The following is a 72089-nucleotide window of genomic DNA, read 5'->3' as shown; positions in this document are numbered from 1 at the left end:
ATGGGAAATTTGGCTAAGTCCCCAAAATCTTCAAAGTTTCAAAACTTGTGAAGTTCTTCACATGGCCAAACAAAAATTGCAATAATGGATCATTTCATATATTTATCATATTTAACTATTTTATTCATACTTTAATCCCCCTTTAACTATACTTTATCCTACTTATAAGTCTTTATAATAAAATATACATAACAATTTAAAATTTTCATCAATACTCTCCCCCTTTGACATCAATAGAAAAGGTGAGATGAAATCAATATACATGTCAATTTTTTTACCTTCTCCTCTCCATGACACATTTTGTAAATTTCTACTTCAAGCTATTAAACTCTTTCTCCCATGTGTAAATTGCTACGTTAGATATATTGATCAATGCACATGATCTATACGATATAACTTCTACTACATTACAATCAAAATAAACAAACTTGGAAAATGATTCTTTTACATCTATACATTATTTAAGTTTCCTTTTCACATGATCTATTTTCAAAGTTAAGTACTCCCTTAATAGTTAAATCATCTATACACTCCTTTCCTTCTGCAACTCTAAAAATCTTAACACATCATGATCAATATTGATCTGTCTCCAATTCTATGATATGAGCATTTAGATTTGACAATTGATGGGGAGCTTCTTCAATCTAGAGATTTCTTTCTCTACCAAGGTTACTCCTAGCCTACTTAGGGTTACTATTGCTAACCCAAACCTATAGGACCCCTTCTAAATCACCTTTCACCAAGAAACTCTCCCAAAAATTCACCTTCCCATTCTTTAGCTTCAATTCACCCACTATGCACCTTTTGACCTAGTGTGGAAAAAATTCACCAAATGTATCTAAAAGGCCAAAATAAATCTTGAACCACCATTATGAGGTTCTTTACACATTTCATACCATTTTGCATCATTATTTTGAGTTTTACACACCCACAACTCCAATTTTCCTTAGTTATCCTTATAGCCCTAAGAGCCCCTGTCAGGCCTCCTAAAAATAAGGAGCAAGCTATAACTCCAAAAAAATATGAACAAGACCACTTTATTTCTTCAAGAATTTTTTTACTAATGACCTAGGCTTGAATATTTTCTAGGTCTTAGGTCTCTGAGGTGACCGTAGAATGTGGCTCTAGAAAACCCCTATTTTAAGGGTTTCAAAGGAAATGTCAATGAATCTTTCACAACTTGTTCCAAAATACACATAAAACCTCCTCCCCTATGTTTTGTACCCTTTACAACCTACTCCTTCATTTCATAAGAAGGATTGGCATGTTCCAATCCACTGTTCTCACCAAAACTTCAATTCAAGCTTTCATTGCACCTTGCCCAACTTCATTGCTTGTCTAGGGCTTTCTTGAAAAATTAACTTATTAACTTACACAGACCCCAAAACCATTATTTACATATTATATATGGGCTATTTCTATATTTCTAAGAGCCATGGTTTTTTTACAAAGGAAGTTCGAGCCATAGCCATTTTAGTGTTGGTGATTGAAAATTGGACAATAGGAACACAAAACCTAATTAATTTTCTAAACCTTGTAAAATGAATGCTTTAAATTAAGAAAGCTATGCATAGATCCCATACATGATCCAAAGAAACTACGTCAAAAATAGTAACCTAATCAATCCCAAAATCTTGTTTAATCATTCAAATCCCATTTTATGTCAATCAAAACTATCCTTCTTGCATATGTTATTTGTACAATGGTGTCTCCAACCCCTGAAAATGAATTGGAAGGTGTTCTTATAGAATAATATAACAACCTTACTCTTTGGTTTAACCCATAACCACCCATGTTTCCTTTTTTCCAAAACTATGCAAACAATTGCTATGCAATATTGCAAAAATTGCAAAGTTGTCAATGAGCAACTTTTTTGACAACTTTCACAATTTTGCCAATTGAGCCTTCACAGTTGACCAATTTGTTTCCAAACCTTCTAAGATTAACTTAAAACACATAAGGACTATTCTTGAACAAATATTTCCCCCTTTTAGGCCTTTTCCCCACATTTTTCCTTATTGAGAAATTCTAAGCAATTTTTTCCTATCAAGACCTAATTGATAAAACTTGACTCAGATTCTAAATCCTACCTATCAAATCCTCCTAAACTTACCTTTTGACTTCATTCCTATTCCTTATTTCATCAATGGTTGTTTATACCATTTAGAAACCAAAAATGCATTAGGACTTCACCTTTACCCCTAAGTGCTCCTACACCATTCCCCGCTGCAAGAAGAAGTACAAGGTACTATTGGAGAGAGAAATTCCTTATTGATGCCATGCTTCTTGAAATCACTCTTAGAAATACAAGTGGCCTCATCTTTAGGTGCATCTAACCACTTCATTAGATTTTCCTTATAAACTTTGTTTCTTGTACTCTTCTTCACCCTAGAATTCAAAATCCTCTCCACCTGCAGTTGCTTCTTTTTAGGTTCTTGCAGGTTTGAGATATCCTTGCTTAACTCTTCCAGATGTGCTACTTCATCTACCTTAGGATCCTTATAAGGTATTAGGTCCTAGACATTAAACATGGGAGAGATAGCCATGTCCTTGGGTAAGTTTACCTTGTTGGCATTGGGTCCATACTTCTCAAGTACCTTGCATGGCTCTATCTTCTTCATCTGCAACTTACTTGGGATGCAATTTTGCAATTTGGCTTTTTTCAGATAAACCATCTCCAAGTCTCCCACTTGAAACTACAACTCTCGTATCCCCTCATCCTTCCTCTCCTTCAAGGTTGGATTAACCTAGTTTTGTACTTCTTTCATGGACTAAATAAATTCATCAACATGTCCACTGATGTTGTCTTGGCCTAGTAAGTCCCTTATCTCTATGATTCTCCTTGGATGAGTCCCATACACTATTTGGAAAGGTCTTAACCTTGTTTTTCTATTCCTAGTATCATTGTAACCAAATTTAGCTTGAGGGATGACTTGTTCCCAACATTTCCCATACTCCTTGGTAAGGCACTTTAATAGGTTACTTAGGACCCTATTGATAACCTCTTTCTACCCATCCATTTGGGTATGGTAGCTAGAACTATGTGCTAGGTTTTTTCCAAGCCTCTTCCATAGAGTCTTCCAAAAGTGCCCCATAAAATTGACATCTCTATCAGCAATTATGCTCCTTGGTAAGCCATGTATCCTAACCACCTCATTGAAGAATAGATTGCCATTTTTGCTTGCATCATGTGTTTTCTTGCATGGGATGAAATGGCTCATCTTATTGAACCTATCCACCACCAAAAACACACTATCAAACTTTTTCTTAGTCCTTGGAAATCCCACTATGAAATTCATGATGATGCATTCCTAGGGCCTATTAGGAATGGGTATAGGTTGGTAGAGTTGTGCATTTGATGGAATTCCCTTTTCCTTCTGACATATGCCACACTACTCCACATACCTCCTTACATCCCTTTGCATCTTGGGTCAATAATAGAATCTCTTCACAAGGTCTAAAGTCTTGTTATGACCAAAGTTCCCACTCATGCTCCCATTGTACTTCTCTTGTATGAGATTTTCCCTCATAGATCCCCTTGGGATGTACAACTATTGACCCTTGAACAATAATCCATTTTGCAAGGCTTATTTAGAAAGTTCGCTATGAAAATGATTTACAAAGTTACTACATACCTTGTAGGCCTCTAAAAATTCAATGTCCTCCTCATATAGGTCCTTGAATCCATCCAATCCTATGCTTTACAACTTGACCTCTTGTACTATCAACAACCTCCTACTCAAAGCATTGGCCACCTTATTGTTTGTCCCCTTTTTGTGCTTAATGTTGAAAGTGTAGGACTGCAAGAACTCCATCTGATGTGCCTCAAAATTAGCTTCTCCTATGAGTTGATAAATCTTAGGGCTTGGATATATGTGAAGAAAACAAACTCCTTAGGAAATAGGTAATGCCTCTACTTCTTGAGGGATTTGACAAGTGCATAGAACTCTAGATCATATGTTGAATACCTTGGCTTGGCTTCATTAAGTCCCTCACTAAAAAATGTCATTGGTCTACCCTCTTGGCTTAAAACTTCCCCAACTACTATGTTACTAGAATCACACTCCACCACAAAGGGTTTCTCAAAACTAGGCAAAACCAATATTGGTTGAGTTGCCACTTTTTTCTTCAACCTCTCAAAACTTGCATCTATTGCCTTGGTCCATCTGAACTTGGTCTTCATGCCTCCTTTGATGGTGTCATTCAATTGTCCACAAATCTCTCTAAACCTCCTCACAAGCTTCCTATAGAATTATGCTAGGCCATGAAAACTTCTAACCTTAGTAGAAGATCTAGGGGTAGGCCAAATTAAGATTTCCTCCACCTTGTCCTTCTCCATTTTTAGATTCCCTTGGGATACAACAAAACCCAAATATACTAGCTCCTCCTTCATGAACTCACTCTTCTTTAGGTCCACTTTCAACTTTTCCTCTTGAAGCTTTCTCAACACCATCTCTAGGTGCTTTATATGCTCCTCCTTTGTATTGCTAAAGATGAGGATGTCATCTAAGTATACAAAAACAAACACTCCTATGTAGTCTTTCAAAACCTCATTCATGACTCTCATGAAGGTACTTGGTGCATTGGTAAAACCAAATGGCATTACCAACCACTCATAGAGACCCTCAGTAGTCTTAAATATAGACTTCCATTCATCACCCTCTTTCATTCTAATCTAATAATATCCACTTTTGAGATCAATTATGGAAAAGTACCTAGCCCCTCCTAGATAGTATATTAGATGCTTTATCCTAGGAATAGGAAATCTACACCTAATTGTGATTCTACTAATTTCTCTAGAACTAGTGCACATTATTCACTCACCTCCCTTTTTAGGTGCTAGGAAAACTAGTATGACACATGAACTAATGCTCTTCCTAATTAGCACTTAATCAATAAACTCTTGAACTTGTCTTGCAATCTCCTTATTTTTCTTTAGAGTCATCTTTTATGGAACTTTTTTTGGCAATGATGCTCCTGGTATGAAGTCAATTCAATGACTTGTGGCTCTCTTAAGAGGTAATTTTGGTGGTGCTCCATCACAAATTATATCTTTGAATTGATCCAGTAGGTTTTGTACCTCTGTAGGTTTAGGTGCTTGTGAATATGACTTCTATTCCTTGGGCTTCACCATGATGGCATAGTCCTTGAGGAACTCTTTTCCACTCATCAACAATGTCTTGGTAGTAGCCTTCTCCACCTTATCCTCTTCCACTATGGACTGTATCATATAGGTGACCCCATCTTTCTTGAAAGAATACTTGTTTTCCTTCCCATGATGCACTGCCTCCTTGTCATACTACCAAGTCCGTCCTAATAGTAGGTGGAAAGCATCCATGGGAAGAACATCACATAGGATCTTTTCTTAATACTTACCAATGGTGATATCTGCCCAAACTTTCTCATTTACTAGTATCTCCTGCCCCTTGTTCAACCAAGTCACCTTATAAGGAGACACATGTAGAATCTTTATTAGTCCAAGATTTTGTACTACTTCCTCTAATACTACATTATTAGTAGACCCTTATTCTATGATCACTTTTCATATCTTACCTAGTATCTTGCAAGTAGTTCTAAATTGTGGCCTTCTCTACTTGGGTTCCTCCTTTACTGGTTCCTTAATCAAGACTCTCCTCAACATGAGTTTCTCACCCTTCTCTATGCCAAGGTCCACTTCACCTACCTTCTGATTATATTCCTCTTAGATGTATGTGATTTTCTTCTCTTCATAGGATGATGATGCCTTTTTTGGACATCTGTAGATAGGATGTCCTAACTTGCCATAGTTATAACACTTCATATTGTTGAAGTGTGAGCCTTTGTTCCTATTCCCATATTTGCCTCTACCACCATTGTTGGATCTTCTTCCTCTACTAGAGTCTCCCCTTTTTTTGGTCTCATTAGCCTTCTCATTCTACTTGGAATGCCCATAGCTTCTTTATTTATTAGTCCTCCCATAAGAGCCACCTCTAAATTCTTTACCCCTGCCTCTAGTTTTGGAACTTGAGTCCCCTTTCTTCCTTAGTTTATCCTCCACTTTCCTAGCCATTTGAAAGTAGCTCTTCAATGTGGTGAAACTAAACATGCTTAACTCATCTTGAATAGATCACTTAAGGCTATTTAGATACCTAGCCACCTTGATACTTTTTGCCTCCTATACCCTTGACCTTAGAGCCAACTTCTAAAACTCCTCTATATAGGTAGCCACATCAAGATCCTTCTGCTTGAGATTCTACCTCCACTTGAGAATCTAAGTCTTATAGTCTTTCAAAAAATAGGTTTCCTTTATCCTTTCCATCATAACCTTCTAATTAGCTATAGGTTTATTCCCTTTACTTTCTCTTTCCTCTTGCACAAACTTCCACTATGTCAATACTTGACCTTTCAATCTAGATTTTTCAAATCTCACCTTTTGGGCCTCTATTTTTGCCTCACATTAAAAGTAGTTTTCAATGCTTTCTATCCATTCTAAGACCACCTCTATGTCTATATTTCCATGAAATAGTCAGACATTTTTTGGGCTCTTTTCTCCAAATGCTCTGAGGGCTTTGAGGAATGGTTCTTGTTCACCAAGTGGAGGATTTGGTTTAGGTATCTCATCCTCCAAACTCACCTTATCTTTACCCTTGTTGAATTCTTCATCTTCCTTATCTTGGGATGCATCTTCCATCTCCTTTAACTTATATTTCATCTCATCTATGGCCTCATCAAGAAGCTCAATCTTCTCTTTCTATGAGCTTCTTTTTCTCATCTACCTCCTTTTCCAACTCTGCATTGGTAACTATTGACATGAAAGTTTGCACCCTTTCCTAAAGTTTTTTGCTAAAGAAAACCTCATGTAACATTTAAACAATCTCAAAAGTGTGGGACTTTGTAATTAGAGATTAAGTCTCTAGAGAAGGCCAGTTTCCTTACTATTAGGGTTCACCTAACTATTTATTGAGAGGACAAGGGAGAAGGACATGCATGAATATCAAACTTTCTATCCTAAGCTAGAGGGGATGATACACCAAAATAATATTGTTCAATCTTATCCCTAACTAAGGAAGTATAGTTCATCACTATAATCCTTAGATACATGGATTATATCTTAGCTTTGACTCAACAATCATGCACAGATCATAAATCAATAAAATGATATAAGGGAAGAACTTCATTCTATATCATTCAAAGATCAATGGACACAACATATAACTAAAGAATGAAAGAAATCCATCAATATAAGGCAAAAAGATGTTGCATGATATATTAATGAAAGGAGATACAATTGAGATTTATATTCATTTACAGGAAAAAGAGGAATTACAGTAGTAGAGTATAGAAGGAAACTACTATAGAATTAGAGAAAGACTAACCCTTGGAAAGATTACCGAACTTGCTTTTATAGACCAAGCATAATTGAGAAGACTTTTTCCTTAAGCCAAATTTCAACTGCTACCGTTAAATTCATAGAGAACAATCATTGTCGATACAAGAAAGATTTGATCAGACACACAATTAAATGTAGAAAATATAATCTTGTATGCAAAATAGAGTATGAAGAGACAATAAATGGTGGCTATTAATATCTTGACTAAGTAGATGGATAATCAAGCAATAGAAGGAATGGAATTGCATTTATCAGGCATGGAGAACATCAAAAGGTAGTTGCAATCAATTGAAAAGATCAATTTTTTATTAACAAGCTACTTCTCATTGTTCTCAACATGCCAAGTCAGTCATGCCATCAGTCAAATTGAGTCAACCATCAACCTCACCAAGTGGCCCAATATCCTTTAAGTATTTTACCAACTCGCTAAGCATTCTATTTTTATGTTGACCTATGGACTACTCTATGTTCCTGGCTTCACAAATTTCTGTCCTCATTAACTATATGAATCTGCAAAACCATGACCTCTTCATGTTTATGTTTATCACTACTTCACAACTTGGATTCACTCTATCTTCTTAACCATCATGACCTTGTGAGAGAAGTTGTTTTTCCCTAGTCACCCTTTTGCAACCATGATCTCATGTTGGTATAAAATGTCTGCAACCCTACAATTTTTAAGAACTTAACTACTAGCATCCTCAATTTGCACTATTTCAACTTCAATGTTGACTACAATTTGGACCCCTGCAACTATGCAAAACCATAACTTAACTATGATCACAATGTTGGAACTACCAATTGACTTCCTCCACTAGCTGCTACAAACAAGAAAAACTATTATATTGAACATCATCACCCTATTGCAACTTAACTTATTAACCCAAAGGTTAACTCTATGATTGTGCACACAAAGAATTTCACAACTTTGTCACTTGAATCATTTACCCAACTTTTAATCCTATGAACAAGTGATGAAGATATTTCACTATCTCACAAGTGATTGTAGAAGTTTGACCCTCTACAATGGTGCAAAAGTGCATGAAATTTGACTACTAGAGTTAGGCTTCACTTGGTCACAGCTTAGAAACATTTCAAGATGAGACTACATGTGATCATGTAACTGAAGCTAATCAATCCATCATAGCTCCTTTGATAGCTAGGCCTTAACTACCTACGACCATGTAAACAAGGAGAGATTGCATCATTACAGCTTAAAATGCCTCCTTCGATATGAAACTTATAAGGCTTAGGGATATAAAAGAAGAGTAAAAGATTTGTGTCATATCCCTATTGGCTTGCATGGCAATAAATGAATAGTCAAAAGAACGTGAGCATGGTTTTCACCCTGGGTATTCAAATTTTGGAAGGGGGGCAAAAATGGTGAATAGTAACCATCTTTGAAGATCCACTTAACTCAGTGGAATACAACATACCACCACAAGCCACAAATTTATGGCTTTGATACCACTTTGATGGAGAGATTTCTTGCTCTACCAAGGATACTCCTAGCCTAGTTAGGGTTACTAATCCTAACCCCAACCTAGGGGACCCCTTCTCAATCCCTCTCCCAACAATTCAAGTTTCCATCCTCCACCTTCAGTTCACCAACTATGCACCTTTTGATCTAGTGTGCAAAAACTTCACCAAATGTATCTAAAAGGAAAAAATCAAGCTTGAACCACCATTATGAGGTTTTTGACACATTTCCTACCATTATACATCATTATTTTGAGTTTCACACACCCACAACTCCAAATTGCCCCATTTACCCTTGTAGCCCTAAGAGCCCCTATCAACCCTCCTAAAAATAAGGATCAAGCTATAATTCCCAAAAAATCTTAATAAGGCCACTTGGTGTCTTTAGGAATTTGTTTCCTAATGACCTAGGCTTTAATATTTTCTAGGTCATAGGTCTTTAAGGTGACCATACAATACTACTCTAGAAAACCCTTATTTTAAGGGTTTCAAAGGCAATGCAAATGAATCTTTCATAACTTGTTCCAAAATACACATCCAACCTACTCCTCTATGTTTTTTACCCTTGAAAACCTACTCATTCATTTCCTAAGTAGGATTGGTGCATGCCAATCCACTGTTCTCACCAAAACTTCAATTCAAGCTTTCATTGCACCTTGCCAAGCCTTCACTACCAAGTGCCTAGGGCTCGTTTGAAAAATTAACTTCTTGACTTGCATAGACCCCAAAACCATTATTTAAATATTATATAGGGTTTATTTCTTGATTTCCAAAAGCCATGGTGTTTTGACAAAGGAATTTCAAGTCATAGCCATTTTAGTGTTGGTGATTCAAAACTGGACAACAAGAATATAAAACCTAATTAATTTTCTAAACCTTGTAAAATGAATTCTCTAAATAAAAAAAACTATTCATAGATCCCAAAAATGATCCAAAGACACTACTTTATCAAAGACAGTAACCTAATCAATCCCAAAATCTTCTTCAATCATTCAAATCCCATTTTTTGTCAATCAGAACTATCCTTCTTGTATATGATGTTCGTACAATGGTGTCTCCAACCCATGAAAATGAGTTGGAAGGTTCTCTTATAGAATCCTCTAACCACCTTACTCTTTTTTTTGACCCATAACTACCCATGTTAGATTTTTGTCAAAACTGTGCAAAAATTGCAAAGTTGTCAATGAGCAACTTTTTTGAGAACTTTTGCAATTTTGCCAATTGAGCCTTCACACTTGGCTAGTTGGTTTGAAAACCTTTTAAGATGAACTTAAAACACCTAAGAACCATTCTTGAACACATATTTCCCACTTTTAGGCCTTTTTCCCACAATTTTCCTTTTTGAGCAATTCTAAGAAATGTTTGCCTATCAGGATCTAATTGACAAAACTTGACTCACATTCCAAATCCTACCAATAAAATCCTCATAAACTTAGCTTGGGACTTCATTTCTATTAATTATTTCCTAAATGGTTTTTTAGAACATTTAAAAACCAAAAATGCATTAGGGTTTCACCTTTACCCTTAGATGCTCCTGCACTAATAATTCATGCAAAATACTCTTCAACTATGTCTCCTTTTCCTTAATTTTTTTCTCAATCTCTTTTGTGTACTCAAAATATAGAGAACATTTAGCATTCAATTCTTTAACTTTTTTTAATCATCTTCTTAGTTCCTTGATACAAGTATCAAGAAGTGATAAATCGCTAGTAATATTGTTGCAAATAATAATAAATAAGTTAACATCATGAGTAGCTTGAGCTTTTGCTGTGGAGATTTTATTTATCAAATTTTGTCATTACTTTCTCTACTCTCTTCTCTATGTCAAGCTCACTAATTAGAATATAAGTTATATCTTGCATCTTGTTTTCATCTTCTCAAGTGTCCGCAAGGGACTTTTACCCATCTTTCTTGATTCTTCAGCAATATTTCTAAGTGAAAATGTTGTTAACTTTGGATACTTTTGAATGTCCATGTTACTATAAAAATTTTGGTAACATCTTGTGGGAAACCTATAATTAGTGCTTCAAGAGGTGATCTTAAAGTAATATCTTGTGATATTTCCATTGGCTTAGCATGTGTTTTCATAACTTCTATCTTTCTTTCCTCTTCTATAGGTACATGAATTTCAAGTGGATAATATGGATGGATATCCATTTGATAATTTTGTTCCTCCTCTTTTTGCTCTTCTTATTTCTTGTTTTGTTCTTTTGTTTCTATTTTCTTCAAAGAAATGGTTATTTTTCTAGTCTCTTCAACAATGTTTGACCAATTCCTTATGTAGTCAAATTCTACACTCACAAGGGTAGGTACCAAAGATAATTCTATAGGTATTATCTATCTACACACAACTATAGAATCTTGTTTACCCCTTTTATCTTCTTCTTATTATGAACTTGTGTAATCTACAATATGAATTATTTCTAAATTTCCTACTTCATGGTCATTTTGTCCTCCATGAAGTCAATTTTAGCACTTGTGAAGAGCTCTTCACTAGTATCAATAGTGATTGTGGCTCTCCCTATCATCATGGTGTCATCTTCTACTTTTGTATCCATGACAAAAGCATCTTTCTCATCTTCCATTGTTGCCACTATGAGAGTAGACTATGTAATTACTTTGATTCAAGTCCTTTTATTCACCACAAATCCATTCAATATTAATTATGTTAGTACACAAACTCAAAAAGTAGATATTGTAACCAATAGACTGAATTTATTTCTTAATCTCACATATGACCTCATAATTTTATGTGATCTTATGTGTAGCTTCTAAACATCATTTCCATGCTCCTCCAAAGTGTACAAAACTTAATGTCACCACTTTAGAATCTAATATATTTATGGTGTGATATTCCTAGTTTCCTCTAATGAATTGATTTCTTAAATTGATAAGGGTTTATCAGCCACTATAGCTGATTTCAACTTCTTCTTAGATGTGTCATTGATCTTTTCAACCCATGCTTATGTACTAGCAAGTGTCTTTTCCTTAACAAATATTTCATTCAATTTTTCCACTTCTTCTTTTACATTTTCTTTCTACATTTCATTACTATTTTCATTCCTTCTTACATTGTTGTTTTTATTCCTTCTATAGTTCTTTTTCTTTGATCTCATATTTGATGTTCTCATATTTTTCACTCTACAAAAAAATTGTGTGTCCCAAATTGTTGTAAGTCTAACATGCTATCACATTGTTTCCATATCTAGCTCTAAATTGATTAGTCTATAATCTGCAATCCCTAGCAATATATCAAAAATTGTTGCACTTATAACACATTACTCCATTTCTTATGACATTTGTTTCTCCAATATATCTACTAGCTGCAGGGTTAGTACTTTCATAGATTCCATTATTATTATATCTAGGTTTCCCACATTTGTTATCTTTGTGTCCAAAAGAAAAATAAAAAATAACAATAACCGAAAAAGGATTTGGAATACTTACCTATGCAGTCCTTCTTCATATGTCCAAGATGATTACATTTAAATAATCTCTTATTAAAAATTTTCTTCACTTCCATGGTTTGTTTAGGTTGATTTGATTGATTAGGTACTTCCTTGTCTTATTTCTATTTAGGTTGTTGGTTCACTAGATCTAGATCCTCACTTTTAGATCTCTTAGATGATTCTCCTTTAGCATATCCAATCCCTATCTTATCATAAATAGGTCTTAGTGCCATAATCTACTCATCAAGATTCTTAGTGTTGGCATACAAATTCTCAAGATGTTGCTTGGTTTCTGTAAGTTATCCTTTAACAATAGTGTTATACTTCTCAAGTTATATATATTGTAGCTTTGCAGTCTCAAGTTCAAGTTTAGATGTCACCTTGGTAAGTTTTGATTTCAGATTTGCATTCTTAAATCTCAAATATGATTGACTTTTCTTCTCAAGTTTCATCATACTCATCTTAAATTGGTGATCCTAAGTTCATGCTTTATAATCTCATTCTCCTTCTTAAGCTTAGAAAAATGTATGATTGTCCTTGATCTGATAATTTGACTCCTTCCTCTTGGATTTATTTTATTCAATATTCTCCTTCAACTTTTGAATGAAATATTGCACACATATCTAAGTTGGATCTTATCTAGTTTTTTTTCCTTTGTAACTACATAAAACACCTCAAGAGATTTCTCTAGGATCTTCTATAAGTGATCCATATCCATAGAGATCTTACTCAAGTTGTCAAGCCTCCTTTGAGTAATCATGCTCTGATACCAGTTGTTAGAAATAGGTATACTAAGAGGGGGAATTAGTTTTCCACAAACTTTCACCCAATTATAGATTTTATTAACAATCTTTAAGCATGCATAAATGATCAAACTAAAAAGTAAATATAACCATAATACAATGTAACTCATAACACCATTATTTACTAAATAGGGAAACCCTAGCCAAGAGAAAACCATGGTGGGGATGGTACCCATAAAATGGTTAACTAATCAAAAGAATCTTGTGAAAGATATTGACCCTATTAGGAGTCTATTACATTTTGTATAGTGTATCTATCCTTGTTAGAGGACTAACCCATGTTAGAAGCCTCAACTCTATTAGGATTTGGTATTACAATTTAAACAGTACCAAGATGAGCCCACTTATCAAACATGCATATAAAATAGTACAATATGTATACAAAGGTGTACATATAAAAAAAATCTAAGTGTTGATATTTTCAATAATTTGATTTGTCCTTTGTGTCTTTCTTCACAAAATTGATCATGCATATATACAATACTTTACTATCATTAGGTTTTCATCAATACTAATCTTACAAAGTGCATATCACAACATTATAACATTGCATTACAATTCCATACCTTTTACAAATAAAAGGTTCTTCCTTTATACCAAATTCATTCATCCTATTGGCCTTGCTGATTGATACCTTGCTAAATCTTTTGAATTAACTTTTTGCTAAGTGAGGGTTAACATATAGGATTTTTTCCAACCTTTTTAAGTCATTATTTTTGTAAACCAAAAAAAGGCCCTTACTAAAATTTGTTTACTCTCTTATCTACTATCTTATGCCTATATAACCTATACCTATGAAACTTATCATAACTCTATCTATACATTAACATTTCTTAAGAAATTTTAACCATGTTCTTATTACATCATTTACTTACTTCCCTCAACTAGGAATAACCTCAACTTCTTCCAATAAACCGTGCTAAAGAAAAATATACAATTGTTCACTCTTTTCCTGAATACTACTTAGACAATTTTCAAAGTCCAAGTATCCAAAAATTAGAATTATGATTTTCCTTCTTCATATTAGATATACATTATCATAAATGACAACCCTATATGATTCTTACATATCCTTCTATCCAAATTATCAACAACAACAAATAGATGAGGAACCTTACGATGAAGAGGCTCAAGATATGGGTGAAGACAACAAGGAGTCAAGTCTTGCAAGACTTGAACATAATGAAGTTATTATGATTAAGAAAATTTTATGTCCATTAGAGGTGGAGAAAAAGTTGGTAGAATCAAGTACACAAGAAGAACCTAATTTGCAAAAGGAATATGCAACCATTATAGAAGAGTAAAAGAGAAATGGTGGTATTGAGGCTCAAGCAGGAGAAGCCTTGAAAGTGAAGAATGATATTACAATGAAGGTTCCTGAGTACAATCAAGCTTGGATACGTACTACAAGCATGGACATTGGACAAGCTAGTGAAAGGATGGAGGAGTACCTATGGTGGGTACACTATTAGAAAGAAAACTCAACGAAGACAATTGGGGGGAGGGGGGGGGGGGGGTAATTAGTTATCATATTAAAATAAATCTTTTTAACCTTATTAAATCTGAAAAATGTAATTAGAAAGTCCAACAACCATAAGAAGAAAACCATACATAATAACATTAGATTTGTTAACTAGGGAAACCATGGATCATAGGGGAAACCCTAATGGAGATGGTACCCACAAAATGATGTACCAATATATAAGTTCCTTGTAAGAGGATGGACTCTATTAGGAATCAATGAAATACATTTAGTACATATCATTCCCTATTAGGAGACTTTGAATCCCTATGAGGAGATTCCAACCCTATTAGGAGTTTAAGAAGGTAGAAGAACCCACTGTCCAAATAGCTTCAGGGGAAAGACTAGCAAACTCACTATCCAACTAGCCTTGGTATTATCCTTCTTGAAATAGTACAAATAAACAACTATCTACAATAACCTCTTTTCCAAATACAATCTCTCTGTCAGCTCATTGTGTCTTAACCGCACCAAAAACTTCTCTCATCAAAAGACATTCAATATTAGGTTCATTGGATCTCATAGACAAGTTCACATACTCACATTCCATACAATTCACTTATAACCACCCTCCACCACAAGGAAATAATCTTTCCTTTATAGCAAGTCCTAAATTTTTTTATTTAGTTGGCCTTAAGTCTTTCATCATTTAGAATTAAAATATAGGATCACCTTAAGATATTATAATACATGTTACATTACAATCTTATAAATTTTCATAATTGCAACCAAACTATCAGCTTATAGTCTTCATAACTCTTCACGCGATGATTATCAAGATGTGCATGTTTGACCAATGCATCTTCATCATGTCATCTACCTTTGTGTAATTGTGCTTAACCAAATTGTATCTCTATTATGCCTTTAATAAATCTTGAATAGCTATTATTTGTCTTCATATTTCCACATGCACAACCATGTCATTACAATACTCTGTAGAAAACTTCTTCAATTATGCATAGCTTCATCTTTAATTCTCAAACTGTGTAACATAAATCTCTATATGCTTCTCTATCAATATATATAGAATAACATGTATATTAACATCAATGTCAAACACTACGATAAAAAAAATTTATGATAATTGTATCATCTCTCCAACAATGCTAGGATACTCCCTCATAGGAATACCATCAATATTCGTGCTAAAAGTCAACCCTTTGGCATTGATGACAACATAGATGAAAAACATCTGTGTAATACCAAATACTCGACTACCAGTGTTCACTATAGGCATATTATTTTAAAATACTCTTCATCAATCAAATCTAAATCTCACAAGACTTCCCCCCCATTAATATTAATCAATGTACCAATCTCTCCCTCATAAGAACTTTTTCATGTACAATTCTCCCCCATTGACATCATTGACAAAGACATCATTATGTCAATTCTGCTTCATATGATCTTCAATAACCTCAAGTGTCCAAAAACACCATTAAATACTAGTTACCAAGATTCCTTCATGACTCATCTCAAACATAGATACTCCTTGATAGAGGAAGCATCAATCATACAATCTAGATAAAAAATAGTGCTCTATTACCCCAAACATATCTCTCAAGTACTCAAATATATCCTTTGGAAAAGTTTTCATAAATATATATGCTATCCCCTCCTTTGCACTAATATACTCTAATCTAATCTCCTTCTCTACAACTTTCTCTCTCATAATATGATACTTAATAGATATTTGTTTTTCTTTGAATGTAAAACCTGATTTCTAAACATAAACATTGTACTTGTGTTATCACAATGTACGATAACATGCTCTATAAACTCAATTCCAATGTCCTTCAATATTTTCTAAATCCACATGATCTGATTATAGTTTTTTTTTTTTCTACATACTTGTATTTTGATGCAGGAGCATCCTAGGCTTTCTTGTGATCTTGCATGTTGTGAGTATTTAGCTTTGGAGTTGTGGATTTGGTCACCAAAGGAGTGGTGATCAGTCATTATTAAAAGTAGAGTTAGCTAAGGTACCTAGTCATTGAAGGAGCTTGGTCATTAAAAAGCTCAATAGATACTATTTCTTGGAACTCACTATTGTGCTTGGCATGGGTTGGTTGCTTGGCATGTGTTGGTTGCTTGAAATGCATCAGTTTCTTGACATGTGTTGGCTACTCAACATGTGGTGGTTACTCAGTAATGCTTGGGAGTTTGCTAACAGTCAGCAATCTGTTGGTGCTGACTGGAGTTCTTGGTGTATTTGGTATGTGATCATGATGTGGATCAATTTGAGAGTTTGTGTGGACCTATGAGTGGTCTTGGTTATCTCTTCTATGTGCATTTGATATGTGTTGTAAACTTGGGGCTTGTCCTAAGTATTTCTATGTAGTTATTGCACATTAACTTTAGGTTAATGTGAGGGTTAACATTTTATATTTAATGTTTGTTGTGAGCCAACTTGTGGCTTAAATATATAATTAATGCAAGGGGTTTTATTTAATTCTTAATTGCTAGGCCGACTTGTGGCTTAGTTGGGTATAAGTAAGAAGTCTTATGAAGTCTTTAGATATGATCATCCAACTTGCAGAATGAGATGAAGTGGAGGAGAAAACTTTGAAGAGCTAGTAGTTGTGGCTTGGAAAATAAGGAGATTGCTTGGTGGGCTTGCGAGCACAAGTTGAGATCTTCCTTGGAGGTTTCTACCAAAGTGTAGATCTGGACTAGCTAGGATTAGTGTTGTGAATTGGATCTTGTAGGATCTTACAGAACTATTATTGTATTTTTTGTTGTATTTGGCCCTAACTTGGAAGACCTTACAGCCATATTGCATGTAAAAAATTATTTTATAAATAAAGAGTTCTAATTTGGTATGAGATTTGCATTGTTGTTATCTTGTGTTCTGTGTGGTTATTATTGAGGGCTAGGACATCTCCTTTGGGGATTCTCCTACCTTGCACTAGATCAGTTGGTATCAAAGCTAGGTTGTTCTTGAGCATGTAGACAAATTAATGAAGCTGAGGTAGTTTGCACCAAGATCATAGGTTGGAGAAGGTTGATTTGGTGGAGTTGATTGATCATCTAGATTTTTGAATCTATTACTTAGGGTTTTTGGAGATCTTGTAAGATGCCTCCAAGAAGATTGGACCCTAGGGTGATTGATGATCTTAGTGATGCTATGGAAGAATGGATCTTAGAGAAGATGAGAGTAGAGTTCAAATCTAAGATTGCATTAATGAAAAGTGATATGATTGCTGAAACTGTGAGTACTTTAGGTGGCGTACCTAGGAATGTGGGTATTGAAGGTAGTTATGAGGAAGTTTTCAAAGACTTTGAAGTTGATGGATCAAGTGATGAGGACATAACTGATCATGTGGTGATGAGGACATAACTGATCATGTGGAGGGACCTATTAGAATTAGGTTTGGTCAGTTTGCTCGACCTGGATCTCAGTTGAAGTTGAAGCATAAGATGGAGTTTCTCATTCCTCAAGTACTTTGAATCCTAAAGACCTGAGTGATTGGATTGGTGAATTTGAAGACTACTTTGAGCTTGAGGATATTGAGGATCTAATTAGAGTGAGGTTGGCACAAACTAAGTTGAAGGGACATGCTTCTCTTTGGTGGAAGGAACTGCAAAGAGATAGAGAGAAGGAAGGTGAAATGAAGATCTCTAAATGGAGATTGATGGTGACTAGACTAAAGGCTAAGGTCATTCCTATTTATTATGAACTTGAATTGTTTAAGACATTGCAAAATCTGAAATAGGAGGATATGACTATGAAGGATTATACTGAGGAGTTCTACAAGTTGACTATTTGGTCTGGGTACAGAGAATTGTCAAAGGAGAAGGTAGCTTAGTACATTAATGGTTTAAGATTCAATATTAAGGATAAGGTTGGTATGCTAAATATTTTTTTAATGGAGGATGCTTATCAGTATTCTTTAAGAGAAGAAGAGAAGGTAAAGAGGAAACATCAAGGTAATCCTTAAGGAAAGGACAAGCAAGATAGCTTGAAACAAGCTAAATTGAGTATAGAAGGTGAACCAAAACTTGTTGATCAAAAAAGGAGGATAGGTGGAGGTGTGTTTAGAGGTAATTATTTCAAATGTGGAAAAGAAGGGCATAGATCTTTTGAATGCCCAATTGGTAGGATAGCTACTATTTTGAATGAGGTTGAAGTCCAGGATAGTTAGCTTGAGAAAGGAGAGAATTTGTTGGCTGGATGAATATTGGTGGGTCAGAGAACATTAGATTCTTGTCAAAGGACTAAATTTTTCAAGATTGATGTAAGTCTAGTGGCAAAGTCTACAAGGTGATTGTGGATGGTGGTAGTACTGATAACCTTGTTGCTAAGGAGATGGTTCAAAAACTTGGTTTGAAGAGAATGAGACGTCCTTATCCTTATAGGATTGGTTGGTTGCAATGTGAGCATGCCTTGGAAGTGAGGGAGAAATGCCCTATTGATTTCCATATTGGGCAATATAAGGATCAAGTTTTGTGTGATATTTTGGGTATGAATAGTTTTTGTGTGTTACTTGGTAGACCTTGGTAGTATGATTGCAAGGTTCTGCATGATTGTGTTAGGAATGTGTTTATTGTTGAGAAAGGTGGTAGGAAGTTTTCCTTGATTCCTTTGTAGAATGAAGAGCTCAGTAGGAGGAACCTAAGTATTGGTAGCTGAGTTGAGTTTGCAAATTTTGAGAAGGTTGGAGATTAGCATGGAAAGTATACCTATGGAGCACCTATGATGGATGTGAAGAAGAAGAAGAAAAATATGGGAAAGAGTGTGCAAGTTGAAGACTTCGAGGACATGTGTGTGAAGAACCAAATTGGGATTTATGTGATGAATCCCAGAAGGTGTTACTCTAGCTTCTCGAACATCTTTTTGAACCTGGATTGTCTGATGCAAGAGCATCCTAGGATTTCTTTTGATCTTGCATGTTGGGGGCTATTTGACTTTGGAGTTGTGGACTTGGTCACCAAAGGAGTGGTGCTCGATCATTGTTAAAAGTAGTGTTGGAAAAGGTAGATGGTCATTGAAGGGGCTCAATCACTGAAGACTTGGTAGATGCTATTGCTTGACACTCACTATTGTGGTCAGCATGTATTGGTTGCTTGGCATGTGTTGGTTGCTTGACATGTGTCGGTTGCTCAGCATGTGTTGGTTACTTAGCAATGCTTGGGAGTTTGCTAACACTCGATAGTGTGTTGGTGTCGATTGGAGTTCTTGGTGCATTTGGCCTGTGATCATGATATGGATCAATTTGAGAGTGTGTGTGGACCTATTAGTAGTCTTGGTTATCTCTTCTATGTGCATTTAATATGTGTTGTAAACTTGGGGCTATTCCTAAGTATTTTTTTGTTGACTTGGTGGTTAGCACCTCCTTTGGGGTTTGCGATATGGCTTAACTGCCTCTTGTGGATCTGGGAAAGTTTAGTTTTTGTCACATTCAATGATAGCTCAAGATTTTGGTGCAACAAAAAATATACCAACAATTGGTATTAGAACCTTGGATCACAAGTTCGAATCTTGGGAGGTCTCCTTCATTCCATCAATGTGGAATCCTCAGTTGGTGCTAAGGGGGAGATTGTTGACTTGGTGGTTAGCACCTCCTTTGGGGTTCATGATATGGCTTAACTACCTCTCATGGATTTGGACAAGTCTAGTGTTTGTGACATTCATTGATAGCTCAAGCTTTTGGCGCAACGGAAAACATACCAACAATTTTGTGTAGTTATCGTGTGTTAACTTCGAGTTAACACAAGGGTTAACATTTTGTATTTAATGTTTTTTGTGAGTATTCTTGTGGATTAAATATACATTTAATGCAAGGGTTTTTATTTAATTTGTAATTGCTAAGCTGACTTGTGGCTTAGTTGGGTATAACTAAGGAGTCTTTAGATATGATCATCCATCTTAGAGAAGGAGATGAAGTGGAGGAGTGAACTTTGAAGAGTTAGTAGTTGTGGCTTGGAAAACAAGGAGATTGCTTGGTGGGCTTGCGAGTACAAGTTGAGATCTTCTTTGGAGGTTTCTACTCGAGTGTAGATCTGGACTAGCTAGGATTAGTGTTGTGAGTTGGATCTTGTGGGATCTTGTAGAACTATTATTGAATTTTCTGTTGTATTTGGCCCTAACCTGGAATGCCTTACAGTCGGGCATATTGCATGCAAATAGTTATTTTATAAATAAAGAGTTGTGATTTGGTATCAGACCTTGCATTATTTTTATCTTGTGTTATGTTTCCATTGTGTGGTTATTGTTGGGGGCTAGGACATCTCCTTTGGGGATTCTCCTACCTTGCACTCCATCATATTCTTCTATTGTTTGTGAAATACAATCTTGTTTCTTTCTAAGTCAAGAAACCAATCTTCCTCTTAAGAAATATGCTTTACCACTTGTACTCTTTGTATCATCCATATTGCCTACCTAATCCATACCAGTGTATGCACATAAGTTAAAGTCATTTGATTTGTCATACCATAACCCAAACTCAAGTGTACCCTTAAAATATCTGATTTTTTTTTACTATTGCATAATGTGATTCTTTAGGATTAGCTTGAAATCTTGTCACAATGTTAATTGCATTAGTTATATCAAGTCTTGTGTGTGTTAAATATTTCAAACCTCTAATCATAGATGTGTACTTCTTATGTTCAATAGTAGGTGGTTCATCTTTGCTAGATAACTTATGACCAGTTACCATAGGTGTACCAATAGTTTTACAACTTTCCAAACCAAATATTTTCAACAAGTATTTCAAATAATAAGTCTATGATAAGAAAATACCATCATTATTGTACAAAATATGCAATCCCGAGAAATACTTCATTTCACCAATCATGCTCATCTCAAATTCCTTCTTCATTTTAACAGCAAATGTTTCACTTGATTCATCATCATCTCCAAAGATTATTTCATTCACAAACACTTCAGAAATTAGTAAACCATTTTCAATTTCCTTTAAATACAAATAAATGTCTAGAGTACGTTTATCAAATCCCATTTTTTCCAAATACTTATCCAATTCTGTATACCATGCTCTAGGTGCTTGTTTCAATCCTTACAATGCTTTCTTCAAATTGCAAACCATATCTTCTTATGAACTATCAAAGGAAAAAATATTGGGTACTCAATGTAAACTTCTACAAGTTCTCCATTTAGATATGCTAATTTGGCATCCATCTAATACACTTTGGATTTCTTGTTAGCTTCATATGCCAAAAACATTCTAGTTACCTCTATTCCAGCAACATTTACAAATGTTTCCTCATAATCTATACCTTCTTGTTGTGAATGAACTTTACTTACTAGTCTTGCTTTGTTTCTTACAAACTCACTTTTTTCATTCATCTTATTTATGAAAACCCACTTAATTCCAATAACATTTTTGTCCTTAGTTCTAGGAACCAATTCCCATGTATCATTCTTTTCAATCTAATCTAATTCTTCTCTCACACCTTTAATCCAAAAATCATCAACAGTTTTACGTTCAACTTGTGAAATAAAACATAATTCTTCTCTTTATACCTTATTCCTTGACATTAATCCTTTTTCCTTTCCTCCAATAATATAATCAGCAGGATGATTCTTTATTAGATTCATGTTAGGTATCACTATCTCAATTATAGGTGCACTCCTTGGTTCTTCTTGTTATTCCACAATTTGTATGTCATTCTGCAAATCTGTGTTATTCTCATAAAACAAATCAATATTCTCTTGGTTAGCCTTTGGATTAGTCTCTTCATTATAATTATAATTTTAAAAAAATTCTTGAATTCCAAACTTCTCGTCAACTTTAACATTTGTGTTCTTAACAATAATCTTAGTTCTTTCATTAAAAAATTTGTATGCTTTCCTTTTGAATGAATAACCAAGAAACATACCTTCATCACTTCTTGAATCAAACTTGCTAATATCATCTTCTCTCTTAATGTAACACTTTCTTCCAAATATTTTGAAATATTTAATTGGGGGTGCATGTTCGTACCAAAGTTCATAGAGGTTCTTACCAGTACCTTATCTAATACGTACTTTGTTCATGATGTATATTTTTGTATTAACTTCTTCTCCAAGTATGTGCACCAAGATGGTGTACAATTTAGTAGACACTACACAAAAAACCCAAACATGTTAAAAAATTGATCAGGTTGTTTAAAATTTCAAAAAGAGGATAGAAAAGGAGAGAGAGGAGTTAGGAGTTAGGTAAAGAATGTGAAGAGGTTAGGAGTTAGTAAGAGAGATATATTAGGAGTTATTTAGTTATTGAGTGAGTGTGTGTATGAGTTTTTGAGAGAGAGAATTAAAAATATGTTAGCATTCATGTTTACCTATTGACTACATATTTGTAAAATGATGACTACCTATTTAAGATTATGCTTAATTCAAATTAATGGAAAATAAAATTTTGATGACATAATATTTATTTATCTACATCATGTTGTAGAGCTCTCTAATAGCTTTCCAACACATTTTTAATGGAGTCAATCAGACTCCATATGTGAAAGTTATGGCCCTTGGAGTAAAGCCTACATTTAGTTCTTCAAAACCCGATTGGGTTTGGAATGCACTTTTTCATTTTCATAACCTGATTGAGATATTTGAATCCTAGAAATGCAATCAACTTATGGCTTGGTGATAGCATAGGAAAATGACCCAAAGGCTTGGAAGATTATTTTCACTCAATTTTTTTCCCCTTTAGATGTGTTTTCATCTTCTAAGATGAATTATCATCTTTTCTTTCATCAGGTATCTAATGGTGAAGTGGTTTTCTCTAAAATTTCCACCATAATCTTACACATCTTCTTAGCTTTCTAACAATATCAGTTTTTCTATTTTTGGACAACATTAACATGGTAAACTTTAATTACTGTTACCAATGCCTTGACATTTCTCAAGGACATGTGTCTACCATTTTTTTAATAACTTTTGATATACTTGAAAAAATTCAAAATAAATTATATATTATTGTTCTACACTTGATTCTATACACATTAAAAAAAAAATCCATTTTTGATTGTTTTAGTGTAAATTATACTCAACACATGAGCAGGTACCAAAATTTTAGGATGTAGTCAGTTCAATGATTCATAAAAAGTAAAATACTCATCAGAAAATTACAAAAAAATACAACTTCTAGATCTTACTCTTAGCTATCATCCTACAAAAGGGGTGTACAAAATAGCGAATATAACTATGCCTTTTGTGTTGCATATGAAAACAACTATGTTATATTTTCTTAAAAAAATAGGAATTGTTTTTCATGTGCACAGAGTTTGGCCCACCTAATCTTACATAGTTTTAAAAGTAGATTTAGAGCACTACAATTTATATCATTTACACATCTTTTCATTTTGAGTGGATGACCCTCAAAGGTCTTGTCCAAGTTCAGGTTACCTAATTTCAATAAAAAGGTGTCCATTTATACATCCCTTTTTGTACACCACCTTGGTGCACTCACCCCTCTCTAGAATATCTTCCCCACATTATTCTCAAATGTCATATCTTTTTCTACTTGTATTAATAACCTGTTCTCTATGCTATACCATTCTTCTTAGGTGTCTTAGGGGCTGAAAGCTGTCTTTTAATTCTATTCACTTCACAAAAAATGTTAAACTCACTCGAGGTAAATTCTCTACCCCTATCAAATCTCAAATATTTAATTTTCAAACCAAATTCATTCTCAACTCTATTCTTAAACACCTTAAACTTCTCAAATGTTTCATATTTCTCTCTAAGAAATGCTACGTACATCATCCTAGTAAAATCATCAACAAGAATCATGAAATACCTTTCACCATAGAAAGATATTCTCTTTGTAGGACTGCTTAAGTCTATGTGTTCTATCTCCAACTTTGTTGATGTAATAAACTTCATGCTAAAAAAAAAAAAAACTCTTTTTTTCCCATAACACATTCCTTACATACCATGTTAGTAGGCTTCAAAATTTTAGGCAAATATCTAATAGAAAGTGTAGTGTTGATCTTCACAATATTATCAAAGTTTATGTGATAAAACCTCTTGTTCCATAACCAATTCTTATTAAGTAGTGAAGCATGTCATCTCAGTACAATTCAACTAAAAAATATTACCTTTTTCCTTGTACCAGTACTAATCAACTTACCATCTTTATCCTTGACAATACATGTCTTCTCTATGAATTGCAACTAATATCCCTTGTCAAGTAGCTATGGAACATTCAAAAGATTATGTTTCAAACATCAAGAAAATAAACATCACTAGTGTTAGTTTGCCCATCAAGAGTAATAGATCATATTCCTTTTATGTGATAGGTTGCATTATTTCCAACTTTAACAATTCATCCATCACAACTATTGAATTCAATGAACTTGTTCATATCTCCAGTCATACAATGAGAATAACCACTATCTGTAATCCAATTAGATTTCTTCTTCTCCACTTGTGACACAATCTCTTCCTTCTCTAACTTCTTCCTTTTTAGGACTTTCATCCTTAATATCCACAAATCCTATTTCATCACTTCCATTCAAAAATCTTTCTACACTAGCTTCTAAATCTTCATCATTTGCATAAAGACATTCTCTAGTCTTCCTAGGCTTGAAATTACTTATATACTTCTTTACTCTCTTAGGGCACTTAGAAGCATAATGACCATATTCCTTACAAGTACAACATTTAAATATTTTTTACCTTCGGGTTCTCTTCTCACAAGTAGGGAAATTCCTTCTTCAGTCTTCTTGTCTTCTTTTGATTTTTATTAGTTGTTGCTAGCATAATCTCCACTAGTGCTTGCACTTCTTGTCAATGTAGGTCTAACACTTAATGCACTAAAAGTAGTCTCAATTCTAGGAAAATATCCACTTTGTCTCAAACTACTATAAGTTGATTCCAATCTTCCAAGAAGAGTCTCCCTTGCAAAATTCTCCATGAAAAGTATAACTTCAATTATATGTGCTAACTTCTTATATGCAGGTACCAAATTTTTAAAAATCTTTTGTACAATTTCATATTCATCTTTCTTTCCATTACAAGCCTTAATTCATCCAACATTTTTTGATATTCTACCAAAATAACTTCTTACAAATTCATCTTCCATCATTTTAGCTTCTTGGAATAAACATGTCTAATTCTACAATCTAACCTTTCTAGAATGATGGTCACCATCAAAAGTAGATTCCAAAGTTTTCCAAATTTCATGTGCTAAATTTAAATATTTTACTTGGTTGTAATCATTTTTAGGAAGAGCTATCAACATTACTTCTCTAGTAAGCATATTTCACATTAAAAAAATCTCTCTGAGGTTCAGTACACTCTTCAAGCATAACATTTTTGACCTTCTTTCTTTCTCTTACTTATCATCCAATATCTTGGAACCATACATAAATCCATAAAACTTTAGACTTTCTTTTCTAAAATGACTCGCCTTAGATCTCCTTAAGTTGTTAAGCTTTGAATTCAAGGACCTAGTGTTTTGATACCAATTGTTAGAAAGTATTCCACCAAGATAACTGAGAGGGGGTGAATTAGTTATCAAATTAAAATAACTCTTGTTAAACTTATTAAATTTGAAAGAATAATTAGCAATTGCATCAACCATAAGAAGACAACCATAAATAATAACATCAAATTTATTAACTAGGGAAACCTTTGATCATAGGGAAAACCCCAATGAGGATGGTACCCACAAAATGATGTACCGATATATAAGTTCTTTGTAAGAAGATGGTCTCTATTAGGAGTTAATAAATAAATTTAGTACATATTAGTCCCTATTAGGAGACTTTTAATCCATGTGAGGAGATTTTAACCCTATTATGAGTTGTGCCAACCTTGTTAGGAGTTGCAAAAGGTAGAAGGACCCACTATCCAAACATCTTCAGGGGAAAGACAACTAAACTCGCTATCCAACTAGCCTTACTACTATCCTTCTTAGAATAATACCAATAAACAATTGTCCACAATAACCTCTTTTCCAAATCCAGTCTCTCTATCAGCTCACCATGCCTTAACCACACCAAACACTTTTCTCATCATAATATATTCAATATCAGATTCATTGGATCTCACACACAAGTTTGCACACTTGTATTCCACATAATTCACTTACAACCACACTCTACCAGAAGGAAATAATCTTTCCTTTATATCAATTCCTAAAAAATATATTGAGTTAGCCTTGAGGCTTTTTCAATTTACAATTACAATACAAGACAACCTTAAGATATTACAATACATGTTACATTACAATATTATAACTTTTCATAATTACAATCAAACTGTTGACTTACAATCTTCATAAATCTTCATGCAATGATCATTGGAGTGTGCATATTTGACCATCACATCTTCATCATGTCTTCTACCTCTATACAACCATGTTTAACTAGATTTTATCTCTATTAGGAGATATAATCAAAACATTAGTAACTAGTTCTCAATAACTTTGTCTAAATGCTATCTTTATTAAATCTTGAATAATTATCATCTATCTTCATATTTATAGATGTAGACTTAACCATGTCATTAGGAAACTCTATAGAACAATTCTTCAACTATGCATAACCTCATCTTCAATCCTCGAACCACACAACCTCGATCTATATCTCCTGCTCTATCAATCTCTATAGAATAACATGTATGTTGACATCAATGATATACACGACTATGAAAGCAACATATGATCATTGTATCATCTCTCCAAAAATGCTAGGATACTCCCTCATATGAATATCATCAGCACTCATGCTAACATACACTTGATAAAGATCCAAACATGTAAATTTGGATGGTAGAGGTTAATGAGCAACAACACGTAGTATACATTTTTCCCATAGGGGCCCAAAAAAAAGTGAAAATGAAGGAGGTCAATGCAAGAAAACATCAAGAAAGGATGTCATGGATCATCAATGGTTATCTATTCAAGCCAAGGGTGAACTTGAGAATGTTTTATTAGCTAACATGTTTTTTATAAGAAACATTTCCAAGTGGACTTGGATTTTTTTTTAACTCAAAGAGTATCGTGCAAGAGCATCTAAGAACCAAAGGAACACTTACAAAGTCATATGGAAGAACCATGAAGACATATGTTCAAATTAGACCAAGAATGATGCAAGAGAATCCTATGTGTAAGGGAAATCTTGTATCACCCAAATATTGTTATTTCTAATTTTCTAATTTTCTATTTTCAATAAGGGTTATTCCTATATAGAGTTGTTATTTAAGGGAGCTTTCTAGTTTCAGTAAGTTGGTATAATGTGCTTAGATTATTCTAGTCTCATATGTGGAGGTTCATCTTTGACATATTAGCCCACCAAATGACTTTATTGTCATATCATATGTATTGGTTCAGTTATTGCAGATCTTTGGTATGAATTTTGGCTATCCAAACTTCTAGTTGAAACTCTGAAATGAGGCAAAACCTTGATTGATGGACTCTTCCATAATTAGCCATTGTAGATCGCTTGTCGAAGATTCCAAAATGGGGTTATAATAGCCCATTGGGTAAACAGTTTACTGATTATGGTCTTGAGAAGTGAATCCATCCAAAAATATAAATTGTAAATTATCTTGAGTTGGTCCTATGTAATAAAGTGTAATAAAATGATATAATATGAGGTTGGTTAGCCTCAAAGGTTAGGGCTTAGTGTCTAGAACCTTCTTGGGAAAAAAAAGTGCCTATATAAGGAAGACTTATAGGTTGTTTAGGACAGTTCTAGGTGATAGTCATAACTCTGTCTTGCAAATTGTTGTTAGGAAGGTGGGCATGTGGTTTGCATATTGTAATTCTAAAATTCTACATTTGTTGCAATAATAAGAGGCCCATATTTGTGTTGGCATTATGTTATATTTGTCACTAGTGACAACACTTACTCAATTTTGAATGCTTACCGAGCATCCAGTGGTTACCTTGTAAGATTGGAAGTTATACAATTTATACCAACCATTCCTAAAGCTACCGAGTAAATATAGTCAATGTGAAGACCAGCAATGTCTATCGAGTTTCTCAGTGTCTACCATGCTTCACAGTGTCTACCAAGCAATAAGTTTGTGTCATGAAGATTTAGAGAAAACTAAGCAATGGAAGAAACAATGTTCACCGAGTAAAGCAAGGTAAACTCAGTGTGCAGTATCTACCAAGTGACACTACACCTATCGAGTCACCAATGGTTACCGAGTTCAAAACTGCATCGAGTGATTAGTATGGACCGAGCCTTCACTTCTACTGAGTGCATGATGATGCTGAGTAACGTAGTAGACACCGTGTGTCAGAAGGTCACCGAGTTAGTTCAGTGAACCCAAGTTATTTACTATTGGGCCGACTTTGTAATATATTTGTTCACTTGTATTTTGGCCAACCTTGTAGTTTTGTAAATTTGAAAGGTATATATGTATAGCAAGATATCAAACATATTAAGAAATAATGAAGTAATGAGAAGTATATGCGAAATATTATCAATAGCAATTCAAGGAATATAGCAAGGTCAATACAAAGGCAGAAACATTATATTCATCACACAAGGTGATCAGTGCATAAAGGATCTTATCAGGAATCAGTTGTAAGCAGATCCACTGCTTCATCCTAACAAGTGAATTAGTTTTCTAAATCCTCTAACAAGGTAGACTTAATAGTCTTTGTATAAATCTCCTAACCAAGTGCATACTTCATTGTATGTTTGTAAATCCTCTAACAAGGTGGACCTAGCAGTCCTTTGTGCTCCTAACAGAGTAGATCACTAGAAGTGGTCAATATAAGCCTTAAGAGGCCAACTTTATGCTGTAGTATTGAAGTTTTGTGGGTATCATCCCCACCCCAGTTTTACTTTCTACTTGGAAGGTTTCTGGGTCACCAAAATACTATGTTCTCTTGTGCAATGAATGTTTTATGTTTTAGAACTAATGAATGTAGTAGCATAGATGTATGTGTGGTAAATATCAAGGAAAGTTTTAAAAGTTACTGATTCACCCCTCCCCTCTTAGTAACCTATCATATCTTAATATTTCCAACAATTTGTTCTCTCAATTTGTGTTGTTTCTTTACTTGTGTTGTATGCTATGATATTAAGGGGAACACCCTTCATCAAGTGGTATTCGATCGAGAGTTCTTGAGTGTATAAATAGATCACAGATTGGGAGGTATTTTTCGCTAGGAATGTGGTTTGGGCTAAGCATATGGATAGATCTCTGATTGTAAGGCAGTCTGTACTAGGGTTTCAGTGGAAGTGCCAAAATGTCTCCACGAAGAGAGTGTGGTGGACTAGTTGCATGTGCTACACCTGAGGGTTTTAGAGCCCTCTAGAGAAAAATGAAAGCATTGGAGAAAAAAATGCGTACAGGGATGAACCTTTTTATAAAAGATGAAAGTAAGGATGAAGGCGAAGAAGAAGAAAATACTAAAGAAGAGGTAGTTCTCAACCCTGAAGAAGAAATACTTTTTAGGGCCATCTCTAAGATTGGAAAAAGATTTAAGTTTGAGGTTCCCATATTTTTGAAATATATTAACCCAGAGGAGTGATCATTTGGATCAATGAATTGGAGGAATGCTTTAAGTATGAAGATATTGAAGATTCATATAGGGTCAAATTTATAAAGGTTAAACTGAAGGGTCATGCAAAGACCTAGTGGTAGAAGATTCAATTGGAGCGAAATAGAAGAGAAAGTGACAAAATCACAAGATGGGACCAAATGATATCCAAATTGATGTGACAATTCATTCTCATGGATTATGAGCTTGATCTACTAAAGAAAATCCAAGGGTTGAACAAGTGGGAAGATTGGTTCAGGAGTCTATTGAGAAGTTTTATTGAGTTCTCATCAGAATAGGCCATGCAAAAGTTGACAAGGAGAAAATTGTTCATTACTTTAATGGGTTGAGGTCAAGTATTCAAGAGAATTTGAGTCTAGTCCAAATGAATATTATTGAAGAGGCATATATTAGTTTTCCATAAGAGTTGACAAAAATCTAAATAAGAAGTTTGATAACAAAAATAGTAGAAGAGGTCATGGTGGAAGATCTGGCAGACGGTCTTATAGAGGCCAAAATGATGATCAAAAGAAGAAGGATGAGGCTATTAGTAGAAACCAGAATAAGAGGGGAAACAACCATTTCCATGATTAGAATAATAGAGATCAAAGAGGAAGAGGAAGAGGGCAACGATCTAGTAGAGGAGGTTTTCATGGAACTCATTTTCATTATGGAGAAGAAGGGCATAAGGCATTTCAGTATCTTCAGTGCCAAGGAAGTATTGATAGAAGAATTGAAGTCCAGATAAAAGTTGCACATGTTGATCAAGATGCCAAATCCTCACATTTTGAACATGTTAAAAGAGGAGAATTCCTAGTTAACAGAAGAATCTTACTGAGTAGTGAGAATGAACCTAATGAAAGGAGGACCTTGTTTTGCACTAGGTGTAAATATGAAGATAAATGTTGTGATGTGATTATTTATGGTGAAAGCATGCATAGTTTGGTGTCATAAAAGATGGTAATGAAGTTAAATCTCAAGAGGTAGAAACACCCGCATCCATACCATATTGCCCTCAATGCAGGATGACCACAAGATCGTGGTCAATGAGAAGTGCCTAGTGAACTTCCAGATTGGAAGCCACTAGGATGAGGTGCTTTGTGATATCATACCTATGGACATATGTCATATGTTGTTGGGTAGGTTGTGGTAGTTTGATAGGCATGTTGTACATGATGGGCATGCTATTACCTATACTTTGAAAAAGGATGGAGTAAAACATACATTGAAGCCATTGAAAGAGAATGGAGAAAAGGTATGTAGTGCTACCAGAATATGTTATGTTGATGGAAATAAGTTTCTCAAGGGTATGAGGCATGATCATATGTTTTTTGATTTAATTCCAAAATATGGTAAAGAAGAAGTCAAGGAGGTTCCTATAGAAGTTGCATATTTTTAGAAAGAGTTTCTAGATATTGTGTTAGGTTAATGTACTTGATGGATTACCACCGGTGAGGAAGATCAATCACCGGATGGACTTGATTTTAAGATCCAATTTTTGAAACAAGGCAACACATAGAATCATGTCAATAGATTGTGAAGAGTTGAATAAACAAGTTCATGAGTTGTTGTAAAAGGGGTTGATTTGATATAAGTCTAGGTCCATGTGTTATAGCAGTAATATTGGCACCTAAGAAGAATGGTGAATAGAGGATGTGTACAATTTCATGAGATTTTAACAAGATCACAATCAAGTACATATTTCCATTGCTACATATGGATGATATTATGGATCGTTTAAGTAGAGCTATGTATTTCACAAAGATAGATATGAAGAGTGGGTACTATCAAATTCACATCAAAGGAGATGAGCGAAAGATTGCCTTCAAGACAAGGGAAGGATTGTATGAGTGGTTAGTCATTCCTTTTGGGCTAATCAATGCACTATGCACTTTCATGAGGCTCATGAATGAGGTTTTGAAGGAGTTTCTAGGTAAGTTTTTCATTGTTTACCTAGATAATATTTTAATCTTTAGTAAGACATTGGAGGAGAATTTGATGCACATTAATAAGGTGTTTGATAAGTTGAGGGAGGAAAAGATGCTGATAAATTTGAAAAAGTGTAGTTTTGTAAAGGAGTTGGTGTCCTTGGGATTTGTAGTATCAACAGAAGGTCTAAAAATGTTCCCTGAGAAAGTGAAGGTTATCCTCGAATGACCTACTTAAATGAGTGCATCAGAGGTAAGATCTTTTCATGGACTAGCTAGTTTTACAAAAAGTTCATTAGAGATTTTATCAATATTTAGGTACCTTTGACTGAAATAAGAGAGGAGATAGAAAATAATTTAAGTGGAATGTAGGAGTAGATAAGATTTTTAATTTGTTGAAATAGAAAGTTGCAAAGCAACCTATTTTTAGCACTTCCATATTTTAATAAGGTGTTTCAAGTAAACTGTGATGCTAGTGATACTGCAATAGGAGCTATTTTGAGCCAAGAAGGTAGACGTATTTCTTATTTCAATAAGAAATAGAACGATGTGAAAAGAAAGTATTTTGTATATGATTAGGAATTTTATGCTATAGTTTAGGCATTGAAGAAGTGGAGACAATATCTTCTTCCTAAGGAGTTTGTTTTATATATTTGTCATCAATCTTTGCAATATGAGTAGTCAAGGAAAAATGAACGAAAGGCATTTGAAGTTGGTTAAGTTCTTGCAAAGTTATACATTTTTTTTGAAACACAAGAGTGTGAAGTCAGATAGAGTTGTAGATGCTCTTAGTAGAAGACAGTTTCTACTTATAGAAATTTAGAATGAGATGGTTAGGTTCAAGGAACTCAAGAATTTGTATTTAGAGGATCCTAATTTTGATGAGGCTTGGAAAGCTTCTACAAAACCTATTACACATGACACAACAAAGTGGTTGGATTTCATAATCCAAGATGGTATGTTGTTCAAGGAAAGTTAGTTGTGCATTCCCAAAAGTTCTATGGGAGAATTTCATTAATGGGAAGCATAGTGGAGGATCGGGTGAACACTTTGGTAGAGATAAAACCATTGCTTTGGTTGTTGAGAATTATTATTAGCCATAGTTGCAACAAGATGCAAATAAGTCTGTGCAAAGCTGCATAGTATGTTAGATGGAAAAAATAGTGAAGAAAAATACAGGGTTATTTCAGCCATTACCTATACGTGAGAAGCCATGAGAAGATGTCAACATGGATTTTGTTCTTGTTTTACCAAGGACACAATGAGGGCATGATTCAATATTTGTGGTGGTTGACAAATTTTCAACATTCCCTACAAGAAGATTAGTGATGTTGTTCATGTGGAAGAGTTTTTTTTCATAGAAGTGGTGAGACTACATGGTCTTCCAAAAAGCATAGTTTTTTTATCAAGATACCAAGTTTGTTGAGTATTTCTAGCATACATTGTGGAAGAAATTGAAGACAAATTTGAAGTTTAGTTCATCACATCATCCACAAACTCATGGAAAAATAGAAGTTGTAAATCAAAGTTTCAGGGATTTGCTAAGATGTTTGGTTGGAGATAAGCCAAAAGGATGGGATTTGATCTTACCATAGGAAGAATTTGCATACAATGATTATGTTAATAGGAATACTAGTAAATCACCATTCTAGATTGTATATGGGAGCAATCCCATTAATGCTTTTGAATCGAGGTAGTTGGATAAAGGAGAAATAAGTAGTGTTGAAGTAGAAGAATTTACCAAACATTTGAAGAACATCTATGAGGAGGCGAGGAAACAAATTACACAGATAAATACATAGTATAAGGCTAAGGTAGATGTGAAAATGAGATATAAGAAATTTCAAATTAGAGATGAAGTCATGGTTCATTTGAGAAAGGAGGAATTTTCATTGGGTACATATAATAGGCTAAAAATGAAGAAGTGTGGACCATGTAAGATAGTGAAAAGGCATGATTCTATACATGCCTATAAAGTAGAGTTGCCAACTAAACTAAATATTTCACAAGTATTCAACATTTTAGATTTGACTGAATATTATGAAGGAGGTGATGGAGATGAAGTTGCATAAACATAGTGTACTTCAACTACAAAGGAGATTAAGGAGATATTGAACAATTATGCGGGAAGAAGCATAAGGAACAAAACATATGAAGAGTATCAGGTCAAATGAAAGGGAAGGTCAATGGAGGATTCATCATCGCTAGCATGGGAGAAGGTTGACCACCTTGGTTTTCCTCTAACTACTTGAGGCATGATAGGGTTACTTCTCAAATTACCCTAGGTGTCTGATGCAAGAGCATCATGGGTGTAAGGGCAATCATGCATCACCCAAACATTGCTATTTCCACTTTTCCAATTTTGTATTTTCAATATGGGATATTCCTGTGCAAAGTTGTTATTTAAGGGAGCTTGCTAAATTTAGTAAGTTGGTATTATGCACTCAGATTATTCTAATCTCATATATGGAGGATCATCTTCGAGATATTAGCTTGCCAATTGAGTTTTATTATCATATCATGTTTATTGGTGCAATTATAGCAGACTTTTGGTATGAATTTTGGTTATCCAAACATTAGGTCCAGCAATGAAGGCCTAAATGGCTTTGAAATGAGGTGAAACCCTAACTAATGAACATTTTCACAATTATTTATTATAGATCACTAATCAATGATTTCAAAATGGGGTTATAATAGGCCATCGTGTCAATAATTTACTAGTTATGGTCTCCAAAAGTGGACCCATCCAAAAATTTAATTTGTAAACTATCTTAAGTCAAACCTATGTAATAAAGTGTAATGAAATGATATAATATGAGGTTGGTCAACCTCAAGGTTTAGGGTTTAGTGTCTATAACCTTCTTGGGTGGTAAAAGTGCCTAGATAAGGAAGGCCCATAGCTTGTATAGGGTAGCATTGGGTGATAGTTGTAGCTTTGTCTTATAGATTTTTATAAGAAAGGCACCTATGTGGGTTTGCATATTGTAATTATACAATTCTACATTTGGGGCAATAATAAGAAGCCCACATTTTATTCTCTCAATTTGTGTTGTTTCTCAATTTCTATTGTGTGTTGTGGTATTAAGGGGAGCGCCATTCATCAAGAAGTCCATATTTTGTTCTCCCAATTGATGTTGTTTCTCTATTTCTATTGTGTGATGTGGTATTAAGGGGAGCACCCTTCATCAAATAAGGTCACTTTATGATGTATTTGGTCTAATAATGTCTTTTGGGACTCATCTGGAGCAATCAAAGTTTCTAATATAGGAAAATATGATCTAAAAGGGCTAATATGTGGGTTTGAGCATAGAAGTAGGAATTTAGTTCATGCTATGCATTTATAAGCCTACAAATGAAACTTTGAATGTAAATGGGCAATATCTGAATATTAAAATGCAAAAATACATGTAAGTTGTCAAGTTTACAACATAAGATTAAGGGATTAGACCAACTAAAGGTTGGTTTTTAGTTGGTTGCAATGTAGTTAAGGGGTGATATTTGGTTTTGTAGGATGAGAATGGTTGTTAAATGCTTGAGAATCCTAAAAATGACTAGGGAATTCGGTGCAAGAAGAGTTGATTTCAATAAAATTGAGGTTTTCTACATATTTTTATGTTTTGACAATTATTTGGGTGCTATTTGCAGCATTTTTTTATAGTCGAAACATTTATTTTTGAGGATCTTTTGTATAGAACATTAGAGCATCAAATCCTTCATGAATTATCTTTTATAACAATTGATTTGGTTTAGTATAGACAGAGATATCGAGATTGGAATCAAAACTATCTAGAACCCTTGTTCAAGGAATTGAGGATATATAAAATGTAGTTTTCTTCCTATGTTTCATGCAATAAGGACCCATACTTGGCCAAAATATGGGACATTATATGTATTTTCCTTTCTTACGATGTTCAAAAATCCATGCAAGAGTTTGCATGTGTTATAGATGAGAAAAGATGTCATATTATCAAAAGGTGAATAAAAGATTGCCCTCGACAACACAAGCCTAATTCAAGGGATGTATCTCAGCATTCAACCATTTGATTGACCTAAATTTTTGATATGTTATTCATAATGAAGTTATATAGAGTTTGACTGGATCGATCGATAAATTTTGATCTGGTTCAAAAGTTATAGACTTTTGTGTATCAGTCTATCAAAGAGGACAACAAGAAGGTATATTTTGTCTTATTTATTTTTTAGAGTTTTTATTTAATGAGTCTAACGTGTATGGAGAATGGGAACATACACTCGAGAAGGTATTAGAAGTGTCTCATTGATTGGTGAAGGGGCACTAGTTTAAGGAGACTACATAGTGACTCTCTTGATAAGGTTTTATTTTTTATTGTCATAGAGATAGTAATATAACATTGAATTGTATTATGGTTTAGGTCAATGCACCATAGGTTGTGTGGGAATTATAATAAAGAGAGGAGTTCCCTATCGGCAGGGTATTGAGAGTCTAAAAATAGACTGAGATTCAAAACTTGGGTCTATGGTGTGGAATATTTAAAGGAAGTTGAAGTATGAACTTTCAAACTAAGAAAATGTGATGATGTTGACATAATTGGTTAGAGGAGTTGGGACATTTCATACGTGGAGTAAGGTAGGCAAGGAGTTGGCAAGAGTGTTTGGACCATTGGAAGGTCTTGTGAATGTGAGGGTTGAGTTAATAAATTGATGAACCCTCGATTGTTCCTAGTTTGGGATCCCAAGTAGTGTCTTGGAGAAAGACTTTTAATGTGAGAAGTTGTATCTCACATAACAATTGAAGTTGTTCATCCTCGTTTAATAAGACTTAAGTGGAAACCCACAAAGCTCTACATCACAAGGTTCTTCTTATTGTGTATTGGCTCAATTGTAATTGGGTATCACAAAAGGACATACATTGTTCATTCAATAGACTTCAACTTTACAAATGCAAAAGAATTAGCATTTGGAACTCTTCAATTACTTCTAATATAACAAATTACAAAGAGATTTGGGTTTTAAAAGCTATTCTACTCCTTGAATGAAAGAGAAGATGAATGTATTTATGAACTCTACTAGACTTAGTTTTGTCATCAACTTCCACCAAGATAGTGCAATCTCCTCAGATACATGACAGATGTTAAAATTATTACTTACTGCACTAAACATCAATAGGATACACATTCGATGGACTATGAAAGACAAACTTGCAATCATCAAATTGCTAGGGTTTGGGTAAAACAATTTCACAAAGATGCATCCAAAATATCTTCTAATCATCTACTCAAGTGCTTCTACTCAACATTAATGAAGTCTTAATCTAAGTGAGAAATTGTAAAATCTTTTCAATACTCCAAGATAATACAAATAATCCACCATGAAAACTGACAATTGATTATGACAACTTTTGGTAGTATTATTGCAACAATCTCTCTAAGTTCATCTCTAGTCTAACTAATCTAATATTCTAGTTGATTTGTTGCCTTATCTTCCCCCAAGGACCCCTACTAATTTAAGGGATTCCCACTCACTTGTTACCCTATATCCTCCCATTCATCCTATGTTCAGTCATGACCCTAATGCCAATTATAGTGTTAGGTTGACCCTTTCTCTTCATCAAAATGTTCAAATAAATATAATAGTTAAAGTAAAAATTCTCTACCTTTTCATGTTCATGTATCACAAATAACCATCTTCATAAACATGACATCAGAAACAACAAAATCATCTTGACAACCCATGCCAAATGTATTTTGATCAATCTATAAAAAAAATTATCTACATAAAACATTTGCATTCATTAATATATAAATTTTATATACTTTTCAACATATTATGACTATTGTCACACCCCTTACACCTCATTTTGATACAAGCCCTAGTATATTATTATAATCTCTTAATTTTTTGATTGAAATAAATGTTAAAAAAATGTTCAGCTCAAAATAATAATGAACTTTACCGCCCAAAATCGATATTCCTCGACCGTCTTTGAATTAAACTTGCAGCCCAATCTGCAGGGGAGAATGAAGAAAATATAACTTTACCCAAAATCGGTTTTCCCTGACCGTTTTGAATTAAAACTGGAAAAACGAGTCAACAAGTAAAACATATACTTTTCGTGAACATACTCGAGCACTTGAGAATAAGCGGAACCTTTGGGTCAACAAGAAAACATAATAGTTTCCGTAGAACATAATCAATTCCTTGAAAATCAGGGAAAACCTTGATCAAAAGAAAGATGATGTAATTAACTATTCTATCCAAACAAAATATTTGAACACCTATGAGAAGTGCTCGTGTTGTGGTTGAGCTGTGGCGGAGCTCATGGCTAACACGGTAATCCTGCAAGCATCTCCGAAAGCTCTGATGGGTGTTCAGAAACCTCCGTGTATCAGTCCTTCCAGAGGCACCCATCAGATTCCTCACTTATCCAGCTTCCTAATAAACCAAATTTCCACGAATTGTGTTAAGAAAAGCTTCAATGCCTCTGTAAAAATCAGTTCTAAATGCTGCTCGAAGCCTTTCAATGGAGAATTTGACCAAGCTGAGAAGACCCACATGGAAAAAAATGTAATGCAGAAGGAAGAGGATTCTGAAGGACCAGTAAACAACGAGAATGATGCCGTGCATTGGTCGACGACAGCAGCTTTTTCTGGTGTGGTAGCATTGGTGCCATTTCTGGTTGATTCAGAGGTCAGTCATGCATTCTCCAATTCCATGTTTGATTACTTGGCAAAATTCCATAATATATAGTGGACGTCGAAAATAGATTTTATGGTTCTTGTGGATAAACTTGAACTGACTTGAAGGGAAGACAATATGTTTGAAGTCTTTTAGGTGAAAATGTTCAATCCCCTGTTTGAAGCCTTTGCAAATCCATATTAGTGTCCATCATCAATCATATGCCGTTCTACTAAGCACCCAGAATATCCATGAGGGCATTCTGTCGTACTAAAAAATGTTGGTATTGAGTTATATTCTGTAGTTCGATAAGAATTGGATCTTCAAAATAAAAGGGATTATTTAGTTGGTTGTAGAGTGTCTATGAATGGTATGAACATCAGGAAATTACAGAGGCTTCATGAATTATTTATCAATATCTTGGGGATATTTGGCTTCTCCTTCAACTCTTCTACGAAATTAATATGAAATTTTAGCTTACTTCAAAAAAAAGGTTATGATATTCTAATTAGTTTGCAGTATCTTCAAAATTTATGTTTCCAGTTAAAAATATAGATCAGTATGACCCATGACTTTTATATCAGTGCATTTAGGTGGATGACATAATTTGCGTGGTTGCAGAAAGCTCTTGCGGTAAGTGGTGAATTTGGGATTTTGGAGGGTCGATCTGTAGCTTTGGTCCACCCCATTGCAATGGGTGCTTTGTTTGCTTACACATTGTGGGCTGGCTATCTTGGATGGCAATGGCGAAGAGTTCGAACTATTCAGGACGAAATCAATGATCTGAAGAAACAAGCAAAACCCCAGCCCAAGGAAGAAGGCGCTGCACCTGCTCCCCCTTCACCCATAGATACAAAGATCCAGCAGCTCACTGAGGTTATTTGAGTGTTGAACATAGAAATTTTTTTCCCCAAGATTTATTTCTATTGCTTATTTATAAATGTGTGAGTAGGTGTGTATGTCTTATATGAATCATATCCAAATTGGTGTTTTAAAAGAGTGGAACTGAGTCCTGATTTGTCTTAATCAATTTGCAGGAGAGGAAACAGCTATTGAAGGGCTCATTCAGAGATAGGCATTTTAATGCTGGCTCAATTCTGCTGGGATTTGGAGTTTTGGAGGCAGTCGGTGGAGGTATCAACACATGGATGCGAACTGGAAAGCTTTTTCCAGGACCTCACTTATTTGCAGGAACAGGTATATTTATTTTTGTGACATGAATCCAGCATGTCAAAATCTACTGTGAAGTGAAATTTGAGATGTCAAACAATGCTTTATTTATTAGAGTTTTCTGGCTGACTTGAACACAAGGAGATCACCAATAGAGAGCAAGACAAGGGTGAGTGGGAAAGAAAGTCTATGTTATCCACACTGAATGAATTCACCAATTTTACAATCAAATAATATAAGCAATCTGTTAGTGATCAAATTGTCACTTGCACATCCTCAAAGGTGAGCCTCTTCTTGAGTGTCAGGTGTTTCAAACTCAGGGCATAACTTCCAGCCTTATGATCAGGAAGGGAAAACGTTGGATCGATTATTTAGGTGGGTAAAACTTCCTTCACTTTTCCCTTTCCTGAACCAAGAAGCGGGGAGGGGGTTCCCTAAGGTGTACAATAGATATCATTATAGGGACTAAACTCATTGTAAGAATCTGCCTTAGGGCAGAATTCACCCAAGATCAAAGAACTCAAAACACAAGCACAAATTAGACCAAAGTATGATTAGAATAACTGTATAGTATTCAATACAATATACAAGTACACTAGGAGTGCCTGAATATAAAGGTCTCTAAGATGCATCTAGAATGCCTCAGAATCAGCATCATGATAAGTCCTACAACCAGGCATATGTCCACCAGATATGAGTTATCCTCCATTAAGCATGGAAGTAAGTGCGATGATGAGAGGATAAGCTTACAATGGTGTGACATGCAAATCAGTGTTGTAGACAACATGTGCTAAATTAGAAGTGCGAAAAATTGTGTTGTCTACATGAAAACTCAGTGAATGATGCAAACTCCTGTGTTGTAGACACCATGTGCATAATTAGAGTTGCGTACTTCTGTGTTGTCAACATGACAACTCAAAGAGGTGCACAAACTCCTAAGTGTCTCATAAAAGGAAATAATAAAATAATGCAAAATAATAAAATAATGCACTAACCTAAGTAAACTTAAGTGTAAATAGTAAATACCTATTTACACCAACAACCCCCCTTAAGTGCAACTTAGGGGAATGCACTTAAGCTCACTAATGCATAATGGGTCCCGGGTACAAGGCCATGTTAGGTACCCATGTACAAAAGCAATGCTAAGAATGATGCAATGCAATCTCTCATAAAGCGAAGGAGGGAAAACCTCATGGAAAAAACCCTCCTCCAAAAAGAGAGATAAGTACAATAGAGAAGAAGAGAGAGAAGAAGACTTCATAAGAGGAAAAAATCCCTCCCATAAGAAGAAGAAGAGAGAACTCAAGGGACTCCCCTTTCTACAACATCTTGCACCCACAAGAGATCTCGCAAATGAGTATACTTGACCTCGGTGAAGGGTTTGGTGAAGATATCAGCGAACTGCTCTGCTGTAGGACAGTCTTGTAGTGTAATGATCTGCTCATGTATAAGCTCTTTGATATAGTGCATATGAACCTCAATGTGCTTTGTTCGCTGATGCTGAGTTGGATGCTTAGAGATTTCAATGGCACTCTGATTGTCACAATGAATAACTGTAGGCTTAGGTACATCAAATCCAAACTCCTCCAAGATGTGCTATAACCAAAGAGCTTCTGTAGCTGCATTGACAGCTCCTCGATACTCAACCTCTGTGGAAGAAAGAGCAACATTGTTCAGCTTCTTACTTTGCCAACAAATAGGGCCTAGACCAAGGTGAGAGATGTACCCTGAAGTGGACTTGCGAGAATCTAAGTCCCCTGCATAGTCTGAGTTTGTGTATCCAATCAACTGAAGCCTTGTACCTGCTGCACAATGTATCCCATGTGTATGTGTACCCTTGATGTAGTGCAAAATGCGCTTGGCAGCCTTCCAATGAAGCTCATGAGGTTTTTGCATAAAACGTGAAACCATGCCAATTGCAAAAGCAATATCAGGGCGTGTATGTGTCAAGTAGATAAGGCTCCCAACTAACTGTCTGTATAATGTCACATCAACAAGTGGAGTGGTACACTTTGCTTCTAGCTTGACACCTGATAGGAATGGAGTAGGAGCAAGCTTGTAGTCACTCGTGAAATCGAGAAAGAAAGTCAAGAGCATACTTGGGTTGTGAAAGTGTAATCCCTGCTGAAGACTATGTGATCTCAATGCCAAGGAAGTAATGTAGCAAACCCAAGTCTGTCATGGCAAATTTGTCCTGTAGAGAGGTCTTGACACTGGCAATGATGGATGAAGTGCTCCCTGTAATGATTAAGTCATCAATATAAAGCACTAATATCAAGTGAGAGTCATCTTTCTGAAGAATGTAAACATTTGAATCAGAGTGACATCTGGTGAAACCTGCTGAGAGGAAGGAATCCATTTTGGCATACCAAGCCCGAGGAGCCTGCTTTAGACCATAAATAGACTTCTTCAATCTGCAAACCATAGTAGAATCCTGTACGAACCCCTGTGGCTGCTCCATATAAATTTTCTCATGAAGGTCACCATTCAAAAAAGTGCTCTTAACATCCATCTGGTGTACAACCCAACCTTGAGCTGTAGCAATTGCTAATGTCAGGCAAATGGAGTTCATCTTGGTGCAAAAGTCTCTGTATAGTCAATACCTGGAACCTGTTAGAAACCTTTGGCAACTAGTCTAGCCTTATGCTTATTCACACTTCCATCCGCTGCAAATTTGGTTTGATAGATCCACTTACATTGAACCACTTTTTTTCCCTTAGGAAGGGGAACTAAGTCCCATGTGTTATTGTTCATCAATGAATTATATTCTTCCTCCATAGCCTTATCCCATTCTGGAATCCCTGATGCTTCCTTAAAAGACTGTGGATCTGAAGCAATGGCTATATATGCTTGTGGAAATGACTTGTGCTGTGACCTAGTCCTCCGAGTGTTTGAAGGATTTCCTTCTAATGAACCTGCTACATCAAGAGTTTGTTGTGCCTATTTACCGTACAGGTAAAGAAGTCAACACATACAGACAATAATAGCAGAATAGTAGAATAATATTCGCAATAGTAGATGAATGATGATTTACAATGATCCCAGACGGGATATAAATACTACCGCCGAATCTTCCTGAAGGAGTCCGTCGGCCACAATTATTTTATCCGCTACAAACTATTTACTGTCGGACCGTCGGCTACAGAATACAGAAACACTGCCGCACCGTCGGCTACAGAAACACCACTGAACTGTCAGCTACAGAAACATCGCCGGACCGTCGGCTACAGAAACACTGCTGGACCGTCGGCTACAGAAACACCGCCGGACCGTCGGCTATAGAAACACTGTCGGACCGTCAGCTACAGAAACACTGCCGGACCGTCGGCTACAGAAACACTGCTGGACCGTTGGCTACAGAAACATCGCCGGACCGTCAGCTACAAAATACCGCCGGAACCATCCAGTCGGCTGACACCATCCCCCCCAAAAAGAAAAGTCGTCTCCTGACGACTGACAAAATATCTGAGACAAATTAACAAAATACATTAACAAAGTGACTACAACAAGAGAAATCTGCTTCTGTCACATCACTTCCACATTCATCCCGTTACATCTGTAGCCTCTGCTAACACAATACTGTCTCCTCAAGCTGACCTTGATAGCCACCTGTGCTGCTTTCTCTGTTTTCAATTCCTCGGTACCCTAAGCCAAGTGTCGCTGCACTGCTTCCAACTGGATGATCAGCTCCTCCCGAGCTCTCTACGCATCCACCAAGACAGCCTTACAGCCAACACCTGCTCCCACTGCCTCTGGTACACAGAAAGTCCATGCCTGCAGCAGCTTCAACTCTTCTCAACTGGTTAGATTCCCACGACTGATATCCGCCACGACGGGGTCGAGGGGCAGCGCCCTCGCGGAGGGGCGCCGCCAAGACCAAATTAGCACTTCGAAACCCACACAAAAATGCACGGAACACACCATTTCTGTCATTATCTGCCGATTCTGCACTCTTTCTAGCAACCACGGATGTGTCCCCTTCCCTTTGGCATCATCTGTCACTCATTCTGAACAACTTGATTTTGTCGTCATTTTTTTTTTTTTTTTTTAATTAATTTTTTAATTATAGTTTTGCCTCCTCCGCCCATTACAGAAGGTCTCACCCCGCGAGGGAGGAAAAGAATATGCAATAGAGTGAAAACGGAGCAGCAAGTGGTAGCGGGAACTATGCATCAAGGAACTGCAGGATTTCCAACCTTGCCGATCAGCTTCCTCGGTGTTATGGGAAAAGAAAAATGTCGCAAAGCCAAACCCGCGGCCAGGAAAGGAACTCCGCAGCTTAAGCTGCTTCCGCGAACAGAGTCTTTGATCTGAAAAATGGATCTAGACTATTTGCAGTATTGAATGCTTAAATAAAATCAAATTAGCGGAAGTCTTAATGCATTTATACATAAATGAAATTATGCATCAAAACTTAAGGTGAGAAACAGAATTGAGAGAGAAGAAGATAAGAAGATGCAAACAGAGTTTGATTTCGGAGTTCGTCACAAACGTGACTACGTCTCCGGGTCCGCTCCAATAGAGTGAGACCGATCCGTTTATTCTCCAAAATCAATTACAAATGCACCAAGTCCATTCCTTCGAGCACTTCAGTAGAAACAAAACTCCGATGTACAAGAATGGCTCAAAATCTCCTTACAACACCTCTCTATTCTCTCAAAATTTCACTAAGACCAATTTCTCTATAAGTCTCCTTCAAGAATTACAATAATTCTCCAACTTTTTCTCTTCTTCCCTTTCAAATACAAAATCACCTCCTTTTATACATAATTTTGACCCAAAAATGGCTTAAAACCATATAACCAACATAATAATTACATAGCCCCATTTTAAAACAAAATAACCCATTTTGGCTTTTATAATTATAAGCCTTACAAATAAAACTAACCCCAAAACCATGAAATCCCTATTTAAAACAAATAATCCCCTCAATATCCCTTTTAAAAAAATTAAATTAATTTTCCACCATAGAATTTAAGGGGTTTGTTTTAACCCATATCCTTATTTAGTTAGAGACAAGCGGGATTGGGTAAAGGTTAACTAAAGCCGCTACAAATATAAAACAAAACGCCATTTATAGTACAATGGTCATGCGAATTTGTAGGAGGCGGTCGGTTAAGAGTTCAACCCCCACCGACGACCTTTTTGAATGTTATAGCGGTTTTATTTATTTTGATTTTAAAAAGATTTGCTACTACTTTTAGCAAATGCATTGGAGGGCGCAGCGGCTAAATAGGAGGAGTTGCTTGAAAAAGGTTATGAGTTCGAATCTCATAATCAAATATTTTGGCGCCCAATTTTCAAAATGCCATGTCACCATGTTGACATCATGATGATGTCACTATTTTAAAAAAATTTGCCTCCAACTTCAAAGAAGCATAACTTCCACATATGAAGTCCGTTTTCGATGAAACCAACGCTGTTGGGAAACTCTCGACAAGATCTTTGATTTGAAACCCATTGTTGACCACTTTCAAGATGGTCCAATTTTTTCCCTTATCTAGCCCTCTGGTCTACCTATTGACCAAAACTTTGACTGAGCGTAACTTCTTCATTCGGACTCCGTTTTTGTCCATTCAAGTTGCATTGGAATCAAGACACTGAGATCTTTCTGATGGTGCAAATTCTGGAGAGAAATAAAACACTTCAATTTTCACTGAAAATATCCACCGGATCAGTCTTTCACATCCGTGCAAACTAAACTTCATTCTCCTCCTGTTTTGCCTTCATTTTATTCACGTGCTACATTCCGAACTCCGTGGACAAGGAAATTTGAAGCCCGCGGGACTTTTGTCCACCCGTGGACAGACTCTGCCCGCAGGGCTTTTGTCCACCCGCGGATAGACTCTGCCCGCAGGGTCCAATTTTTTTTTTTTTTAATATATTTTTTTTCTTTTTTTTTTTTTTTTTTTTTTCAATTTTACTTTTTTTTTTTTTTTTCTACACATCAAATGACAGAGGTACCTCCATTTTGCCTCCAGGCGTCATCATTCTGCAACAACAACGGAGTCAGCTGACCATCTTGTGACAGCGATGGAGTCTTCCTAGCACCATATATTTTGAATTCATATGGTCCAACCCAACTGCCCTTAAACTTTTTCACTTTGATTTCATTTTGACTGTCGTACGCCTTACATTTGTTCTGTGCCAACCTCGTCGCCCACTGTGCCTGCGGTCGTCGCGCAGCTGGATTATTTCCTTGCTGTCGGTGCCCTTCCACTAATTTTATGCTGCAGTGTGACCTTTTCTTTCCGTGCGGTCTATTCACCATGTACCGGACAGTGGAATCTTTCGTTTTTTTGTGTTCAAACTGTATGTTCTTCCCCTCAACTTCAGCCATAGCAGCTTTTCCTTCTTCCGCTTCCTTGCATTCCTGCAGACATTCATTTTCCTCCTTTTTCTCATCTTCGTCAACCCTTAGCATATTGCAACTCGGAAAGAGTTCGTAGTCTTCTATCTGCCAGTGGTAAAGGCCATTCACTGAGTCCAGGTCGTCGTCATTCGATCCTCCGTCAAGTCTCAATACTCCTTCTTCATCCGATTCCATTCTCCTCTTCCCTTCGTCATCACTCTCGCCTTCACTGTCAGAATCTGACAATGCTGTCTCCTCGCCAACCATTTGCGTGTGCAGGTCAATTATGAATCTTTTGCCTCCACGCTCCATTGATAGGGTATTGCGTTTCCAATCATGTTTTACTTTTGCTTGCACCAATCAATCCCGTCCCAGAATAGCATCATAGCCTTTTCTTTTTAATGGAATGACCACAAAATCCAACAAAAATGGTTGCGTACCAATTGTTACCGGTTGCGCTTTCAGAATTCCCAACAGTTTGATTCCATGTTGGTCTGCTGTGAGCAACTGAAATGTAGGTGGCCACAGCGTCAGCTTTCCCAACTTCTTCCAAGTATCCTCCGGTAAGACATTCACGCCGGACCCTCCGTCAACAATTCTCTGTCAAAACATTTCCCAAAATCCCCATCTCAACGATCGCCGGATGCCGTCCGGAGGTGAGTGCCAACAGCATTGGGTCTGTTGTCATTACTTCCCTACTATTCCTTCCTATGTCCTCCGGTGCTTTCGAAAACGGTGTATGATTCAGAATAGCCGTCCGTAACTGGGGCATTGTGAGAAGGAGGTCACTTATCTTGACCGGTATCTCCGTTTGTAAGATCTGTCGTACAATGCTTTATTCTGCGAAGTTCTTTGCCAAGGTGCCGGTGATGTCCTTCAACTGAGATGTTTCCGCCGACGGTGCCTTTGCAATGTCCGCCTGCACTTCCCCCACTTTTCTCTTTTCCTCTGCTTGCCTTCGTGTAATTGCCAGAACCTCCTCTACATCTGTGCCGACAGTGATCAAGTTTACTCCAGCCTTTGGACACTTGGAATCTTCGTGATCGCCGGGTCCGCACCATCTGCATAATAATTTTGGTGTGTTTGCCGCTGTACAATCCCGCGCAAAATGACCCCACAAATTACATGCCCAGCATTGAACGATTGGCCATCCGTTTGCATCATATTGAGTTCGACTTCGGCTCCCATTATTATTGTTATTGGTTGCATTGTTGTTATTTTGCCCTCTGCTATTATTCCTGTATCCTCCAGATGTAGCACCGGCAGTATTCATGTTTCCGCTACTACCCGACGGGAAAGCCTCCTATGTGAGAAACACCTGCGGAGATCCTCTTGTCTTCATGTTAAAGGGACAGTCTTTTGTTGAATGGCCCATGATCTGACAGATGTCACAAAATTGGTTCTTCGGACATGATCCTTTAGTATGACCGTTGGTCTTACATTCTGTGCACCATAATTCACTACCTTTTGGCTCTTTCTGCATATTTTTAAATTCCTTCATCATTCGAACCATATCCTTCTGTAAGGCACGAACCTTTTTGCTACTACCTTCGTCGTCGCTGCTATCATCTCCAGCAGATTTGTCATCATCAGAGTCAGAGGAGCTAGTTTTCTTCTTCTTTGTCTTCTGCGCACTTTCAAGGTCCAGTGCTCTGTTATAAGCATTGGCATATGATGACGGTGGCACGATTTTCATTTTCCTCCGCAACTTCGAGCGTAGGCCATCCACAAACCATCTTTTCTGCAATCCGTCTGCTGGCTTGCTTTCCATTTTGTTTACTAAGTCTTTTAATCTCCTGGCATAGACGCGGACAGTTTCGTGCTTCCCTTGCTTGGTATTGAAAATTTCCGCTACGATTTCATTATCATCCCGTAAGAGTTTAAATTCTGCCAAGAACTCCTTTTTAATGTTATCCCATGTATTCAGCTTCTGCGGATCCATATCCGAAAACTAATCAATCGCGACACCCCGTAGGGTTGCCGGAAATTGCCTAGCCCATTCGTCGGCATCTGTGATTCCATTTGCCCGCCAGATCGTCTCACATGTCTTACAATGTCGGAGGGGGTCGACTGTACCATCGCCTTCAAATTTCGGTAATTTTTCTTTGGGTCCCGCCATAACTCTGGAGGGCTGCACTCCTACAGTGGTCGGCACTCCCACACTGGCAGTCTGGACTCCCACACCGACAGTCTGTACTCCCACACCGGCGGACTAGTCTTCCACACTGGAAGTTTGCACTCCCACACCGGCGGTCTGCACTCCTACACCGGAGGTGTCGACAGCTGCGAACCTTGGTGAAGACGAAGGATCCTCCAAAATTGTTTCCCGCGGAAGTCTATCCTGGACGAAGAGGTCACTCCACGCTCGTGCTTTGTCGGCACTGCGAGCCGTGCGAGTTGATGCTCTCCCGTCTGAATTTTCTTCCCTCGGCGAACACAAATTCAAGAACTCCTCCCGTGCTTCTTCCACCAATTCCACCCGCTGCCAAGTCTCCTCCAACAATTCCTCCGCACTTCGGTTTCCGTCAGAAATCTTCTGGAATCTCCGTCGGCGTTCGGCTTGCTGTGCCAGAATTAAATTCTCTTGCGCAATACGGATGCCATCTTTTTCCTTCGTTTTATTCCAATCCTTGTTAAGCTGATTTGACATTAATCTTCATTCCTCCCACCTTCCATATTCATAAGGCAACGGCGCCAAATGTTTACCGTACAGGTAAAGAAGTCAACACATACAGACAATAATAGCAGAATAGCAGAATAATATTCGCAATAGTAGATGAATGATGATTTACAATGATCCCAGATGGGATATAAATACTACCGCCGAACCTTCCCGAAGGAGTCCGTCGGCCACAATTATTTTATCCACTACAAACTATTTACCGTCGGACCGTCAGCTACAGAATACAGAAACACCACCGGACCGTCGGCTACAGAAACACCACCGGACCGTCGGCTAGAGAAACATCGCCGAACCGTTGGCTACAGAAACACTGCCGGACCGTCGGCTACAAAAACATCGCTGGACCGTCGGCTACAGAAACACTGTCGGACCGTCTACTACAGAAACACTGCTGGACCGTTGGCTACAGAAACATCGCCGGACCGTCGGCTACAAAATACCGCCGGAACCATCCAGTCGGCTGACAGTGCCCAACGAGGTTTAGTGGAAGAGGAAGAAAGAGGAATGTCCTCAACTGTTTGTTGACCTGCGAAGGTGGTGTCCTAAGAGTCAAAGTTGGAGGAATCTCATCTTCCAAGTCATTGTCATCACTATGATCACTGCCCACGAAGGAGGAAGGAGGATTTGAAGAAGCCAAGCTTGGACATGTCTCTTCAAATTGAACACTCCTCTCATAAAAGATTTCATGCGCCTCTAGATCCATTAGTTTGTATGCCTTGAGATGATCAGGATATCCAACAAATATGCATGGTTTGCTTTGTGGTTCTAATGCCTTTCGCTTTTGTGGAGGTATCCTTGCCCATGCTGGACAACCAAAACTTTGAAGTGCTTAACACTTGGTTTTCTGCCACACCATGCCTCAAAAGGTGTTATTCCATCTAAGGCCTTATGCAGACTTCTATTTTGGATGTAGTTGGCACAGCACATGGCTTCAGCCCAAAACACTTGATCAAGAGACGTGTTGCAGCATACAAGTGGTCATTTTCTTAAGGGTTCTATTCTTTCTTTCAGCTACACCATTCTGCAGTGGCGTGTATGCAACTGAATGTTGAAGATCTATCCCCTCATGTGTACAAAAGTGTAAGTCTGGAGTTGACATATTCTCTGCCATTATCTGTCCTTAGGATCTTGATAGCTTTCCAGATTTTTTCTCATCTTGAGCTTTGAATGTGATAAAGTTGTCAAAGACTTCACTCTTATGGGCTAGGAAAAAAACCTGTGTACCTTGTAAAGTCATCAATAAATGTGACAGTATAGCAGGCCTTACCAAAGGATGGTATTGGAAGGGGGCCAGCTACATCACTATGAACCAATTCTAGAACAGTAGTTGCCTTCCAAGACTTCCCCTTGTCACATTCTTTTCGGGATGTTTACCTACTTCACAACCTGGACATACACCCTCTGCAAACTTGACTTGAGGTAGACCAATGACCATTTCCTTGCTGGTAAGTTGCTGAAGGTAGCGATAATTAAGGTGTCCAAATCTTTCATGCCATAGTTTACTTTGTGTGTTTGAATGAGTGAACAAGGCAAGAGATGTGGACTTAGGCACAAAATATGAGAAAGAATAAAGTCTAGTCTCATGGTTTGCATTTCCAACCGTCACCATAGAATCATCTTTGACATTTTTCACCACTACTATGTCGGGGAGGAACTCTACTTTGTTGCCACATCCATAATGAGTGATTTGATAGATGGAGAGAAGGTTGGTGCTAAGATTAGGAACATGAAGTACGTCCTTGAAGACGCCATTTTCCAACTCAACATTGCCTTTATCTTCTACTTCAACTTGAGTATCATTGCTCACATAGATGTAAGCTACATTTGATGGTTTCAATGAGGAAAATTGCTCCCTTGAAGCACCCATATGCTGTGTTGCTCCTGAATCAAGAACCCATTCCTCCGCATTGTTTGTACTTGCAACTAAAGCTTGTCCCTTGCCCTTTGAAGTGGATGAAGATCCCTTATCCTTATATGCATTTGGTACATCAATTTTGGGTTTCCTCATAATATTGACCAATTCATCAATTTGCTTATCTTTACACTCATGTTCATCATGCCCATTCCTCTTACAATAGGAACATGCTTTCTTCTCCTTTTTGTTGGAATTGTTCCCCTTTTGATTATTTTTGGAAGAAGATTTTCCTTGTTGTGAAGAAGAATGTTGAGTGGAAGAAGATTGATTTGAGGAAGATTGTTGTTTTGAGGAGGATTGTTGTGTGTTGTATTGTGGCTTAGCCTTCCATTGCTCCTGCTTCTTGTTGGAGTTTTTACCACTTGAATTACCTTCATTTGCTACCAAGGCTTTGTTTTTGGAAGAATTAAGAATTCCCATACCCACTAGATTGTCATGTTCTAAGATCAACATTTTTGAGAATTTCTCGAATGAAGGCTTTACATAGGCACTACCCATTGTCAATTTGTGTGTACTAAAGCTAGAAACAAAAGGAACATGTTCAGCTGGAAGATGAGTCGTGATGTGTTTGATCATCTTTCCATCCTTGATGGGTTCACCACAATCCTTCAGCTGTGTCCTATACATTTCTACTTGGGTAAGATAGTCCTTGATGGTGTCGAAATTTCTAGGATCCAACTTGAGAAGTTTATCCTCTATGGTGTAAGCCATATCTTCATCTACTGTCCCATACAAAGCTTCAAGTTTAGCCCAAACCTCTATTGGATCTGTAAGCTTCCTCATGTGAAATTTGACAAGATCAAAGATGTTTTTCAACAAGGTTCCTAGGGCCATTTCTCGTTTGGATTCTCAGTCTTCCTTCCGAGCTTTATCAACATCAGCAGGAGGTTTCTTTGCAGCACCAGTGACATAACGCAATAAACCTTTTTCTACCAATGGCTCTTTAATGTTTTCTTTCCAAGTAGCATAATTATGTGGAGTTAACTTTGAAAAAAAACCCATGATGCAAGAACACAAGATCAAGAAGACACAGTACATAGTACACATCCCCCCTTTTCACTCAATTAAAACATCCCCCCCCCCAAATAAATAATTTTGGCACTTTATATATAGTGCGTTTACAATGGGTCACTTGCCAAAATGGACAAAGTGGGCTTTCTGATTGTGCTGATTACAACCTTTGTATAGAGTACAAATCTGAACCTTTACAATGTAGCTCAAAAATACAACAATTGTGAAGCAATACAATGCAAAATAGGACCTATCTCTAAAAGTGGTATTTTTGTCCAAATAAGACTACAATCTGATTGTAGATCTGAAAACTAGATGAAAAAATATACATTTTCAAAAAAAAACGGAACCTGAAAGGGAGTCCAGATGAGCCCGTACGATGCATTTGAAGTTGCAAAAAACAGGATTAGGCAGGTATAGTCGCCAAAAAATGCTTATACTGATAAATCCATGCACTAAAACCAGAAAACAGTGACACCACTACAAAATTCAGGAAATTTTACCCAAAATCAAAAAAAATTGCACCTGATCTGGAGTCCAGATGATTGAGTTATGGCCGTTTGAAGTTGGGCTGCCAAATCAAAACTGCATCTGAAGAGAGGTCTGCAGAGGAAAACACTGTGTTAAATTTGACATTCAAATGACCGTCGCAACAATACAAAAATGCCTTGGTCTGACAGTCAAATGGCTATCAATTTTAGCATAGTAGTTTGCTAATGTCAGCATTTGTGCAAGCCCTTGCTGACCTATTGATGATGCCACCCGTACGGTTGCTGACGTGGCATGTATGGATTGTACAAAAATTCCAATGTGTCAGATGACGTGGCTGCTGACTATATTATACACGTGGCGTATGGCAAATGAGTTAGCAATCTGACATGGCTGGCTGACGTGTACTGCTCGGTGTACGGTGACGACGTGTCCACGGGTGAGGTGGCTCTGTCATCTTGTCTGTGTGGACGAATTGGCTACAGCCACGTGTCACAGGCAGGGTCTATCCACGTGGCTCATGAATGTTGCCGCGGCAATTAGAATCGTGCCACATGGAGGTAGGTTTACAGAGCTGCATGGTTAGAGAACGCCATGCAAACGGACGTCGGAATCAAAAAAGCGGTCTCGGGGTTTGAATTAACGGCGCCCGAAGGTTGAGCACAGCGGCCGCTAGGAATGTTTTTTTCGGTGGGCAGCTTTGAAAAAACTACAGGTGGGCTGAATGTTTTAGTCCCACATTCCTTGGAATGGGGAAGGCGGACTTCCATATAAGCAAAGGGCCGCTATTTTAAAATAAAACAAGCGCAAGCAACGGTTGCAAGTGTGAGCCGCCAGTTTGTGGTTGTGCCTTTGGTGGATTTGATCGAAATATTGATGAGAATATTCTGTGCACTGTTATATGTTCGCTTGTGTGATTAAACCTGCGAATAATAGAATTATACTTGTAGAATAATACCTGTGGACTGTGGAATATTCCGCACTGCTTAGGGCCGAGGTGTGATTGCCTGGTGCCTGGGCAAAAAAATAAATTTCTCTGCCTAGGTGCCTAAAATCGAAAAAAATAATTCTGAAAAAGCAAAAAAATGCAAAATTAATGGATTCGAAAATCAATTAATCAAATTGAAAAAGGACCATACCCAAATTTGCAAATCGAACCTTCGGGTTCCGATTTGCAAAAATTTTTTGCCTCCCGGTTGACTATGGCCTAAAATAGGCAAATTTATAGTCAATCTTCACCGAATCATCTCTCCAAACGCAATGGTGAGGTCCACTTCGGCTCTAGATGCTCCCAATTGCCGCTGATGCCCCGGATCTGAATCGGTTCTCTTAGTGAAATGAAGCAATGAGGTCTGTAATGGCTATGTGATGAGTATCTCCCTCTGCTCTAATACCATGTAAGAATCCACCTTAGGGCAAAATTCACCCAAGACCAAGCAACTCAAAACACAAACACAAATTAGACCAGAGTATGATCAGAATAACTATATAGTATTCAATACAATGTACAAGTACACTAGGAGTGCCTGAATATAAAGGCCTCTGAGATGCATCTAGAATGCCTCGGAATCAACATCATGATAAGTCCTCCAACCAAGCACATGTCCACTAGATATGGGTTATCCTCCATTAAGCACAAAAGTAAGTGCGATGATGAGAGGATAAGCCTACAATGGTGTGACACGCAAATTAGTGTTGTAGACGTGCTAAATTAGGAGTGCGAAAAATTGTGTTGTCTACATGACAACTCAGTGAATGATACGAACTCCTATGTTGTAGACACCGTGTGCATAATTAGAGTTGCGTACTTCTGTGTTGTCAACATGACAACTGAAAGAGGTGTGCAAACTCCTAAGTGTCTCATAAAAGGAAATAATAAAATAATGCACTAACCTAAGTAAACTTAAGTAAAGTGTAAATAGTAAATACCTATTTACACCAACACTCATAACTGGACAAACCATACCCATTAGATAGTGCACCTCTATCTTAGTTCTCACCTCGTGCCTTTATGCTAGTTTGGTGAGTTCGTTAAACGATAATTGAGCAAATGGGTTTCCACACTAACTATTTGAAATGCCTTTCAAGATTGTCCCCTAGTGCTGTTTCATGCATTCAAATGTTTCTGAGAGCGAAATTTTTTAAAACAAAGTAAAAAAGTTTTAGAATGAATTGCTTTGAATGTGTTGAGATTATGGGGAGGTGGAGCTAGTGGCAGACCAATGCCTATATCTAGTTGGGCAACTATATTATTGAATTCATACAAAGACATGTAACAACTATGATCAATAGTGGCACCTTAATGAAGATTGCACAAAAGATTATGATTTTCATAATGCACAAGTAAGCTAGTTTCTCTTTTATACATTAGAAAAGATAACAAATATTTGTAGAATATTAGATGACTATACATTGTAACCCTTGAATAAACTCATAGATTGCTTTTATTGCTTTGAAAAATACTCCACACAAGTTCTACTAATTTTTTTAGTCTACTGGCTGGCTAACTAATCAGATGCACATCTAGAAATGCATGCCATGCACAAGGAAACACTTAGCTAAGGTTGAGTCTACCTTATCACTCACTTTTAAAAGATTACAAAAAGTGATTTCAAATTTGAGACGAATCTAGATCCTTACAATATAATATAGTTATACCTAGAGTTGGGAAAACCTATAGTTTCTACTAAGCCGATTCTTTCTACTACAAGGTTCCTTAGTTTTTCCTTTTTTTCATCCTCCAAGAAGGCCTGAAGGCCTGAATTTAATTTGCAAGTCCTTTGATAGGTACCTTTTGGATGACATCTATATCCCTTGGGGGTCACTTTCCTTTATGCATGCTACAAACTGAGATTGAAAGTACTTGTAAGACGTGGAGAATGTTCTTCCTTGTCCTGTGAATGGCCAGTTGATTTATGTTGGTTGGGCCCTCAAGTGCAAGGATCTTTTGGTAGATGAAAGGTCATCTACTACATCAACGGTGTTCACAACGTATAGGAGAAGGGGTTGCAACATTTAACCAGACAGCATTTTGCAACTCAAAGCTCAATAAAAATATCCATCTTTAAAATGGTGAAAGCTTTTCACATTCTCTGAACCTGGACAGAGATTCAACATGTTCAAGTACCTCCAACATTTCCAAGGTTTATTTTTTGCCTTTCCTTTGCCTTGTAATAACATGTAGTGTATTCTAAACCCATCGGCTAAATTAAGGAATTGTGGGCTAGCCAACACTAATATTTGCCAGGTCCATTCTCTTCTATTTTTTGCATGTTGGTGTATTTTTTTGGCTTTGAACCTGTTGGTGATTTGATGAGTACATAAACCTATGCACTTGTCAACACCATTGATTGCATGCCACTTTCTTGAACTTGTTGGCCTTTTGAAAGAACTTGAACCTCTTCAACTCCACATTAACCAATTACAAACTCTTAGGATTGGGTGATGTCACCAAGATAGGGGATGTGAAGAAAATAAATGTGAGGATTATGGATAGAAGGAAATGGGGAACTTAGATTAATCAGAAGTAGGGCTCAATGCATGGTAAGAAGAAAAGATTAGGAACCAAACATTTAGCTGTGAGTTTCTCTTGGAGGTTTAGGCTCTAAGGAGAGGACAATTGAAGGAAAAATTGGGTGTTGAGGGTCAAAAGGAACTCAACACTAGGGATCATGATAAGAAGAGAGTCAAGGTATGGGTCTTGAGAGGGACCATTGTAATGTCCCCTTTTTAGCATTCATAGCATGATGTTGTCGTTAGCCTATTTTCCCACGGTCCCGTAGGCTAACCAGGACATTAAAGGGGCTTAGAGGCCATTTGGCCTATATAGTTTCAGTTGTAGGTCTTTTTGAGGGGTTTTGAGGCAACTTTGGGCGTACTTACTATTTATAGTAAGTCATCTTGGACATGGGCAGACATCCAGTGGCAACGGTATGTCGATGGTAATTGTTTAAAAAATTGACAAGAAGACTTGTTTATCATTGATAAGATTTGTTATGCATTGATAAAGCTATTTTATAAAGTTAAATTTAAATATTTAACTTTATTAATGCATAGACTATAGTTTGTGGGAAATATTTAAATTAAAAGAGTCTCCTTTATTTTATAACACATTGGAGACATAAGTTACATAAAGGGAGTTATGTTTTATCCCACATTGAGAAAACGAAGGATGGAGCTCTTGTGAGAACACTATAAAAGAAATGGAAGAGCTTCTTTTATGCATGCTTGGAAATATCAAAAAAATTGGAAAATTTTCTAGAGATTATGTCTCAATAGTTTGAAGGATGGAATCCCTTCAAGCTGGAAATCTTGACACCATTGAAAGATATGGTCTTGAGATTCAACATTGTAGCAGTCCGAAAAAGAAAATACGAAAAAGCAATCCGAAAAAGCAATCCGTAAAAGCAACTCAAAAAGCGGATCCGAAAAAGTAGTCGAAAAAGCAAATCGGAAAAGAAAAGCAGAAGGGGCAGCATTGAAGGAAATTATTACAGCCATCTACAACCAGGTTCTTCTGTTAGTATTGCTTTTTAGGGTGTTATAAGCTTTCAGCTGTAAGTGTGCATTATACCAGCATTATCATTTTGTAATCCATGTAAATGCCAAAGTCTTGGCCATATTTCATGAGCATTGTAATTTTCATTGCAATTAAGAAGATAATAGTTGCTGGTGTCATTTAAGCAATTTAATATCATTATTTATCAGCTAGTTAGTTTGCATACCAACTGTTTGTAAAAATGCCAGTTGTCTGTAGGTGTTCATTTCTTATGCTTGGATCATATATATGCACTAAATATTGTCAAAATTAGTAGCACACTCATGTTAGGTCATTGTGTAGTCCATTGTAGTCTTCTAGCACAAGATTTTCATTGATGCAAATTGTAAAAAAAGTCATTTGAAGCTAGCTGAAATACTATATCAGTCATACGTCCCTTGCATGTGAATTGTTTGATGAAATTCCTTGAGCTTTCATCAGCATTTTTTGAGGGCAGATTTGAGGAGGGTTATTACAGTGGTATCAGAACTTGCCTGCAAAGTGTTTGACGAAATGTCAAACAACTAAAGTATAAAGAATTTTGGTGTTTGAAGGAGTTATAACCTATTGGGGTTATTACAACCATAGACCTTGGAATAAAGAGAATAAGTCTCATAGTTGAGAGTTCAGAGGGATTTGGGCCAAGAGGAGTAGAAATGAAGAATCCATGAGGAATAGATCTGGAGAGGGAGTTGGGACTAAAGAGTGAAGAAGGAACAAAGACAAAGAGTTGGAGTAGAGTGGGGATTAGGTGTGGGAGGGACTAAGAATCATGGGACTGCAGAACAAGGGAGCATGAGGAGCGGTGGACTTGGAACTATGGATTGGTGCCAAAGTTTGGGGTTAACTTTAGAGTCTAACACTTGAGGAAGAAAGGAGAATAGGGTTTGTGTATCTCAGGGTTTAAAAACTATGGGACAGGGAACAAAATGAGGATGGGAAATTCAAGAGGACTTGGCAGGTGAGATTTGGCATTAAACTCCAAGGTTCCTCAGTGACTTCAATATGACCGATAGGGGAGATCATAAAATGAGAGTGAGATTGAGACCTACATGGGGAAAGGGAGCTTTGGGATAAGAAGGGAGAGGGTCAAAATATTGGGCAAATTTGGAAACCAAGGACTTGATTCCAAGGTCCAAGGTCCTTCCATAGGCTTGAGACCTAGCAAGGAGAAAATAAATAAAGTGAGAGGTGAAGAGGTTGGGTTTTTGAGGGAAATGGGAACTAGAGGGAAGGAGTGTAATTTTACAATGAAGGGAAGGAAAGCATGGGGTCGAGGTTTTGGAGGTTGAGGGGAACAAGATACTAGTACCTAGGAAGGTGACCTGCAAAACACTAGCAGAAGAAGAAGCTTAAGGGAAATGGTTAAGGTTTTGAGGTTGGGAATAATGAGGAAATGGTACTTTTGGAAGTGAAACTCCAATAGCCCAAAATGCTTAGGAATTCAAACACAAAATACGCAACATGAATTTTATCTTTGACCAAAGAAAACCACAAAACATGAAAGAACCACTTGAAATTTCTTTGATTGGTTATTAGTGGTGGGTAAGTAGGGCAAGTGCACACCAAGAGACAAAGCCAGTTTTGTAAATTTGTGGCCTTCCAAATTTGGGTACCAACACAATCATCTAAACATGTTGGTACAATCTATTATCTTCTACAAATCGATTTGGCCTCAAGAATGCCTAAGAGTCAGATCATCTCACAAGAAGTTTTCTTTTCTTTTCTTTTTTTAATTTTTAACTTTTCATTTCACAGAAAGTTAAGAATAAAAGCAATAAGAGAGGTACAACTGCTGCTTCCTTTGTTCTCATGGCTTTGTGCCTGATTAATCAGAGGTTGAGTGATTACTTTGTGCTTTTATTTACAATTCATACAACCTGATCCCATAAATTAAAGAAACACCATGTCAAAATTTAAGCTCCATTGAGAATTTGCTGCGTTAAAATATAGTTATACTATTTAAGAATCAAAGTTTCCTTTTTTGCTTCATTGCATTGGTGTGAAACTTTTCTTAGTGATTGAGTTGTGACTAGAGTTTCATTCTGTAAGCGCTGATCATGAAAATCAAAAAGCTTCTATTACATTGCATATTGAAGGATTACCAAACTTATCATTCTTTTGTGACTCATTTAATGCAAGGAGATTACCATTTGAGCAAGGAAAAAATGAATAGGAAAGAAAGACTTGATGCATAAATGCTGAATGGAATACACCAATTTTACAATCTTATAGTAGGAACAACCATTTAAACATATTGGCACACTCTGATATGCACCTTCAGATGATTTGGCCTCAAGAATGTTAATTGTCTCATCTTATAAAAAGTGAGAACACATAAACAACAGAGCTGCTGTTAAATCCATTATCTCCATGGGTTTGTGTCAGATTAATCAGCCTTTGAGGGAATGCTTCTGCAGTTTGCACCACCCAGCCCCATAAATTAACGTAATGTCAGAATTTTACCTTCCATTGAGAATTTTTTACGTTCAAAGGTCTTTTCTGAATCAAATTTTCCCTCCTTGATTCATTGCCTTGGTGGGAACCTTTGCACATGGATTGGGCTATGACTTAATCAAAGTTTGATTATTTTTACTTGGTCTTAAGAATACTTTAATTACATTGATTATTGAAGGATTGTTTAGTCAAATGTGCATGCAAGTCATAAATAATTAGTTCACTTCTGTCACAGAATGAAAGAGAACATGATATACTTAGCACACTGAGGTTTCTGCAGTCGTTTGAATCTGAACATGGGTTTCTAGATTGTTTTGGTGCATAGAATGCTGATTCAACATGAATTAATAATATTATTAATGTTTGAGGTTGCACTCTGCAAATTTGCAAATCATTAGAAGATCGTGATATTTATTTTTGTGATGATAGGTTGTGTATTGCACCATGAGATATCGGAGATTTAGAACAGTTTGAATCAGCAAATGAAATTACTAGTTGTACTACAAAAAATTGCTTTTGTAACCTACTTCCAGAGAATATGATCTCTCAAAACCTCATTTGGCAGTAATTACAGTCCGGAGTTATTTTAGTCAGTGAAATATTGTTTTTTCCATTCTTTGGGTTACTCATGCACTAACCATTTCTGGACCCGTGGGAAACTTGCTTTCCCCCTGCATTTCTCTAGGTACCTTGAGCTCATTTAATTAAAAGTAGAATCTGGAACCGGTGTTTTCTTGCTTGAGTTATGCTGATTATGGATCATGGGTTGTGATCTGAAGTGCTTATGTTTAAAAGTTCATTACCCTCAGTTTTTCCAAAAGCTCTGCAAAACAAATAAATGCTAATTAGTAACAATATTGTACCTTAATGCATTTGTTATCTCTTTTCTTGATGTTTTGCGCAAAATGAAAATTGGAATTATGAGAGTCTTTGAGATCAGTACCTTCCCTTGAGGGGACATCAAATGATACGATTAAAAGGTCAAGGAGAAACCTCAAATCGGACCGTAGCACTTTCAAAATTTAGTGTGGAACTTCAACTATAAGCTTGTTAATATATTCAAGGTCCTATATTACTGAGAAGGAGGGGGCAACAGTAATCCACCAACTTCAAACTCAAATCACAACTTATCTAACTAATTAACCAAAACCAAACTTATCATCTATTCATTCATGCATCCATTCATGTTAACTTGCGAAACTTAATCATAAAGAAACTCATAAAAGCATCCACATAAGTAACACAATAACACATAGACTTTTATAGTGGAAACCCTTGGCCAAAGGGAAAAACCACAACAGGAATCGATACCCACAAGTATTTTGCACTCTTTTTTAAGTGTGCCCAGTTAAGAGCTTAGCCCTGTTAGAAGCTTACAATAATAACTGGTTAAGAACAAATCCTGTTAGGAGTCACCCGGTCAAGGGATTTACCTCTAGCCCTATTAGAACTTTTACTCTATTAGGAGTAACTTTAGGAAATGATTTTCTAACTCAAATTAATGAGCCTCCCGGTCAAAAGAATTAACTTCAGATCCTGCTAAAGATCCTGCTCAGAGCGTTAAAAGTGACCTTGTTAGAGGCTTTTAACTTGTCAACCTATTAGGATTAACTAAGTAGAATGATCTGGAAATAACGCTTCAGAATTGCTTGAACAAATTATTTACAATTCACCATCTGCATCTCCTCACAGACATTCAACTATCAGCTTGATCACACAACCCTTGTCGATCACAACCACTTCCATTGATAACTCCACACCACACTTGCAAGACAACTCTCTGCTATATACATATACTTTTCATCATCAGGTAAGCCTAACCCTAGACGTGTTACCCATGGAAATCAAACACATGGAAATCAAACAACGCTTGACCAAACTGTGTTACACAACCCTAATCCATCATTAGTTGTTACCACACGATCAACATATTCCATCGCGCATCAATCTAACATCACACATCTGCCCTTTTGATTTTTCCAACAAACAAACACAGTTCCAAGAAATTTCATTGCACTCTTCAATGTATAACTGATCCATCAAATCTCTTTTCTTCCACGTCATTGCCACAACATCAATCACAACTCACCAACTCAAAAGATCTACTAGAAACGTCCTACATGTTACCGGTTCAAGATCAAACATAAATATTCAACATGTTCTTTATTTTCCTTGAACTTTGTTCAATCGATCCAAAACAACCAAATCAAACATAACTTTGGCATTGATCCAACAACTTAGTAAACTTCATGAATCCTGGATTTCATCACTTGAGACAACACAAATTGGATAAACCAATTAAATCATTCACTAACTATCATAAACTGACCAACCAATAAGATTGTTTTGCTTCAATCATTCATAACTCACTCAATATTGATGTACAATGCATAAAATTACAAATTTAGCAACTAGGGACATCTCTGAGTCTACCATACCAACAGTGCACACTAACTCATCATACAAATCAACGACACATTCGATTTGTCACCTGCACAGTAAGAGCTTAAATTCCTGATAAACATTTCACACAAACTATCAAGGTGACATCAATGAAAACATAATAACTGATTCAATCATCATCAAACATGTAATTCAAGACATCATCAAACTCTCCTATCAACTCTTGAAGACATCTGCATCAGTTATTCCAACAAAGCTTCGGTATTGGAAAATGCATAAGCATCAAATCTCTACCTTGTACACGTTGAATAAAGAGTTAGCTTATACAAATTACAATTCTTATCTAATATACATTTCTGATCTTAGACCAAGAAGAAATTTAAACTTTAGAATTCCAACAAAAGTCTCTTGTTAGGATTAGATGCTTCTTTTGTTGGAAAATGAGTCATACCTGAACCAAAGATGGACCAGTCACCAAGAGGGTCTGTCGCTCAATGATAGAGCACCCCAGTAGCAAAAGGAAGGTCCTACATTTGACTCTTAACTGATTACGGAAAAGTTAACATGGTATCAGAGCCTAGGTAAACAGAGCTGGGCCATGCTAGAATCCCTAATCACTTTTTTGTGTGGCTCAAGGTAGGGCATTGGAAAATGAGCCATGCCTGAACTGAAGATGGACCAGCCACTACGAGGGCCAGCACCCCAGTAGTAAATGGAAGATCCTAGGTTCAACTCCTAGCTGTTGTAAGAAAAATAACTTCTTTCAATGGTAATTTGTTTTTGTTTGTATAGTTTTATTCTGCTCATTATTAAATTCAAAGTACAATCAGTTAGAATCTAGACTCATTAAAGATGTAGAAAGCAGGGTATCACTTGAAAGCTTAAATTGATATGCAATTGATGGTGAATGTTAAGTTGAAAAAGTTAGTTGCTCTACTTTCCAAATTGCATTCTCAGCCCATCCATTTGAACACAAGCTGTATATCTTTGCATGTATGTAAAGTGTTTAAAGGTGAAATTCACAACTTCATTCTTCAGAATATGAATCCTCGAACCACAAGACCAAGCTGTGTAAGTAAAGAAGTTCCCACTGTTATCAATGATCAATCACACACACTGCGCTACTAATTTGCCATTGAAGTCTATGCTGTAAAGACAAAGATTTGTTGTGACTGGAACTCGTAAAATCGCACTTGTGATGTGGATCCTACAACAGATGACAAAACTAGGTTTTTCACTAACACTCATAAAATCACTAGATCCTTCTTCCCACAAATGGACAACCTACTTACAATATCATACTTCTTATGTCATAGAAATGCATTCCAGTGCAAGCTTTACGTGATAAGAGTTACATCCCATAATGAAATGCTTGCACTCCTTAAGCAACCTGAAGAACGATGTTTGGAACAAAATATTTAACTTGTGTATTGCAGTGCTAGAATAAGTTTTCTTAAGACTGCTGATGCCTGAATTCGTAGCTGTTTTTTTGGCAGGTATTACAGTTTTGTGGGCTTTGGCTGCTGCTCTGGTTCCTGCAATGCAAAAGGGAAATGATGTTGCCAGGAACCTTCACATAGCCTTAAATGCTCTCAATGTTGTACTCTTTATTTGGCAAATACCAACCGGCATTGACATAGTTTTGAAGGTTTTCGAGTTTACAAAATGGCCTTGAAGACGATTGTATAAAAAATGTACATCAAAATCGATTGAACAATTATTACAACATTTATGTTCTTACAGAACATTTCCTCAAACTTTAATAGTTCGGTTTCAGTTTTGAAACTGTAGATTTTTTATTTATTTGTTTTATATAATTCTTTAATTTATTTTATATTGTCTATCACAATAGCTGGCAATTTTGCATCTAATTAGAAGGTAGCTAGACAGTTTTAGCTGGTTTATCAATGTTTCATTATTAGAATAAGACATATGTTTCAGATCAACTTGTTTTTAGCATTTGTAAATAGCTTTGTTTTGTGGGTTTCTTATTTTTATTTTAAATTTAAGAATTTTTTTTCATTATTTCTTTATATATATTTTTAGTTGTTTTTAAAAAAAAATTATTTTAAAATTGAAAAATGATAACATCCACCAATAAAAATAATTAATTCATAATTAATTTTGAATAATGATTAATATTTTAGTCTTTTAAATAATTAATAATTATTAAAATAAAAAATTAATTACTAATAATAAATATATTTGAGCATGTTAATAATGTTTGGTACTCTTCTTCTGAAGTTGGTGTTTGGTACACTATAAATGAATTTAGAGTGTCCAAGAGGGTGTCCAAGTTGCATGTAGAAGAGGACTCCCTTATCATCATTAATGTAGTTATTAAAGGCTCACTAGATGTTTGACATCTCCAAAACTACATTCTAAACATCAGACAAGAACTTCCCATTTTGGAGGATTCGATAGTTACGCATATTAGAAGGCTTGACATTAGGAGCAAACTGAATCTCCAACTGGTCTTTAAATTTGGGCATCAATAAAGTGGTGATAGAAGAATTTGCAGAGTTAGTTTTTCTTGAGGACTAAATGGACAATGTGTAACCTTTTTTTCAAAAATCATTGGAAATATGAGATTGGTTGTCAGTGTTGTTTTAAGTTGGTTGATCTTCGCGCATTTCAAATTAAATTGAATTCATTTGTTTTATAAGATAAACTTAATTTTTTTACACCAACGGACAGTGAGTGCATTTAGCAATGTTTGCCTCAATAAATGAGCCAACGGGATATTTTTACCTCTTCGTAATGAGGTTCTTGCAATTTTTTTCCCATTTTCTAGCTTATCAAGTCGTTCATTTCTCAAGACAGAGGAAAGTGTTCTTGGATCTAAAAATTGAGAAAAATAGACTTCATTTCATGTGACTGAAGTGTACCAGCAAAACCTATTTTATGGTAGAGCCACAAAACAATGCATGTCTGGTATGTTCTCCTTCAAGCATAAATTTCTTGCAGAGATTGTGATGAGGGTTAGGGGTGAAACGTTTTTTGAGGTAAACAAAAAGCAAGGTTTAGGTATGTTAAGACCAAATTGGTTCCAGCCAAGTCAAGGGTTGGAATGGATGAAATTCTTCATTTCTCAATCCAAAAGTGGGATTGTAGATTAGAGAGATGAAATTGAGGATTGAAAGAATTGTAGGAACATATTGTGTTCCTTTTGTATGGAGGTTCACAAAAGGCCAAAGACATGCACAATTTAAAGAGAAGTGTGGGAAGGGTGGTATATGTTCAAAATGTTGGTTATGATGCATGTGCTTGATGAAGAAGTAAAAACAATGCATAACATGGTGCATTGGAGTCGTGTTGTTGAAACATCCATGGTTAGAAGTTTACAAGCCTGAGTCAAAAACCCTCATAGGCAAAGGGCAGATGAGGAATGACCCAAATAGAGGATTAATGCATTGATGTATGAGAGGATCAGAGGTTTCATCCCCATGTGCTTAAAGAGGAGAGACCACAAAGAAAAAACTAAGTGACATGGGTAAGGCAAGATATTTTTGTGTTTTGATTTTATTTTGAAAATGTAAAAAAGGAGAAAACAAAAACAAATTGTAACACAAATTTAGTTGGAGGTGATGGAAATTGATGGTTAAATCCTATAGAGGTAGCCTCCTTTATTTTTTGTTTTTGATCATGGGTAGTATGGTTGAAATTATGAGTTCTATTGGTTGGAAGCATAATCTCCTAGATTATAAGGTTTTGATTTCCTTTGGTGGTTGATGTACGGAGGATGACACCATGGTGGTTTTTTAAGTAGCGATGACCCTGTCTAATCAGGATGAAAATTTGAAAAGTTGAAGTCAAGGTTCAAGATTGATAGGAAGGACAATTCTTGGGCTCATGTGGAGCTTTCTATCCAATGACCTAGCGTTTCAATTTTGTCTTCAACCTTTTGTGTGTTACACTGTTGGTTGGAGATAATTTATAAGTACTCCTATCTATACACTAAACTAAGTTCAAGTTAAGAAAGGTACAAACAAAACCCCTTTTGATCTATGGTATGGGTATGTGCCTAATATCAATTATTTCAAAGTATTTGGAAGCAAGTATTACATATTGAAATATTTACGAAAAGAAAAAAATTGGATGCAAATAGTGATGAAGGTATATTCTTAGGACATTCCACTAAAGGCAAGGCATATAAGTGTTTGAATTATAGCACTAACAAAATTATGGAAAGTGCAAATGTTAGAGTTGATGAATTTGCAGAAAAGAATGAAGAAGAATACAAGAAAGAATCTGAAGACTACAAAATCTGTTGAAAATATTCAAGACTATGCTAAGTTACTGAGAAGGGAGGTGTGAATCAGTAACTTCTAAAACTTCAACGATATCAACTCTTAATCCAACAATCCAATTAGCATATAATCTGATCTAATTGCATGCATAAGAAACTGAAAACATGAAAGCATTCATAACACTATAACACAAAGATTTGATGACCCAGAAACCTTCCAAATAGAAAGTAAAACTAGGGTGGGGATGATACCCACAAACTTTAGTACTGCAGTATAAAGTTAGCTTGTTAAAGCTTACATTGATCACTTCTGATGATTTGCCCTATTAGGAGCAATGATGACTGCTAGGTCCACCATGTGAAAGGATTTACAAACATAAAATTAAGTATGCACTCGGTAAAGAGATTTACAATAGACTGTTAGGTCTACCTTATGAAAGGATTTGACTAATTCACCTATTAGGATAAAATAGTAGATGATCTCTGATCTGCAACTTGGTTTGTTGAATGAGATTCCTTTAAGTACTGATCACCTTGCTGTGATGGATATGACTTTGCTACTCCTTATATTGATGTAGCCTTTGTGTAATCTGCTCTTTTTTCTTTTCTCTAATTGCATTCACATTCTTATTCTTTTCTTTTCACACTTGGATATGATACAATTCATTACATATATATCAATCCAATAATACAAATTACAAAGTCGGCCACAATACAAGTTAACACAAATATTACAAATTCAGCCCACATGAAGACACTCAAGTTCTGAAGATTGACTCGGTGAAGTTCTGATACTCGGCATCCACTATCAATGCTCGTCATCATCATGCACTTGGTAGATGCAAAAGCTTGGTTCATATTGATCACTTCCAAGTTCTCTTGAACTCAATTTGCACTGATGACTTGGTAGATAATGTGAAACTTGTCATATAAACTAAATCACTTGTTTACCATAGCATGACTCGGTAAATACTATCACCTTGAGCTCGGTATAAATTGAGTCACTTGGTTAACATTAAGAAGCTTGGTTAACACTGGACTCACATCACATACACTGCAAACTCAATGAACACTACACAACTCAGTTTGCACTAGTAAACTCGACATACATTGAGATGCACGATTTACACTATTGATCTTCACTATAACTATGACTATTCGGTAACCACTGGGATTTGTCCAAAGGACTCAGTAGAAACTGTAGAACTCGGTAACAACTGAAATGCTTGGCAAATACTATGGACTGTACAATAAGCTTGGTAGCTATATACAATTTGAACAAGTGTGAGTCACTAATAACAAACATGACTAATATGTCAAGAATCTCCCCCTTTGGCATTAGTGACAAAAACACTTATCAGCCAAAATTGAATTCAAAAAGTTTCCTAAATACCTTTTATCCATCACCGTGTGATACTAGCTCAGTAGAGTATACTAATTTTGAGATTTTTCAAAATTGATTTTGTAAGGTATATATCTGTACATGGTAAGGTTCTTTCATGTAGTATACTATACAACTTTCTACTATATACAACATATCTTTTTGTACATTTCTTACTCCCCCATTGATTTTTCAACTTATTGCATGATCTCCCCCATAACATATGTATTTTCTCCAGTATCTTTCTCCCCCTTTTTTACATTAATGCCAGAGATGTATTCTATTTATTTACATAATAATACCAAAATGAGATTTTAAAAAAATTGAATTTACCTTGAGAATGATCGCCAAGGTGTTATCCCAATTGTCTTGCAGGACCTTACATGTGTGAAGCACAATTTGTACTTTTGTTGACAATTCTATCATATGGTCCGCAATGGAGAATTTGTTGTCATGGATGAGAGTTTTTGAATGTACAATATTTTTCTACAGTGCATCCATGATGGGAAGAATCATATTTTGTATATCTATCAATGTGGATCTAATCCTTGCTTCTTCTCTAAGCAATTATGCTTGCATATCTGACAAAAATCTTATCCTTTGAAAATGTGCAAAGCTTGAACTAGGGTCAAGTTGCAGTTGTCGAGCACTAGCTTTCAAATCTTCATCTATTTTAGACAAATCGTCCTTTGTTTCTTTAGTAAACTTAGAACATGACATAACTTTCCAAAAAATGATGACACATTTGTACAAGATGCTTCTAAATTGCCCAAAATTGTATAAAGTTCTACTTGATAAATAGCTATCTACTGAGCAATGTGCTCCAACACTTTATTATCAAACTTCTTCTCTGCTTTTTGCACTAACTTATCTTGTCCCTCAGTATCTTCATAAAATTTCTATACTACCTCTGCTAGTTGATACAAAATTGGCTAAGAGGAGTCAACCTCAATACCTATGGCCTCTGCCAAAATGTTCTTTGCATCTTCAATTATCTTGAATTCCTTATCTCTCTCCTCTCTTAGTTTTTGTTCTTTAGCCTTCTTTTGGAGGAGTTCACCAAATAACTGCATTTGGTCTGAAGTAAGCTTGGAAATGTCCCAATTTGGGATTACAATTTCCTCATCTAAATCAATTTCTTCCTCCAACTCTTTTCCTTTACTCAAAAATTTTTGTGCTCGGTTGAACCTTGGGCTCAACTTTACTTAATGCTAGTGTGCTCAGAACAAAAATAATTGTAGACATACTAGGACTAGTTGTAAAAACTAATACTGTGCTTATTGAAGGAATATTTACAGAAATACTTGAAGAATCCAAAATTAATGTGCTCAAAACTAATACACTCAAAATTAAAGTAGCCAACTTAGTTGATGAAGGAAGAGTCTGTTGGAGTTGAGGAAAGCCAACTCCGAAGATGCCAAGATCACCTGCATGCGAAACCTGTCAAAGAGAAGCCATAAAAGGGGAGGAGCATGGAGCACGGGCAAAACCCTAAACGAACATGAGAGACAATATGTGCAAACACAAGAAGAAATGTATTTACAATGCCTTATGATATTGTGATGTTGTTGTTGTGTTACAATGAGAGAGAGCCCGAATATAAAGAGCTCATGGAAGCTTGTAGAACAAGCTAGAAGGAGGTAGAGGACAAAAATGACAACTCAGCACATATCCACAAAAAAGTGAAATATGTTAAAAAAGGAGCAAACTCCCGAGTTGTCAACAACTAACCACTACATGCATTGAATGCTAAATATTAAATAAATGCATTAACCTAAGTAAGCTTAAGCAATAGAATAAATAATTAAATATTAATTATTTACTCTAACACCCCCCCTTAAGTGCAACTTAGGGAAATGCCTTAAGCTCACAAAACAAGGATGAAATGCATAATGGGTCCCGGCAACGAGGCCATGTTAGGTACCCATGTACAATGCAAGAAGAATGCAACCTCTGTAAGTGAGGAAAGAGAGAAAACCACATGGAAAAAACCCTCCCCCAAAAAGAGGTAAGAACCTAGTGAAGAATGGAAGAAGTCTCCAACTAGGGAAATTGTCCCCTAAAACAGGAACAAGAAGTGATCATGAAGAAGCAGCATCACTGAAGCATGAAGAACTGCAAAATCTGCCAAACTGCTGATCTAAAGAACCTTCATGGAAGAAGAAGGCACGAACCGAGCATGTCTATATGGTAGATGATCCATCTCACCGAAATGCATAGGTAGCCAGCCACTGCAATCGCCTTGTATATAGGATCAACCACTGAATACATAGTTCACACTATCGAACCATCGAACCATGGATGCATTAGAACACAACATAACCCCCCCTTAATGCAGACAGGGTGTGATGACAGGCAACTGAGAAGGTGGGCCAAAGTCTCTTGCAGACGAACCAAGAACGAGGAGAGAGGAAAAGACGTACAGACACCGATAAAGACACGGTCTAACTGACTCTGCATGGGCTAATGTCGTGGAAGGGACACTCACTTGACAAAGGGAGAATGCCTAAAACAACAAACAATAATCCCCCCCATGGTGCTTTATGAAAATAGTGCAAGTACACCTGACTCAAAACAACGTTCATGACTCCCAGAATGCAAAAGTGACACTTTATCTTAGTGCGATACAAAGAAGTGCTTCAAAATGATAGCTACAATGATCAAAATGGAAAAAGAGCTGTGACAAAAGAAAGTACAACCGAAAATAAAGCAAACCATGCCAGGAAAACGATCCTCGGGCCTAAAACACTCAAAATATCAACCATAGAGCAAAAATGCCAAAACTATGATAGAAAGAGCAGAGGCCAAAAAAAAAGAAAAAAGACTACTTTTCTGAAGAGTACACAGAACCATCTTTCCAAAAATATAAAGTTTTCAAAAAACTGACATGGGACGCAAAAGATATGCATGTCGGAGTCAAAAACAGGACTTTGGACTTCAACAGAAAAAATGAGCAATAAAAAAACATCAAAACCAAAAAATACCTGCACCAACATCTCTGTCTCAGAACCAGCTTTCCGGCGCTTCTTTCGGATCAGAAAAATACTTCCGTATGCAAAAGTTATGGCCAAAAAACCACAAGTAGGTCCAAAAGTGAATCAGGAGAGGTGAATGGAAGGATGGATGATGCATGCTGATGTCAGCATTCGACAGAAAAAATTTGACGGCCCGTCACCCATCGCTGCAAATAAGCCACGTGGACAGGCTGACGTGGCAGGGACCACGTGGCAATGTGCCACGTGGCACCCGTGCCACATGTCAGGCGCGGATTGGCATAAATGCCACGCGGGCGGTGACTGTAGCTGGTGACTCAGCAGAGAGGCGGAGGTGGCCGCAATTGGAGCGGAGGTGGCGGAACCGGGAATCGCCGCCGAAGGAGGTGGCCGCAGGGCGGCGAACACGGAGGAGCCGCCGGCGGAGGGCGGCGGTCGGGAGGCGGCCGGGTCGCGGCGGAGCGTGGGCGGCGCTGCCTGCTGCGGCCGTTGTGGGCGGCGCGCAGGTGGCGCGGCGGCGGCCCTGCGGTGGCGGTGCGCCCCAAACTTTTTTCTTTGTTTTTCTCAAGCCGTGCATCCGTACGATCTGTACGACAGCGACACTGGAGGCCTCAAAAAATCGCCAAAATTGCCCTGTGTCCAAAAACGAAAATTTTTATATGAATCCTGATTGCAAACGGCCTTTCAGATCCAATGGTGATGTCTGTTTGGGCCCAAAGTGCTCCGAAAATATGCTGATCCCCTGATTTGAAGAAAAATTGCACAAACAAACTAGGGTTTGTGTCTTCAAATCACAGCTTCAAAATTCTTCAATGAAGCAGCAGCAGGAAGGCTCTGATACCATGTTGGAGTTGAGGAAAGCCAACTCCGAAGATGCCAAGATCACCTGCATGCAAAACCTGTTAAAGAGAAGCCATAAAAGGGGAGGAGCATGGAGCACGGGCAAAACCCTAAATGGACATGAGAGACAATATGTGCAAACACAATAAGAAATGTATTTACAATGCCTTATGATATTGTGATGTTGTTGTTGTGTTACAATGAGAGAGAGCCCGAATATAAAGAGCTCATGGAAGCTTGTAGAACAAGCTAGAAGGAGGTAGAGGACAAAAATGACAACTCAGCACATATCCACAAAAAAGTGAAATATGCTAAAAAAGGAGCAAACTCCCGAGTTGTCAACAACTAACCACTACATGCATTGAATGCTAAATATTAAATAAATGCATTAACCTAAGTAAGCTTAAGCAATAGAATAAATAATTAAATATTAATTATTTACTCTAACAGAGTCTGCAGCTTAGTAGATGAAGTGGAGGTCACTTCTATCAATGATGTGATGAGCTGAGTGGGAGCAAAGAGTGATTGGACATATGGATTGGCACCGGTGGTCACAATCAAATTTTTTGGGGTTGTCTCCATGCTTGATGTTGTCACTGGTTTTCTTGGAGAGAGAGGAAGTGATGCAATGACTACTACAACTATCTTAACTAGATCAATCTCCTCATCATCTTTCTTTGCTTCCTCAGTAGCCTCTTGTCCTTGATCCTCTTCTTCTTCATTATCAAAATGAGTTACTTCTTTAACATTCTCTTCTTCATCTTTCTCCTTATCTTCTTCATCATCATCATCTTTAACATCAATTGGAAAATCACTTGGTTTATGTAATAGATAGATAGTTTTCCAAGTGTTTGTTGCATTCCTTACAACATGCTCAATGTCTTTAATCAAAACCAGACAAGTATTGAACTTCAGAGTCAATTTTTCTTCATTTTTCTTCAATGACTCTT

The 72089-nt window shown here is 36.6% G+C and overlaps 1 protein-coding gene across 1 annotated transcript; it reads left to right on the top strand.

Annotated features, from left to right (window-relative positions):
* The first annotated feature begins 38177 nt into the window (after positions 1–38177).
* Positions 38178–63510, top strand: LOC149532458 (plant/protein). Its single transcript, XM_089805508.1, has 4 exons — positions 38178–38671; positions 39281–39535; positions 39697–39856; positions 63173–63510. Exons 1-4 carry the CDS (start codon positions 38303–38305, stop codon positions 63349–63351), a joined length of 963 nt encoding a protein of 320 aa, XP_089661634.1. The 5' UTR covers positions 38178–38302; the 3' UTR covers positions 63352–63510.
* Positions 63511–72089: the final 8579 nt, after the last annotated feature.

This window comes from Cupressus sempervirens, chromosome 10 (genome assembly GCF_028749045.1).
Source record: "Cupressus sempervirens isolate cs-2001-9-10 chromosome 10, ASM2874904v1, whole genome shotgun sequence".
Classification (NCBI taxonomy): Eukaryota; Viridiplantae; Streptophyta; class Pinopsida; order Cupressales; family Cupressaceae; genus Cupressus; species Cupressus sempervirens.
This window is presented reverse-complemented; position numbering and strand designations above follow the sequence as displayed.

Coding starts and splice junctions, on each gene's coding strand:
- LOC149532458 (XM_089805508.1), top strand. CDS start 38,303: ATGGCTAACACGGTAATCCTGCAAGCATCTCCGAAAGCTCTGATGGGT. Junction 38,672..39,280: donor CATTTCTGGTTGATTCAGAG/GTCAGTCATGCA, acceptor GCGTGGTTGCAG/AAAGCTCTTGCGGTAAGTGG. Junction 39,857..63,172: donor TCACTTATTTGCAGGAACAG/GTATATTTATTT, acceptor TTTTTTTGGCAG/GTATTACAGTTTTGTGGGCT.